General features: G+C 37.1%; 1 non-coding gene across 1 annotated transcript; it reads left to right on the top strand.

Annotated features, from left to right (window-relative positions):
- Positions 1–35,103: 35,103 nt before the first annotated feature.
- LOC114825296 (small nucleolar RNA R71) lies at positions 35,104–35,209 on the top strand. Its single transcript, XR_003773938.1, has one exon. It is a non-coding gene; the product is annotated as a small nucleolar RNA R71 (small nucleolar RNA).
- Positions 35,210–72,089: the final 36,880 nt, after the last annotated feature.

Raw genomic sequence — 72,089 nt, 5'->3', positions numbered from 1 at the left:
CAAGTTTCAGATTGTGTTGAATTGTTTGAAGAACTTTGTACATCAAAAAGAAGGATTCAAGGAAAATAAGTGGCTGGAGAATGTCAAGAATTCATCAAAGATGACGTATTTGAAACAACAAAGCCCAAAGAAGTTGAGTTTGATGACACGGGACAAATCACAACCATCGTAGTAAATCTGGCCAAATTCAAAATCCCTGAAACTTTCAAAGAAGTGGTTTTCGTCCTTGAGTTCTTATCAGAGCAAAAAGGTAAGATATTTTCTCCAATTTCAAATACGTTTTTTACTAACATGTTGATTTTGATGATTCAGGCACCCACGTTAGAATTTAAACCATTGCCGGATCATTTAAAGTATCACCGTCCATTCAAAGATCAATTCCATGCCCTGGCCACCAATGGAGCTTAATTGGAGGTCTTCGTCCGGCTGCAAGACGTTAAAGCAAGCGATTCTTGGGAGGCAACCCATGCATTCAACTTAGGAACGATGGAACTTTCACTCCACACTCAAATTTGCATTCCTAAACCCTTATCTTTGCTGCCTTCATTTTATCAAGATTAGTTGTTTGTTTGTTTGTTTGTTTGCTTTCTGTGAGTTTATGCTTAAAACATTGAGGACAATGTTTGATTTAAGTGTGGGGGGAGATAACAAAGTATTTTTGATACAAATTCGTGGGTTTTATTACCTATCCCCTCTAAAGTTGTTTCTCACTGTTTTTAAGTGTTTTTAGTGCATTTTAAGCTGTTTTGGTGTGTGTTGAAGTAAAAATCCGAAAATTTGAAAAAAAATGTGAAAAATTGTTTTGAAAAAGCCAAAAAGAGGTGCTTTTGTGTGTTTGTTTTCGTCTTAGGGTACCTTCCAACACAATGATGAGGATTTGGTTTTTAATTACATGACTGTTAAAGAAAGTTACAAACATGAATGAAAGTTTGATATGCTCTGTGGTTTATGCTTGGTTGTAGTTATAGTTTATGAATTCGCATGCAATCACAAAAGAAAAAAATTAGTTTTTGTAACATGCTTGAAGGAAGGAACTCAAATTAACGTTACAACCCTGTGAGACTTGAGCCTAAACGTTATTTGGAGAGTTATTAATCTGTGATTTCTTGTTTTCTAAAGTTGTTGAATGATCTCATTATTCTTTGCTTGGTTGCTACTTAGAATGCGTTTCATCATTATAGATCCAAATACTAGAACTCATGCCCGTTCCATTCAAAGCATGACATTGATTTGCATAACACATATTCAAGATGAAGTTGTTTAGTGAACCAAAGCCAAATAGCCAAATCCACCCTTGTCATATGTTTTGTAGGTTTAACCCCTTTGAGCCTTCGTTAGCCTATTTTCTTTGTTAACCACATTATCCATACCTAGCCTAGATTAGGACTATCTATACCCTGGTTCTTAAAGAATAGTGAAGCATGACTTAGAGTGAATTCCTTTTGATCAACATTATGATGAAAAACAAGTGTGGGGGAAGGGAATTTTGTGTTTTGTGTGCCAAAAAGAGAGAAAAAGGCACGGAATAAAAAAAAAAAAAAAAAAAAAATTTTCGTGGAAAAAGAAAAAGAGAAAAGAAAAGTGTATGAAAGGAAAGAAAAAGATTTGAAAATAAGTGAAAATGAATTCACATGTGTTGGTTGTTGAAGAAAGGGTCCAAAAGTTTGAATTTGACCCTAAGTGTTGCATGAATCTTCCCTTGTGTTTAAAAGTTGATTTTTGCATTCAAAAGTGAATTCTAAGTGTCAATTTCATTACTTTGCTTACTATTTCTTTAAAAACGTTTGTTTTCCCTTACCTTTCTTTGTTAGCCAATACCCTTAGCCTCGTTACAACCCTTAGACTTCAATCTTGAGTGTTGTGTATTTCAATATGTGGAGTTTGGAATTGGTATGAGCATATGATATCACTGGTTCTCGCTTCGAAGTAGTAGCATTCCGTTCATGAGATCATATATATACATGCATTAATAATTCCAAAAAGTGCTTTCTTTGCTAAAACATATGTGAGTACTAGTTTTCATGTTTACATCAATCTTCTCACATATATCTAGTGTAGGGAGTAGTCAGAAAATCTGAGTGAAAATTGAGTGCATATCTAGTAAGGAATTGAGGGAATTCTCTAAGGCATGTTACTACATTAAAAAATGTTGTTTTAATGGATTATAGCGAATGGTGACTACGATTAAGTATGTGCTCGAGGGTAAGGATGACTAAAATCTGTGTAAGTAATGATTTTTAGCATGTCATATGCATTGGAAATCCCTAAGACAATTGTTGGAAGGTCTAGATTGTGTTTTGTTTTGTTTTGTTTTGCTCGAGGACTAGCAAAAGCTAAGTGTGGGGGAATTTGATAGGAGCATATTTATGCGACTTAATTAGTTTGTTTCCTTGCATTTATGTTGCTAGTACTTAGTAATTTTAGTATTTTAAGCTATTTTCATGCAATTTCAGGTTTTAAGGACAAAGTATGCAAACATTTGCATTTTGGAGCCTTTTGGAGCAGTTTGGGCATGGAATGGATAGCTTAAGCTTGGAGCAAGGTGGATGGACGAAATTGAAGATCAAAGGAGGCTAGGAATGAATAATGAAATGAAGAAAGGAAAATGAAGAACAAAGAGTTCAGAATTGGAAACCAAAGTTTCTATTCTTGGAGGTTTCCATTCTTGAAAGTTTCTATTCTTGGCTTGGAAGTTTCCTAATCCTTCCTCACCTATGTTCCAGCCACAAAAGGGTTTCAAAACATGTTAGGTTGCCTAATTACATATTTCTATAAGTCCTAGAACCTGCCCTAGATATTGCTGCACCACCCTAGGCTTTTTCCTTTCCTTGCCGTACAAGGGATCCTCTCCTTTCCTATTTTCTGATTTTAATTCACATTCCCCTTTAGTTCTAGGCATTGCCGCACCTTTCTCTCCTTTCTTACCTATTTTCTGACCTAAAATTGCATTCCCTTTTGTTTTAGTTCTTGCTGCACAAGGGGAGAGGATTCTTACCTATTTTGTGCCTCAAAACACATTCCTAAATCTGTCCTACACTCTCTTCCGAATTTCCTTTCCTATTCTCTTTAATTCCTGCACCTTTCTTGCCTATTTTCCATTGATTTCTTATTCTAAATTTAATAAATTCGTAGCCCTTGCTTTCCCTATAAATAAGACCCCTTTTTGACCATTCTAAGCACTCCACGCTTCACCATAACCAACCTATATCCATCCACCACCACAAATCACCACAAAAAACCTTCAACCATCCCTTGTGCCGAAGCAAAGAAGAAGGAAGGAGACCCTTGGACTTGCTTGCCATTCAAGACGTTGGATTGTTGGAGCGTTTCTAGGTGTTTTCATTCTTTGTTTTCAATGTCTAAATTTATGTATCTTTGTTTTGCGTTTATGAGGAACTAAGCCCTTCTTGGCTAGGGGGCTATTCAATACCATGATTATACTTGCATTATGAATTGATTACCTTCAGTTGTTATTTCATAAGTTGTGAATTCAATTTGCTTAACCGTTTGATTGATAACTTATTCTTGTATGTTTATTAAGAGTGCACACTTAGTTTTCATGCAAGGATTTGAAGCTAAAATATAATGGAGTTTCACCTAATAGTTACAAACTTATAGTTGCAAGTAGTGGAGGTCGCTTATGAACGATCGTGTTAAGTGAATTCTTGGCAAAAGTTTCATGCTTTTCATAATTACAATTGCCTTGTCAATGCTTATAGTTTTCATGAAACTTAATGATCTTTGATTGTACCTTTATTGTGCTTTTCACGTAGGGGACTTTTAGAGAATGCTTTGAATTGTTGTATGTGCTTTCCCATCCAATTCATTAACTTAATGAGAACTTGAAGGTTAAAAAAGTGTTGTCACAGTTAACCTGGAGTATTGAGTTTCATAACTTATTGAGAGAAGCAATTGGAAATCAATTTGAATGCAAGTGTGTCATGTGTGGAGAAGAATCCTCTAGTTACCCCATATCTCATCAATTCACCTAAATTTGCTTAAGAATCTGTTTAAATTGTTCTTGTTTTAATTTACTTATTTTCGTCCAAAACCAAACCCCCTTTACTTTGTTAAGTCATATTAGTTAGAACTTGTCTTAGATTTTGTTTTTAAGTGTTTTGAGCCTTTAGAAACCCAAATTTCGTCCAAATTGTGTTTAGAGCTCAAAACTGTCCAGTTTGTGTTTTTAGGAAGTTTTGAGTGTTTTTAGCTTGTTTTGAGTCTTTTGAGTTTGTTTTGAGTCTTTTGAGTCTAGTTAAGTGTTTTAAAGCTTAGTTTTATCTATTTGAGTCAGTTTAGAGTGTTTTGCAATCCCTCCTAATCCCCGGTTTAAGAACGATCCCTACTTATACATATACTACAATTGTCAACAAGAGGGTTTAATTTGTGTGTTTAGTTATTTTACGCATCATGTATCACCCTTCGTGATCATATTGAAGCTTTGGCACGTGAAAGAAAAATTGATCAATTCCTCCTTCACCCTCCAAGGGGTAACTGTAACCAACGCCAGGTAAATGTGATATATTCCATAAGTGGTGGCATACCCATATCTAAATCTTCTAACAGGGCCATGAAAAATAGTGAACGAGCTTTAAGGTCTGGCCACCAAGTGTTTCACGTGGAAGACATCAGGGGAGGTAAGTATCAAAAGCCTAACTGGGATCCAATATGTTTCTGCCATGAGGAAGAAAGAGGTATCATCTACCTTCACAACGACCTATTGATCATGGAAGCTCACATAGCCAACTTTGAAGTACGACGAATCCTGGTAGACACGGGGGCTTCAATCAAAATCATGTTTGCTGAAGCATTCAGGGCACTTAATGTAGCTGAACACTTGCTTGATCGCTCGATTTCCCCTCTTATAAGCTTCTCCGGTGATATCGTGCAACCTTTGGGGAGCATACACTTACCTTTCACCATTGGTACAGGCCCTTACACAACTACCATTACCACTAACTTCCTGGTGGTTGATTGCCCAATGGCATACAATGTCATCTTCAGACGCACAGGCATCAATGATCTCAAGGCCATGGTATCCACACATATGTTGTTGATGAAATTTCCAACCCCCTACGGCAATGGTTACATCAGAGGAGATCAACTTAGTGCATGATCATGTTACAACACTTCGGTTAAGCAACAACACCTGCCTGTGCCCAAGGAAACGCTTTTTATACATGACCAAGTCATAAATACCAGTCTAGACAAAGCCAACTTGGATCTTCACGGTGGCAATAGTTAACCCGATGATCCTCGAGATGACTCTTTCACCCAGCAAGCACAACCCACTGAAGAGTTGGAGAAAGTCTCTATCTTAAAAGATTATCCGGATCACATGGTGAAGATTGGCACCACCTTGTCACCACCCATTTGGTTGGCATTGATCTCGTTTTTACAAGAGAACACTGAGGTCTTTGCCTGGTTATACAAGGACATGCCAGTCATCTCTCTTAATATCATCTGTCATCGCTTAAGTATTGACCCCAAGACCAAGCCAGTGAGATAGAAACGAAGATCTTATGACGCTGAACAGTATGAGGCAATGAAGGCAGAAGTTGAAAAACTCAAAGGCATAGACTTTGTTCGCGAAGTCAATTATCCAACGTGGGTAGCAAATGTTGTCCTTGTTAAGAAGAATCCGACCAAGGAAAGTCTCCTACTCCAAAAGGTCTTGTGGAGAATGTGTGTCAATTACACCGACCTAAACAAAGGATGCCCGAATGATAGCTTTCCTCTTCCTCTCATAGACAGACTTATAGACTCTACAGCAGGGTGTGAACTCCTGAGCTTCATGGATGCTTACTCAGGATACAACCAAATCCTCATGAACCCTCTGGACCAAGAACACACAACTTTCACTACTGACAGGGGACTATATTGCTATAAAGTCATGCCCTTTGGCCTAAAGAATGCAGGAGCGACTTATCAGAGACTGGTCAATTCAATGTTCGCCAAACAAATTAGGAAGAACATGGAAGTTTACGTTGATGATATGCTAGTCAAGAGCAAACATGCTGACCAACACATCACCAACCTATCTAAAACTTTCACCATTTTGAAGAAGTATCGAATGAGGTTGAACCCCAACAAATGTGCCTTTGGCGTAGGCTCTGGCAAATTCTTAGGCTTCATGATAAGCCAACGAGGCATTGAGGCTAATCTCGAGAAGATCAAAGCAATCATCGACATGAAGGAACCGGTAACTTTAAAAGACATCCGGAGCCTTACTGGCAAGGTGGTAGCCTTAACTAGGTTCATCTCTAAGGTCACCGACAGATGTGCTCCTTTCTTCAAAGCACTTAAGGGAAGTAAGAAGTACATTACATGGACTGATGAATGTGCTGAGGCATTCAAGAACCTCAAAGACTACATGAGTAAAGCCCCTTTGCTCTCCAAACCTGAGGTTGGTGACACTCTTATTATCTATCTGTCGGTATCGGCTTCAGCAGTAAGTTCTGTTCTCATTCGAAAGGATGGTAATGTCGAACGACCTGTCTACTACGCTAGCAAGGCCTTACAAGATATGGAGACACGATACTCCAACATTGAGAAATTGGCTCTAGCATTGGTCATGTCTGCTCGAAAACTTCGCCCTTACTTCCAAGCACACTCCATCATCGTGCTTACCAATCATCATCTTTGACAGATACTCTAAAGTCCTGACACTTCCCGGTGAATGATCAAATGGACGATAGGATTGGGTGAGTTTGACATCTCCTACCAACCAAAGCCAGCTGAGAAGGGCCAAGCAGTGGCAGACTTCATTGCTGACTTCACATATCCTGTTGACATTGTTTCTACGCCTAAAGAAGTGGTTTCATTACCCTCAGAAGCTTAGAAAATAGAACCAACAGCCCCAGCATGGAGTCTATATGTTGATGGCTCGTCCAACCAACAGGATTGTGGAGCAGGACTAGTCCTTACGACCCCTGACAAAGTGGCGATGGAGTATGCTCTTCGTTTCAAATTCAAGGCGTCGAACAATAAGGGCGAATATGAAGCCCTTTTAGCAGGCTTACGTTTGGCCAAACACCTTGGGGTTAAACAAATTGATATCTTCAGTGACTCCCAATTGGTGGTTAACCAGGTCACCAATAACTTTGACGCTAAGGATAGCTCCATGGCAGCATATCTGGCACAAACACAATTGTTGCTCAAGCACTTCCACTACCAGATCACCCAAATTCCTCGAGCGGCAAACAGTCATGCAGATGCTTTGGCTCGCCTCGCTTCAGCGGTGGAAGACAAGATTGGGAGAAAAATTCAGGTCAAAACGTTGGCAGCACCAAGCATCATGGCTGAGAAAGTGTGCAACTTACAACAAGGAGATAGTTCGATTACCCCGATTTATAGATTCCTTGCTCATGGCACCCTTCCAAATGACAAAGTCCAAGCTAAGCAGATTCGATACAAGGCTACCCGTTACTTGATCATTAATGACCAACTTTACAAGCGGGGTTTTAACCTACCATACCTAAGATGCCTTACTCCCGCAGAGGCGGAAATTGTCCTTCGGGAAATACATGAAGGAGTCTGCAGAGATCATGTTGGATCTCCATCCCTAGCACATAAGGCTTTTCGCCAAGGATATTACTGGCCAACACTCCACCAAGATGCCATCAGAATATCCCGCTCATGTGATAAGTGTCAACGCTACGCAACTATTCCTCACTCCCCTCCCTAGCCACTCACTCCTATGATCAGCCCTTGGCCCTTCGCCCAATGAGGACTTGATTTGATCGGCCCAATGCCTGCAGGGAAAGGCAAGGTTCGTTATGCAATTGTTGCAGTTGACTACTTCATAAAGTGGGCCGAAGTAGAACCCTTAGCAACCATTACTGAGGCAAAAATAGAAAACTTCGTATGGAAGAACATCATTTGGAGATTCGGCATTCCCAATGCTATAGTCACTGACAACGGGCGACAGTTCGACGACAATAAGTTCAGGATGTTCTGCTCTAAGTTCAACATCAACTTATGTTTTGCCTCCCCAACTCATCCCCAGTCTAATGGACAAGTTGGAGCCATCAACAAAATAATCAAGCGAACTTTGAAAACTAGCTTGGACAAGGCTAAAGGTTGTTGGCCATAATTTGTACCACAAGTTCTTTGGTCATACCGCACTTCGTATCGGACATCAACAGGAGAAACCCCATTCTCACTTGCCTTTGGTATAGAGGCAGTTGTCCCAGTTGAGCTTGAGCAAGCAACGTTTCGAGTCTAGAACTACGTGCAAAGCGAAAATGACAAACAATTTACCCTCAACTTAGATCTAGTCGAGGAACATAGAAACCAGGCTCACTTAAGGAATGTCGCCTACAAGCAGCGCATCTCCAACTATTATGACTCAAGGGTCAAACCTCATTTTTCAAAGTGAGGGACTGGGTATCGAAGAAAATATTACTCTGCGACAGAGTCCCGAGTGAAGGAACACTTAGTCCAAACTGGGATAGACCGTCTGAAGTTGTTGGCATCAGTTACCCTGGCTCCTACAAGCTAAGAAGCTCCGATGGCAAGACCCTTGGCCATCCATGGAACGCTGATCACTTGAAGTACTATTACAAGTAAACTCACATTGTACAAGTGTTAAGCTTCAGCCGTTTGGCATTCTATGTAATGAAGACTATTTGGCATGAATTCAATAAAGTGGTGATTTAGACAACTTGATCCTAATCCTTTTACATTCCTAGCAATGAAACACTCGGGTTCAAAGCTTTAACATGAATGCTTTCAACATGAAACAAAGTCTAAGTACATGTCAACAAGACTATACAAACAAACGAACAGCTTCATAGTATATTCGTTCAATCATACATTCCAACACATTCATACATAAGCCAACTGCGCTTTGAAATGGTTCAACATATTTTGTGTCATTCGACACTTGCTACAATGTGCCTAGACACCATGCCCTTATTTTCACCAACCAGGTGATGAAATATGAAGAAAGAACTCATCTTCATGCCACCAACCAGGTGATGAAATGTACAACTCGTACTCTCATTCATGCCACCAACCAAGTGATGAAATGTACAACCCGTACTCTAATATCATTTGGCAACTTGCCATTCATGGCACCAACCAGATGATGAAATGTACAACCCGTACTCTCTTTCATGCCACCAACCAGGTAATGAAATGTACAACTCGTACTCTAATATCATTTGGCAACTTGCCACTCATGCTACCAAACAGGTGAAGAAGGAACTCATCTTCATGCCACCAACCAGGTGATGAAATGTACAACCTGTACTCTCCTTCATGCCACCAACCAGGTGATGAAATGTACAACCCGTACTCTAATATCATTTGGTAACTTGCCATTCATGCCACCAACCAGGGGAAGAAGGAACTCACCTTCGTACCACCAGCCAAGTGATGAAAGCAACTCACCATTCATTCCACCTATCAGAAGACGAGTGGTACAACTTGTACATGTGAACTCCTAGCATTCACAAATAATTAAAAACCCTTAAGCTTGACAACTCAACTAGGGGAGCACTTATGCCAAACAAGAGTTATAATCACCAATAAAGTCTTATTGCAAGCCAACAACAACTTCAGTGCATGGCGTACGAAGATCAAGCTATTCAGCTCTCTTGCATCTGCTTCAAACATTTCCCCTCTGTAATAATGAAAACACTACAACTCGTAGAAAGCTTCACACACTCTTGATCAAGACAGTGTGAAGCAAAACCAATTTATGGTGCCAACAAGAGCTTCATCAAAGGAGTTCAACTACAATTCTCAAAAGCTTCACACACTCTTGATCAAGACAGTGTGAAGCAAAACCAATTTATAGTGCCAACAAGAGCTTCATCAATGGATGGCAACCACAATTCTCAAAAGCTTCACACACTCTTGATCAAGACAGTGTGAAGCAAAACCAATTTATGGTGCCAACAAAAGCTTCATCAAAGGAGGACAACCACAATTCTCAAAAGCTTCACACACTCTTGATCAAGACAATGTGAAGCAAAACCAATTTATGGTGCCAACAAAAGCTTCATCAAAGGAGTTCAACCACAATTCTCAAAAGCTTCACACATTCTTGATCAAGATAGTGTGAAGCAAAACCAATTTATGGTGCCAACAAAAGCTTCATCAATGGAAGGCAACTACAATTCTCAGACCTTCGAAGCAAATTCAATTTATATGGTTCATCCAAACCTTTGACTACTACAAGGTGTGGCTTGCATCACAATCTCTTGCTCAATAGTGTGGAAGCAAAATTTGTATATGTTGTCTCTCCCACATTTTCAAATTTCTAGTTTCCCAAAAAAAAAAAAAGGGAAATTCAACAAAACTTCATCAATGGAGGACAACTACAAATTCTCAAAAGCTTCACACTATCTTGATCAAGATAGTGTGAAGCAAAATCAATTCATAGTACCCAACAAAAGCTTCAACACAAAAGCTTGACCTACAAAAGCTTGACCCACAAAAGCAAAAAAAAAAAAAAAAAAAAAAAAAAAAAAAGGGAAATTTAACAAAGCTTCATCAATGGAGGACAACTACAAATTCTCAAAAGCTTCACACTATCTTGATCAAGATAGTGTGAAGCAAAATCAATTCATGGTACCCAACAAAAGCTTCAACTCCAAAGCTTCATCAACAAAAGCTTTAACTCCAAAGCTTCACCTATAAAGCTTCAACTCCAAAGCTTCACCAACAAAAGCTTCAACTCCAAAGCTTCACCAACAAAAGCTTCATCAATGGAGGACAACAACAAATTCTCAAAAGCTTCACACTATCTTGATCAAGATAGTGTGAAGCAAAATCAATTCATGGTACCCAACAAAAGCTTCACCAACAAAAGCTTCAACACAAAAGCTTGACCCACAAAAGCTTGACCTACAAAAACTTGACCCACAAAAGCTTGACCCACAAAAGCTTGACCTACAAAGCTTCAACACAAAAGCTTCACCTACAAAAGCTTCACACTATCTTGATCAAGATAGTGTGAAGCAAAATCAATTCATGGTGCCCAACAAAGCTTCAACCTCAAAGCTTCACCTACAAAGCTTCAACACCAAAGTTTAATCTACAAAGCTTTAAAATATATATATATATATATATATATATATATTTTCGGAATTTCGAAAATTAAAAAATTTGGAAATTCGAAAATTCAAAAATTCGGAAATTCGAAATTTCGAAAAAAAAAAATTTCGAAAAAAAAAAAATTTGAAAACAAAAAATTGCCTAAGCCTCCTCCTCTTCTTTGGGGCTAACAACTTTCATAACAAATATATATGAAGAAGGATTTTTGGGCTACCACTTAGAAAGGAAAGGCCTCATTCGTCAACTTCCTCAACCGAAGACTTGGGGGACTCCTACCATATGCTACTGCACCTTGATACTCGGAAGTCTCACGACCACTCAGTGACTTGGATTTTTCAAGTTTCCAAATGAGAAGTTTTCCTCACTCGGGAAATTAAGGGAGCACTACCTCAACCTACATGCTTCACTCACAAAGCTTCAACATACAAGCTTTAACAAAAGGAAAAATTCAAAGAACTTAGTGAAGAAGGCCTTGGTGTATTTAACACTGAAATGAAGCAAAGCTTGTTTATTGATATCTCCGATAAGTTACAAATATGTACATATACATGAATCAAAATAAACAAACAAGAGGGAGCCTTCACAAAGGTTGCTCAAGAGAAGTCTCAGCAGTCGGCAGAGCCCCAGAAAGAGGAGGCACCAGAGGGTGATTATTCGGAGCCTCAGTACCAGGCAGAACCCAGAAGAAGGAGACACCGAAGGTTGATCATTTGGAGCTTCATTAAGCGGTACAGCCCCAGAAGACGAAGGCAATAAATGCCTTTGGAACAAACCCACAAACCTCTGATGATCAAGTAAAATCTGATCATCAGATTCCTGCAGCTGGTTGAGCTTCCTCTTCATGTTTGTAGCATAGTCATGTGCGAGCCTGTGCAACTGTTTATTCTCATGCTTGAGCCCTCTGATCTTCTGTTTTAGACTTATCACTTTATCCATCAATGATTCAACTTGGCAAGTTTGAGCAAATAGGCGTTGGGCCATATTAGACACAGAACCTGCACACTGAAAACTGAGAGCAAGAGAATCCTTAACAGCCAACTCATCAGACCGTTTGGAAAGTAGTCTGTTATCTTTGGGAGTGAGAAGGTTCCTGGCCACCACCGCAGCGGTCATATCATTCTTCATCACAGAGTCCTCAACGGTAAGAGAACCAGTAGGGGATAAGAAGGATGGGCGCCATATGTTGTCTTGAGAAGGCATGATTGCCTCTTCACCAAAGTTCAAGTCAAAACGACGGTCGGATAAGCCAGACATTCTCAGAAATGATGAAGGAGAAATGAGGTGTAATAAATCTTTGAAGTAAGGGGAAAATTCCTACAAGCAATAACTCTCTGAATGTACTCCTTGCACACAATTGGTGCTCTTATAAAAGAAAGGGCAATAGGGTCGTTGATTCAAAAATCGAAAAGGCACAATTCTCCGGATTCCGAAGAGGCACCACTCTCTAGATTTCAAAGATGAACCACTCTCCAAATCTCAAAAGCCAGACTCCCAACAGGATTACTTTCTCAAAAATCAAAGAGACACTGCTCTCCGAATCTTGAGACTCAGACTCCCAACATGATTACTTTCTAAAAAATCGAAGAGGCCTCGTTCTCTAAATCTCGAGAGGCATCGAAGAGGCACCGCTCTCCGAACTTCGAGAGCCAGATTTCCGTGGATAAAGCTTGTCTGCAATCTTCACACGCAACATCAGCTTTCCAGATACCACATACCACTTTTTCAAAGGGCTCTGACAAAGTTAAAACATGTGAAGCTTGCAGCTCCCACTACATTGCTATGACCAAGAAGGGTAAAAGAATAGCATTATTACTTGCTCAAAAATCGAAGAGGCACCGCCCTCCGAATCTCGAGAGCCAAACTCCCAACAGGATTACTTTCTCAAAAATCGAAGAAGCACCGCTCTCTGATTCTCAAGAGCTAGACTCCCAACATGATTGCTTTTTTAAAAATCGAAGAGGCACTGCTCTCTGAATCTCGAGAGCTAGATCCCCGACAAGATTGCTTGTTCGAAAATCGAAAAGGCATCGCTCTCCGAACTTCGAGAGCCAGATTTCCTTGGATAAAGCTTGTCTGCAATCTTCACACGCAACATCAGATTTCCAGATACCACATACCATTTTTTCAAAGTGCTCTGACAAAGTTAAAACACGTGAAGCTTGTAGCTCCCACTACATTGCTACGACCAAGAAGGGTAAAGGAATAACATTACTACTTGTTGTTAGGGAGACTTCTATATATGTCGACCTCCATCCTCCACAGACAGGCTGACCTGCAAAAATGCTCAACCATTCCTCATATCTGAGAGGGCTTTCCCAACGAAGTCTTTCAAAATACTCAGCTTCTTTTTCTCTCGATAATACCTCTGCAAACAAGCCACACCAGAGTAAGAGTATCTCATATCATCAGGGTTAAAAGCAAGAGTATCCCATATCATGCTTTTTCCCTGTCTTTTCCTTTGGCCTTGTTCTTGCCTGCAAGACAAGGAGAAAGAGAGCAATCAGTCAGCACTTGGAATCAAGCTTCTAGTCAGGAACTGATTGCCTGGAACCCCTTACCTGATTACTTACCTGACATTGCTCTCGAGTACTCATCTTCAACATCTTATGCTTCCAGAGAAGATACCACATCTGCCTGAAGAACAGATAGGGCAAGGATACAAGGAAGCATGTGGAGACAAGCGTAACAGAACACGTGCCGATACATCCATTACTTTGTCAATAGCAAAAGTATCCCATATCATCAGGGTCGAACGTACTCTAGATTTGATGGACTTGTTTTGACCCTTAAATTCTTGAGTCGGCCTTATACTTTGAAGGAAACCAGAAAACCCTTCAGCCCAGTTCAAGAATAAACCTGTGGAAAGTTACTTCTTCAAAAGCAAAAGTATCTCATATCATCTATTCTCCATTTGCTTCTCTTTATCCTTGGTGCTATTTACGACACAAGGAGAAAGAGAACAATCAACCGGAAGCCGAAGTCGAACCTCTGATCCAGGTTGCTTGCTCGGAAGTCTGATTGCTTACCTTGTCTGTTACCTCTTTCGGCAAATCTCCTAGCTTGGCGACTTGGGGGACTCCTACTATAGGATTTTGTATCGCACTTGACCAAGCCCAAAACTACAAGTAAGCTTCAAGTGAAATTGATACATTACATTGTGCATCTTTATCGGTTAAAGATACCAACCCTGGATGGAAGAAAAGTACTTCCAGAGAAGATGCCACATCTACGTATGAAACAGATAAGGCAAGTGAAAATGATACCATACTTCGGTACTTAGAAGTTTCATGATTACTCAATGGCTTGGATCTTGCAAGTCCCCAATCGAGGAGCTTCCCTCACTCGGGAACTTAGGGGAGCACTGTTTGTACCATACTTGACCAATCCCAAAACTACTGAGCACCGGTCAACGTTATACCGTCAAGGACCCAGAAGAGTTTCCCTCCAACCAAGAGGCCAATCACAGCGCGACACGTGTCGACATCAGAAGCCAATCATAGCGCGACACGTGTTAACATCAGAAGCCAAATCACAACACGACACGTGTCAATGTCAGAATGAAACTAGAAACTCTCTTCTATAAATAGAGATCATTTTCTCACAATATTTCCTAATGTCATTTGTACTAAATCATTCACTAGTACTGACTAAAGGAGAGCTTGAACCTATGTACTTGTGTAAACCCTTCACAATTAATGAGAACTCCTCTACTCCATGGACGTAGCCAATCTGGGTGAACCACGTACATCTTGTGTTTGCTTCCCTGTCCCTATCCATTTACATACTTATTCACACTAGTGACCGGAGCAATGTAGCGAAGGTCACAAACTTAACATTTTCTGTTGTACCAAAGTCCTCACTGATTTTGTGCATCAACAATAAGAAATCCTAATGGTGATTAAACATTAAAATCAACAAAAAATTTAACAAAAGATTCAGTGAATGAAACAAGAGACATATTGATGAATTGTATATTTTAACATAAAAACATGGATCAATTGCGCAAGGCTACATCAAAATCCCTAGCTATGAATTTAGTTACACATCATGTTCACAAAGATGAAATTGGAAATACACAACATGAGTGAAAATAAATCAAAGAGAGAGAAACCCTTAAAGCAATTCTAATGTTGAACTTCTCCAAAAACAGCCTATTGGGATAAGTCTTTGGTGATGTTGGACTGTATAGAATAGGTGGAGTTTTGAGTGTGGATGAAAAGAGAGAAAAATAGTGACTGGAGTTGTGAAATTCGCTCAGAATGAAAGGTGTATGTAAAAATGGCTGAAAGGCTAGGTTTTATAATGTTCAAGAGCTGTTACAGATTGCCAATACATCCCAGTAATTGGGCATTTAATTCCCACATTTTTTTGTTGTTATTGGTCTTATAAAGAGCCATATTCATCACCATATTTAGTTTCCACTTTTAATTCTTTGTCTACATTAGCATCTTTATTCAATTCTCCACTTTTAGCACCATTTTGCATTATCTGTCCTTAACTGAGCTTCGAAATACAATTAGTTGCACACTAACACAAAAAGGTAAAATGCAACAAGTTTAACTCAAAAATATCACAAAGGGACTAGGAATGGATGATATAAATTTATGAAATATATGAGTTATCAAATACCCCCAAACCTGGTTTCGCTGGTCCTCGAGCAAAACTAAAACTCAAAACAAGCAAAACAAAGAAAAATCTAGCTAGACCACTTTCGCTGGCTAAACGATTGCACTTAGCATGTGCAACAAGCCTTTACACCTCTAGGTGTCCCTAGTCGGACGAGTTGTGTCTCCTAAGGGTTTACAACGATGACGCTCACAAACATCTACAGACTTGACAAATAAATTGGTTAAAACTCACTTGAAACAAACTAATAAGAACCAAAGAATGCTTAGTCATACCATCAAACAAAACATTGCCACTTCAAAGAATCATATCATGTGTGTAGTGTAAAAGTATTGTTCCATGACTCATGACTTCAAAAGCACCATACTCAAAGACAGAAGATAGAATTCGCCTCAACTCTAATTCTCACAGATTGTCACTCAAATTTTCACTTAGATCCTAAGGTTTTGTCTCTCATCAAACATATATGAGTGAAGTTATGTAAAAGGGAATCAAAATTCTCACATATGAAATATGAAATAACAGCACAATTTCTGAATATATCTCATGAAAGGAATCAAACACTAAGAATATGGATAGCACACATACTTACCAACACCCATGAATATATCCCCAAAGATCAGCTAGGTCTTTCACAAGGTTGTAATGTAAAGCTTAGGCTAGGGGCTACGAAAGAATGGATAGGAAATATTAGAGCCTGGGACATACCAAAGTGTCTTTGTTGTGAAACCAGCAAGCTCTCCTCTTGAATTGATCTTCGTTGTTTGTTATTGGCGTCTAGGACACACATGCGATAGTGAAGGATTTGGAAATTGCATCTTCTTTATTGATTTTTTTTCTTTTCTTTTTTTATTCAAACTTTTGTTTCTCTTTTTATTTTGCAATTCCAGCATGTGTTACCTCGGTACACGCCATTTTCTTGATGTAGAGCTTAATCATTATCTTTGTCTTCATCACTTTGGTATTCCCCAAACTATAGGGTATGGCTGTAATGGCTAAGTATCTCTGATTGAGATGAAAGGGTAGGGAAATATAGTGGTGAGAAAAGAAAAAGGCTACAAGTGTTTGGCTTCAAACCGGGGTAATGGAACACTCATAAAGGTAGGGAATTTGGCCTTTTAGTGGTTAAAACATGCATAGCCTAACATCATCTCATTGAGTTCATTCATAGGTGATAATAAACACATGGTATCTGCAACATAGGATTATTCTTAGCATTCAATCAAAGAGAAATAATGAGAACATTTAAAGTAAAATTGAAAGAAAAAGGTAGGAGGAGAAACACTTTAAACCCTCTCAAAGAAGCAAATAGGCTCAAAATAACTCACTAGGGTAGTCTCCACTATTCTTCTTCCAGAATTTGAGCATGACACTTTAATCACCATAATTCAAGAGTAATAACTTTGTGAACTACAAAATTATGATATGGAACTTTTCTTGATAGCATCATAGTCAAATTGTATACACAGCCATCATATACATTCACATTAGTAAGCAAAAGCAAACTTTAACCAAAATTGAAATCAAAAGAAAATTTTCAATTTCCAACACCCCAAATCTAAACTAAGCATTGTCCTCAATGCTTAAAAATGAATGGAATGCATGCAATGCGAATAGATAGAGAGCACATGGAATGAAAATAAAACAAAGACAAAAAAAAACACAAATAAAAGGAAAGAACACAAACTCAGCTAGGCTGCCTCCTAGCAAGCGCTTTATTTAATGTCTAGGCAAGACAAGACAACATGTTTAAGTTGTAAACTTGATAGAATCCACAACTAGATAGACCTGCTCTTATGCCACATTCTCCAAATAAGCTTTCAAACGCTACCCATTGACCTTAAAACGTGTGCCATTCTTGATGTTTTCTATCTCCACAGCTTTATGGGGAAATACTTGAATCAGTTTGAAAGGTCCAACCCATCTAGACTTCAATTTACCTGGAAAAAGTCGCAAATGTGAGTCATACAAAAGTACTTTCATACCTAGTTGATGTTGGAAATATGCCCTGAAAGTCAATCTTTGGAAGAAACCTTTCAGGACAAATGAATTGATGTATGGATGACTCTTATACATCAAATGGCAAAGACACAAATTAGGACTATCTCAATAAACGATATATGTCCTAAATAGTGTATCCATGGACAATGGATCGATTGAAGAAGTAATCTAATGATGTTAGACTACAGAGACCTTCTTCACATAACCAAATGTCCAAAAAGATTCCTGGTCATTGGATTGTCGGAGGGATACTGACAATGCTTAGACCTGTACATACTGTGTCTGTTTCAAATGGAAGGATGGAAAGTCTCATCCCATTCATGTTGTGACACTAAGACAAGCATGTAGGTGCTCATTAAGAGAATGAGTTCACTGAACACAATCGAACGAGAGTACTTGCATGGAGGTCTACTCACATGTCAAGCAAGTAACTCTAATGCTTGGAATAATGTAAGTAGTCCTTTGACCTGAGGCATCGTCGTTGTCTTGTGGTTAAGTACTTAATCTTTGATTATGTCAAAGTCTCCCCATTCGCGGGTGTCCACGGCATAATTGGGGTTAAGCCACTTAGTCATGAAGGCAAGTGTATGCGCAACAAGGAATCTCTAATCCTCGATAAGAGAGGAAGAATACTCTAAGATATGATTCGGGAATCTTCGGCCGAAGTATCGAGCGTAATAAAGGAAAGCGTTCCTATACGACTCAAAAGAATCATATAAGAAGGAATAATCACATTAGGGGTTTGACATAATATTTCCATACTCTAGTAATGTGATTGAGAGTATTGTTTTAGAGAAGGATCGAATTACATTGTAATTCCAACTGAATAGGTTCTCCGAACAAACTTCTACATTAGCTTGGGTAGCCATGATATATGGTTAGATGTCACTCATGGCTTGTGAGTTCTTCTAAATGATTAAATGTAGTCGTCAAAGAAGAAGGTGAATTAAAAGTATGTTTTAATTCACTAAGTGATTGGATTAAATATAATCAATTGGATTGGTGCCAATCACCTCACTGCCTTGCTAATTAGAACCTAAAAGATTGTTCACCAATACACTATTGTAGTGAGTAACTAATGGATGATGGAAATAATTAATTGGATTAATTAAGTGTTGTGATTAATTTAGAAAGTCTAAAGAAATCATAAAAGCGATAAAGATCGTTTTGGGCTTAAAGAAACGTTCGGGTTTAATTGGGCCCATTGGGCCTAAACCCATTGGGTTTTTATTCAAGCATTGGATGACTTGAAATATATAAAAGCCCAAAGCCCAAATCCAACACAAGAGGCCGGCCACTTTAAGTGGAAAGGGAGAGATATTTAGTCAAGTGGTTGACTAGGTTTCTTTTTGTCTATATAAGGAACTTTATAGAGATATTGTTCAATAGGGTTTTTGAAGTGTTAAAACAACAAAGAGGCAAAAGAAAAATAGCTCTCTAACACTACAAAGGCCAGCCACCTTAGGGGTGTTTTTACTAACACATCTTTCACCCTTTTGGTTATTCCTTCATCCTTCTCACTACACTAGTGGGTGAGGATCTTTAGAGGTTTCCTACTTTGGAAACTTGAAGAGAACCTAGGAGCACTCATTCTAACAAAGTGGAGGAGGCAAGGAGGGAAGCTAGGCTCAAGGAGTTCAAGGAACAAAGGGCTTGGAGGTGGTCCATCCTTGGTCTCAAGTCTAGATCAAGAGGTATTAGACTAAACCTTCACTTTGTTCTTCTCTAAAATTGTTTTGATGCATTATATATAAACCTATGAACCTTGAAGGGGATTTGCATGACTATAGCTTTGATTTTATTTGATATATTGCTTCCATTGCTCATGTATATAAATTTTGAATTGTATATGCATGCTAGTCATTTAGAAATCCCAAATGTTAAACTCTTAATTTTCCCTTCAAGTGGTATCAGAGCCAAAGGTTTATGTATAATGTGTCCTTTTAGATTTTATGCATATGGGTATTAATATTATGTATGACATGATTATTGCTTCATTCAAAATGAGTTTATCTTTTGTTTTTCAATAGTTGAAAAATGTTAGTCAAAAGTTGAGAAAGATATGTATGCAAAATATGTTTTGTATGCATGAATGAAAAATGAGTTTAGAACTAGTTTGACATATTATTTCTTCATTTAAAGAATGTTTATCTTTTGTTTTTCAATGGTTGAAAAATATAAATCAAGAGTTGAAAAAGATATGCATGAATGAAGAATAAGTCATGAACAAAAATTTGGGGTTTTGAACCAAAGGGAGGGCACGGTTTTGGGGGTGGTTTTGGGTTGTGTTTGTGCTTTATTGTAAACCACTCTCACATCCTTTTAAAGCTAGAAAGAAGTGTTCTTGTCACTTTTGTTTTTGGGTTTGAAAAATCACCAAGAATATACAAATCTTGAAAAATGTGTTCATGGTTTTGTTCTTGGTGTTCATAGTTTGGTTTTGGGTGAAAATGGTTTTATTTGGTTTTCATGCATTGTTTTGTGGTTTTGGATGATGTACATATCATCCATAGCCATATCAAAAATTTATTAAATCCTAGACTTGACTAGGAGATTTCCATCACCCTTTTACTAAAGTCTTTGAAGCCAAAACCAAGTGACAAGCAAAATTTAATTTTTTCTACATAATGTTGATTTAATGCATGTTGTGTAAGATTGTGTAAGAGATCTCCCATCGCCATTAAGTGGCCGGCCTCCCCTAGTGGATTTATCCACTTGTGGGGCTATTTTGTAATATTTGAAAAGTAGATATTTTATACTTTTGAGTATTTACAGTTTGACCCCTAACTTTTTCATATTTGCATTTAAGCCCCTACTAACTAGAAAGTTAAAATATTTTATTTTAATTTTGTTAGTTGTTTAAACTCATAATACTCTTATGCCCATATACACTAAATCTAATTGTTTATGTTGCATTCCATTTGATTATTTGATGTGATTAAATAGTTAGAAAAATGGGTGACTATGGACTTGTGCCTTAAACTATAATTGAGCTATGAGATAAGGCGCTAAAATCAAATTATTTGAACCTTGGGAATGTGTTTTAATTACTGTTTTAATTGGACCTTGTCACGTTTGACGTTAATCTATCTCTTCCCCTTTTGTATATGTAATTTATAGGAATTTGTACAAATCGGTTTGTAATTCTTATTACTTCTTAATCTCTATTCGTTAGTTGATTCCCTCTAGTGCTAGACTAGAGTTTCTTTAACTATTGGTAAGGAGACATAACTAAAAGAGGGTTTTGACATGAGATTAAAGATTAAATGGGTCCAATGCCCTAATTAGCAATGAATGATTGTCTTTCATTTCTAATGGCTCAATGAAAATGTTTTAATTGGATTGATAAGCACGTAATTAAATTGACACAACCTCCCCGAGTTTATATTCAACAATGTTGGCTTGTTGTTGCAATAACCTAATAAGTCCATGGTCATCCAAGAGCCTAAGATAATTATAAAGTCCAATTTCAAAGGAATGCAAAAACCTTAGTAGTAGTAGTTACTTCCAATATTTGAAAAATTAGTTTTTGATATTGATTTGTTTTTCTTAAAACAAATAGTGGGAGTATCATACGCTACTAAACTATAATGAAAACAATCAGTAGTAATATATATCTCCAATATTTTGAAAAATGTTTTGATATTGATTTGTTTTGTGAAAACGAATAGTGGGGATATCATATGCTACTAATTACATTAACTTTGGACTAGTAGTTGTAATAGGACATTATTTATTTGAATATGATTAAATAAATAAAATTGATGAGACCTTAAAATCCCTCAACCAACATTCAATATTAAGTTGAAAGCGTAAGAGTGCTTTGAACACTTTTTCGTGGCCTTCCACTGTGGTAGGCTCCAATCGTTTATGACTTGTACATCGCCTTCACCCTATCATGGGGGAGTGCAAAGTGCATGCTTATACTCAAGAGGAGTTTATTTAAAACATTTGATGAGGTTATGGTAGGCAACGAGTGTAGCCAACATCGTATCATCGTGAGGTCATGCTTGAACCCCTATCTAAACCAGCATGGTGGGAAAGAACTTAACTAAGAGAAATAATGCCAACATCGTATCATCGTGAGGCATTACTCTCTAGAGGCCAAAAAGATGGGTAATCACAAGAAGTTGTTGTGAATGGGTAATTGTACCCTCTCATTATTATTTTGCTAGCCAACATCATATCATCGTGAGGTGGGCTTGGTAATAGTGAGCCTCCCATAACCCGCTAGGAGTTTTTTTTTAAATCTCCCGGATTCCATCTTGGGGGATATGGAATTTGCCAAAAATGGTGGGTGGTGTCATTTGGTTTAAAGACCCGAATTGTTTGACTTAATCAACAATCAATCTAATTATTTTATTGTTTATGTATATAGATATGGTTGGAAGCACACTCGCGAAAATACTCGACAAACATTGCCTAGAGGGGCACAATTTCCCATCATGGTATCGTAATGTCAAGATTCTCCTAACATTGGAGAAGATTGTTTACGTGCTAGACAAGGCTCCACCTCACATACCTCTCGGCCTTGAGGCTACTGAGGATGAACGTGCTAAGTATGACAAGCACATTGGGGATGACACACAAGCCAAGTGCTATCTGTTGGCTTCCATGAATGAGGAGCTACAGAGACAGCACGAGGGCATGGACAGTGCATCTTCCATAATACTCCATCTTACAGAGTTATATGGTGAAGGGACGCGCAACCGTCGCTTTAGCACTGTCTGTGAGCTTGTGAAGACCAAGATGGTCAAGGGGGCTCCAGTACACCAACATGTACTGAAGATGATAGGATTCATTGAACAATTGGAGAACCTTGGTACTCCACTTGACGAGGAATTGGCCCAGGACTTCATATTGGCTTCTCTTTCTGATTCATTCGCGCAGTTCATAATGAACTACAATATGAATAAGATGGATAGTACTCTCTCTGAGTTACTAAATATGTTAGTAACTGCCGAGAAGACTATGAAGAAAGAGAATGTTGTAGGGACTTCTGCAGTAGTCTATAACAAGCCATCATCTTCCAAGGCCAAGCCGCAAGGCAAAGGCAAAGGGAAGGAGAATAAGTCACCCACTCCTAAACCGAAAGGAGGAGTGAGGAAAAAGAAGGCAAAGGAGCCCAAAGGGACTTGCCACCACTGTGGAAAGGAGGGGCATTGGAGGAGGAATTGCAGGTTATACCTTGCAAGTCTTAAGGACAAGCCACAAGGTATGGTTTATGTTCTTATCTTCAATTCTGAATGTTAGATCTTCTAAATATTTATATTTGATATAAAGAGCTGATTACTTGTATAATTGTATATAGGTGGAGAAGCCAAGTAGAAGATGAACAAGCAAGAAAAATGTGGTGAAGGGTTCGGCCACTATGTTTTTTGCTTACTACTTAGGAAGTTTGTTAGGCATTAAAGATTGTCTTTAAACTTTCTTATTTTGTTAAGAACTTATTATGTGGCTTCATATGATGGAAGACCACTATTAGTGCCTAAATGTATAAAGGTATTTATATTAGTCTCTAAATGTATAGAGCTAATACTTTTTGTATTAAACATTATGAATGTTTGAAATATCATATTAATGTAATGTGAAGAAATGCCTTTTTAATATACTATTTCCTTAAAGTAGTGTTATGAATTGAAAATTGTCTTGTTGTATCCTAGATGAGATACAAGAGTTATATCACTTATTGTAATGTGATAACCAAACTTTAGATTTATCAATTATGGATAGATCTCACATGTAGGACATAAAAGGATACAATGAATCTTTAGATTTGGTTCCATTTGTCTACCTATGAGTTCTATATGAATTGACAAAAGTCTAGAGTATCCTTTCTTGAAGAAAAGGAAGATCACATTATAATGATATAAGTAATAAGAAAAACATTTCTTATATGGTTATCACTTGAAACACAATGATCAAGATCACTCTTGATTCAATTAGTAGTTTTGAACAAATGATTGGGCATTCTTTAAAAGGTTTTAAAATGTCAATTGTGTTAGTGATTAAACCAAGAAAGAAGTGTCTAAATCTATAAAATGTTTAAAGACTTTAGTCACTTAATAACAAGACATTAACTTAGTGAAGATTGAAACAAATAAGCTTGAAATGTTTTAAGGCTACTACACAATGTCTTCTTCCAATATACTCCACTTTCATACATTTTGAATATATGAAATGATTTATCATTAAAGTCATGAGAAATAGTGGGAGGTGTGAAAATGGATATAAACTTGAATATGATTGGTTTATAGTTGTCTAAAGAATAATAGTATTCGACTATTATTAAGAGTTTGCAATTTTAATTGTTAAAAGGACTCAAGCTCTTCAAACGTTAAAATTCTATGTTGTGTGACATTCTAAAGAATAGTCTTTGAATGTTGGTTTCGTCAACCTAGCATAAAATGGTTATATGTTGGGAGTTGTCCATCATTCTCTTTTATGAGAACAAGCTAAATAAATTAAGCATATGGACAAGTTGATGAAACAAAAGGGAAATAGTTTCAAAATGAGTCACAACATATGGTTTAACAACAAGACAATCCAAATTCAACATCTCCTGTAACTATAAACGCTCTATGTAGTTTTAATAAAGAATTATATCAACCACCTAGAAGGAATGGTTGAGTTTCTATATCCTTAGTAGGAGCCATGCTTCCACTAAAGACTTGGATAATTCTTATATGACTACATTAAAGGTCTTAGTATGACTAAAACTTGAAGTATGGTGTATGACACCATATAATTTAAATGAATAGACTTGATAAAGCAAGTCACACATTTCATGGAATTACTTGAGAAGGAATTCTTTTGTGTGTGATTCATTTAAGTTAGTGGGAGCAATATGCATTCAAATCAAGAAAATATAATTGTTATTTTTGAATGAATGCTAAGTTACAACAAGGCCAGTGGGAGTGATGTCATAATTTGAGCAACAAGATATGAATAAAGTCTATTTGATAGACTTGATAAAACATAGATGTTACTCGAAAAATGACAAAACATGACACGGTCAATTTTGAAGTATAGACTTGAAATTGGACTTATTGATATAGCAAGGCTATCTCATTAATGTTATATGGGAATTAAATCTCAAATGTTGTAGATTTAAGAAAGCATTTTCCTATGTGATAGGAAATCACTTACATAACCCTTATAATGAATGTGTCATAAAATCACAAAAGGGACACATGTATTGACTTGTGAAGTAGATATCCAAAGGTGAAGAACCACCGGGGTTGTCACTTTAAGATATTACTATATCCCAGGATCAGAACCAAAGCAACTGAAAGAGTATTATTGCCTTTAAGAAAGAAACATCAGAGTGGGACTCTGGAAGCGTGCATTCACTTAGGTTGTTAACCAAAGTGAAAATAAGCCATTTTAACAAATGGAACTTCATAATGGATGAAGTACTAATCATATGAATGATTGTTAGTATTGTACTACAATGGTCTCAAGGTTGGAGCAAAGTTTGTATAAAGTATACAAACGAAATATATGTCGATATATAGTTTTAGAAACTGCTTCAAAAGGTGTTTTGAATGGAAGGGGTTCTTTTAGAACCAATGATTGAATCCAAATCATAAGGTCGTCAGTAGGGTACTACGATGTAATGGGGCGATAGCTCAAGCCATGGAATCAAGGTCTCATCAAAGTATTCGAACACAATAAAGAGACATCATCAAATGTTTTGGAAACATTTGATAAGAAAATCCCTTTTAAATAATAAAAGGGATTAATACATAACCAAGTTAACCTACGAGCATAAAGCTCTCTCAATAAGATGTATAAGATACACTAGTGATTGACTTTAGTGCAAGTGGGAGATTGTTGGAAATATGCCCTGAAAGTCAATCTTTAGAAGAAACCTTTAAGGACTAACGAATAGAGATTAAGAAGTAATAAGAATTACAAACCGATTTGTACAAATTCCTATAAATTACATATACAAAAAGGGAAGAGATAGATTAACGTCAAACGTGACAAGGTCCAATTAAAACAGTAATTATAACACATTCCCAAGGTTCAAACAATTTCATTTTAGCGCCTTATCTCATAGCTCAATTATAGTTTAAGGCATAAGTCCATAGTCACCCATTTTTCTAACTATTTAATCACATCAAATAGTCAAATGGAATGCAACATAAACAATTAGATTTAGTGCATATGGGCATAAGAGTATTATGAGTTTAAACAACTAACAAAATTAAAATAAAATATTTTAACTTTCTAGTTAGTAGGGGCTTAAATGCAAATATGAAAAAGTTAGGGGTCAAACCGTAAATACTCAAAAGTATAAAATATCTACTTTTCAAATATTACAAAATAGCCCCACAAGTGGATAAATCCACTAGGGGAGGCCGGCCACTTAATGGCGATGGGAGATCTCTTACACAATCTTACACAACATGCATTAAATCAACATTATGTAGAAAAAATTAAATTTTGCTTGTCACTTGGTTTTGGCTTCAAAGACTTTAGTAAAAGGGTGATGGAAATCTCCTAGTCAAGTCTAGGATTTAATAAATTTTTGATATGGCTATGGATGATATGTACATCATCCAAAACCACAAAACAATGCATGAAAACCAAATAAAACCATTTTCACCCAAAACCAAACTATGAACACCAAGAACAAAACCATGAACACATTTTTCAAGATTTGTATATTCTTGGTGATTTTTCAAACCCAAAAACAAAAGTGACAAGAACACTTCTTTCTAGCTTTAAAAGGATGTGAGAGTGGTTTACAATAAAGCACAAACACAACCCAAAACCACCCCCAAAACCGTGCCCTCCCTTTGGTTCAAAACCCCAAATTTTTGTTCATGACTTATTCTTCATTCATGCATACAAAACAACTTTTACATGCATATCTTTTTCAACTCTTGATTTATATTTTTCAACCATTGAAAAACAAAAGATAAACATTCTTTAAATGAAGAAATAATATGTCAAACTAGTTCTAAACTCATTTTTCATTCATGCATACAAAACATATTTTGCATACATATCTTTCTCAACTTTTGACTAACATTTTTCAACTATTGAAAAACAAAAGATAAACTCATTTTGAATGAAGCAATAATCATGTCATACATAATATTAATACCCATATGCATAAAATCTAAAAGGACACATTATACATAAACCTTTGGCTCTGATACCACTTGAAGGGAAAATTAAGAGTTTAACATATGGGATTTCTAAATGACTAGCATGCATATACAATTCAAAATTTATATACATGAGCAACAGAAGCAATATATCAAATAAAATCAAAGCTATAGTCATGCAAATCCCCTTCAAGGTTCATAGGTTTATATATAATGCATCAAAACAATTTTAGAGAAGAACAAAGTGAAGGTTTAGTCTAATACCTCTTGATCTAGACTTGAGACCAAGGATGGACCACCTCCAAGCCCTTTGTTCCTTGAACTCCTTGAGCCTAGCTTCCCTCCTTGCCTCCTCCACTTTGTTAGAATGAGTGCTCCTAGGTTCTCTTCAAGTTTCCAAAGTAGGAAACCCCTAAAGATCCTCACCCACTAGTGTAGTGAGAAGGATGAAGGAATAACCAAAAGGGTGAAAGATGTGTTAGTAAAACACCCCTAAGGTGGCCGGCCTTTGTAGTGTTAGAGAGCTATTTTTCTTTTGCCTCTTTGTTGTTTTAACACTTCAAAAACCCTATTGAACAATCTCTATAAAGTTCCTTATATAGACAAAAAGAAACCTAGTCAACCACTTGACTAAATATCTCTCCCTTTCCACTTAAAGTGGCCGGCGTCTTGTGTTGGATTTGGGCTTTGGGCTTTGGGCTTTTATATATTTCAAGTCATCCAATGCTTGAATAAAAGCCCAATGGGTTTAGGCCCAATGGGCCCAATTAAACCCGAACGTTTCTTTAAGCCCAAAACGATCTTTATCGCTTTTATGATTTCTTTAGACTTTCTAAATTAATCACAACACTTAATTAATCCAATTAATTATTTCCATCATCCATTAGTTACTCACTACAATAGTGTATTGGTGAACAATCTTTTAGGTTCTAATTAGCAAGGCAGTGAGGTGATTGGCACCAATCTAATTGATTATATTTAATCCAATCACTTAGTGAATTAAAACATACTTTTAATTCACCTTCTTCTCTGACGACTACATTTAATCATTTAGAAGAACTCACAAGCCATGAGTGACATCTAACCATATATCATGGCTACCCAAGCTAATGTAGAAGTTTGTTCGGAGAACCTATTCAGTTGGAATTACAATGTAATTCGATCCTTCTCTAAAACAATACTCTCAATCACATTACTAGAGTATGGAAATATTATGTCAAACCCCTAATGTGATTATTCCTTCTTATATGATTCTTTTGAGTCGTATAGGAACGCTTTCCTTTATTACGCTCGATACTTCGGCCGAAGATTCCCGAATCATATCTTAGAGTATTCTTCCTCTCTTATCGAGGATTAGAGATTCCTTGTTGCGCATACACTTGCCTTCATGACTAAGTGGCTTAACCCCAATTATGCCGTGGACACCCGCGAATGGGGAGACTTTGACATAATCAAAGATTAAGTACTTAACCACAAGACAACGACGATGTCTCAGGTCAAAGGACTACTTACATTATTCCAAGCATTAGAGTTACTTGCTTGACATGTGAGTAGACCTCCATGCAAGTACTCTCGTTCGATTGTGTTCAGTGAACTCATTCTCTTAATAAGCACCTACATACTTGTCTTAGTGTCACAACACGAATGGGATGAGACTTTCCATCCTTCCATTTGAAGCAGACACAGTATGTACCGGTCTAAGCATTGTCAGTATCCCTCCGACAATCCAATGACCAGGAACCTTTTTGGACATTTGGTTATGTGAAGAAGGTCTCTGTAGTCTAACATCATTAGATTACTTCTTCAATCGATCCATTGTCCATGGATACACTATTTAGGACATATATCGTTTATTGAGATAGTCCTAATTCGTGTCTTTGCCATTTGATGTATAAGAGTCATCCATACATCAATTCATTTGTCCTGAAAGGTTTCTTCCAAAGATTGACTTTCAGGGCATATTTCCAACAGTTGAAACTATTTCCTAAGAATTACTTTGTCATGGTAGAGCTTGGTTCATTCTTTGTAGATCTTAGCATTCTCATATGATTCAGTTCTAAGCTCGTCCAACTTATTAAATTGAGGCTTCCTCACTGTACCAGCTTCTTTGAGATCAAAATTGAACTTTTTTTTATGGCTCAATATGCACGGTGTTTGAGCTCTATTGGAAAATGACATGCCTTTCCGAACATAAGTCGACAAGGGCTCATTCCAATTAGGGTCCTGTATGTTGTTCGATAAGCCCAAAGTGCATCATTCAACCTAAGTGACCAATCCTTCCTCGTAGGGTTGACGATCTTCATCAAAATGTTCTTTATTTCCCTATTGCTGATCTCTACTTGGCCCGAGGTTTGAGGATGATATGGAGTTGCTACCTTATGTGTGATGTTGTACTTCATCAATGCCTTTAAGGGTTTGTTGCAGAAGTGGCTACAACCATCACTAATGATAGTTTTCGGAGTTCCAAACCTACAAAAAATCAGATCCTTAAGAAAATTCAAAACAACCTTGTGATCATTAGTTCGTGTAGCTGCTGCTTTAACCCATTTGGATACCTAATCTACTGCCACTAGTATGTATATGTATCCAAATGAGGATAGAAATGGTCCCATGAAGTCGATTCCCCACATATCGAACAGCTCCACCACCAAAATGTTGTTTAATGGAATTTCATTCCTCTGCTGATGTTCCCCATTTTCTGGCACCTATCACACTGAGAAAAAAAATCAAAAGCATCTTTAAATAATGTAGGCCAAAAGAAACTAGATTGTAAAACCTTTAAAGCTGTCTTTTTGGCACCGAAATGTCCTCCACATGCCAATGCATGACTGAATGTTAATATGCTTTGCTACTCACTCTCCGGGACACATCTTAGGATGATTTAGTCAGGGCAATACTTGAACAAATATGGATCATCCCACACATAGTATTTCACCATTGAAAGGAACTTCTTTTTCTCCTGAAAAGTGAAATCATCTCTAATTACACCATAAGCAAGATAGTTAACAAAATCAACATGCCATGGCTCTTTTTCTTGAATGACAAAGAGTTGTTCATCCAGGAATGATTCGTTGAGAGGCAAAATTTGTCCATCTCCATGGTTTTCATCAACAATGCATGACAAGTGGTCAGCAACAACATTTTCACTCACATTCTTATCTCGAATTTCCAAGTCAAACTCATGTAACTAGAGTATCCATTTAATCAAGCGTGGTTTGGCATCCTTCTTTGTCAACAAGTACCTAAGAGCTGCATGATTAGAGTAAACAATCACTTTAGAGCCAACAAGATATGAACGAAATTTCTCTAAAGCAAACCCAATAGGAAATGACTCTTTTTCGGTTGTAGAGTAATTAAGTTGAGCATCATTTAATGTCCGACTTGCATAGTAGATCACATGTGGGAGTTTATTCACTCTTTGACCTAAAACAACACCAAGAGCATAATCAGAAGCATCACATATTAATTCAAAAGGTAAAGAACAATATGGTGCCATAATAATAGGAGCAGAGGTTAGTTCATGTTTCAAGGTGTCAAACACATTCATACAACCTTTATCAAAGTCAAATACAACATCTTTAGCCAAAAGACTGCACAAAGGACGAGTGATTTTGGAAAAACCTTTAATTAAACGACGATAAAAACCAGCATGTCCTAGAAAGCTTCTGACTCCTTTCACTGAAGTAGGGGTTGCCATATTTGAGATGATGTCAATTTTGGCTTTGTCAACTTCAATTCCCTTGATGGATATTACATGGCCTAAGACAACACCTCGTTTCACCATAAATTGACACTTTTCCCAATTAAGAATCAAATTTGTTTCCTGACATCTTTGAAGCACTAGAGACAGATGGTTAAGGCAATGATCAAAAGAAGAACCAAAAAATGAAAAGTCATCCATGAATACCTCAATGAATCTCTCAATCATGTCTGAAAATATTGCCAACATACATCTTTGGAATGTTGCTGGGGCATTGCAAAGGCCAAAAGGCATCCTCCTATATGCAAAAGTGTCAAAGGGACAAGTGAATGTAGTCTTTTCTTGATCTTCCGGAGCTATTGTAATTTGATTATAACCTGAATATCCATCAAGGAAACAATAATGTGAGTAACCAGTTAATCGCTCAAGCATTTGATAAATAAAAGGCATAGGAAAATAATCTTTTCTAGTGTGCGAATTCAACTTCCTGTATTCGGTGCAAACACGCCAACTAGCTGCAGATCTTATTTGTACAAGCTCTACCATGATTCCAATCTTCTTAGGCACTACTTGAACAGCGCTTACCCATTTGCTGTCTGAAATTGGGTATATGATACCCACATCTAACAACTTTAACACTTCAGCTCTCACTACTTCTTTCAGGTGTAGATTGAGCCTTCGTTGTGGTTCACGGGTTGGTTTTGCTCCCTCCTCCAATAAAATTTGATGCATGCACATGGTGGGGCTTATTCCCTTGATATCTGCAATAGACCAACCAATGGCTGATTTGAACTCTTTTAACACCCTAATTAGCTTATCTTCTTCCAATGGGCTGAGGTCAAATGCTATGATAACTGGGAGAGTTTCAAATTCAGCAAGGTAAGCATATTTTATATGTGGTGGAAGAGGTTTAAGTTCAAGTTTTGGAGGTTTAACAATGGAAGGGATCAGATGTGTGGCAAATGGTTGTAATGACTATATAAGAGGTGAAATAGTGGAGGGATATGGTTTTAATGCTTCCAAGGCAGCCACCACTTCCATGAGTACATATTCTGCGTCAAAATCATCTTGAGATTGACTTAAAACAAATTGTAATGGATCATTAGATTGTGTCTGCAAAAAGTTATAGAAAACAAGCAAATCAAGCACATCAATCGAACAACAATCAAGTAAACTAAAAAGGTGAGAAAGAGATTCAAACACTTTGAATTGCATAGTTTCTCCTAGCACAGTCATGGTGAGAAGACCATTTTTCACGTCTATGATAGCCTTTGCAGTGGCCATAAAGGTCTCCCAAGCAAAATTGGTAACTCACGATCATGTATAGGAGTATCTTCCATGTCCAAAACTACAAAATCAGCAGGCAAAATTAGTTTGTCAACTTGAACTGAGATATCTTCCACTATATCTCTTGGATATTTCACTGATCGATCAGCAAGTTGCAATGAAATAGTTGTTGCCTTCAAATCCCCCAAACCTAATTGAAGGTACACTGAATAAGGCATTAAATTGATGCTAACACCCAAATCGAGCATAGCCTTTTCAACTCGCTTGTCTCTAATAGTGATATTGATAGAAAAACTGCTCGGATCCTTAAGTTTTGGTGGAAGCTTTCTTTGAAGCACAACACTCACATTTTCAGACACCATCACTTTCTTATTAGGTCCATACTTCCTCTTATAGTTGTTTAGCTCTTTGACAAATTTCCAATACGTTGGCATATTCCTAATGACATCAAGCAAAGGTAAATTAACATTCACTTTATTTAAAATATCAAAAATGTCTTTAAATGACTTATTCTGCTTGCTTTTGGCAAGTCTTCCAGGAAATGGGATGGGAGGAGTGTAAGGTTTTTCAGCCTTATGGAGATTTGGTGCTTCAAATGAAGAAGTGACATTGCTTGGTTCGTCATTTGGTTTCTCATTCTCTTCTTGAGTCGCACCTGTATTCACATGATCAGATTCATTAGTAACTTCATTGCCAACTCCATTATTAATAACCTTACCACTTCTAAGTGTAGTGATTGCTTTGGCTTGCTCTTGGTTCATTTGAAGTATCACCGATTGGCTCGGAAACTTCCCCAGCTCTCTTTGACTCAAAGCATCAGCAATCTGACCTAATTATGTCTCCATTTTGGTTGGAGTAATCGAATGTTGTTGGAGAGTACCATTGGTAGTTTGCTAGAATTGAACAGTGTTTTGGGCTAGCAATTTGACAGTATCTTCAAGTGTAGTAGCATGCTTTGGTTGGAAATGTTGAAACTGATTGTTATTTTTCCATGATAGATTGGGATGATCTTTCCAACCAAGGTTGTATGTATTAAAGAATGGGTCATTTCGTGGCCTCTGAATGTAAGAGTTCATGAGATTCACTTGCTCTTGGACAAATTCGAGATAAGCCTCACTACCTGAACATTGATAATGTTGGAAAATATGCCCTGAAAGTCAATCTTTGGAAGAAACCTTTCAGGACAATGAATGGATGTATAGATGCCTCTTATACATCAAATGGCAAGGTTACTAATTAGGACTATCTCTATAAACGATATATGTCCTAAATAGTGAATCCATGGACAATGGATCGATTGAAGAAGTAATCTAATGAAGTTAGACTACAGAGACCTTCTTCATATAACCATCATGTCCAAAAGGTTCCTGGTCATAGGATTGTCGGAGGGATACTGACAATGCATAGACCGGTACATACTATGTCCGCTTCAATTAGAAGGATGGAAGGTCTCATCCCATTCGTGTGGTGACACTAAGACAAGTATGTAGGTGCTCATTAAGGGAATGAGTTCACTGAACACAATCGAACGAGAGTACTTGCATGGAGGTCTACTCACATGTCAAGCAAGTAACTCTAATGGTTGGAATAATGTAAGTAATCCTTTGACCTGAGGCATCATCGTTGTCTTGTGGTTAAGTACTTGATCTTTGATTATGTCAAAGTCACTTCATTCGCGTGTGTCCATGGCATAGTTGGGGTTAAGCCACTTAGTCATGAAGGCAAGTGAATGCGCAACAAGGGATCTCTAATCCTCGTTATGAAAGGATGAATACTCTAAGAATATGAATACTCTAAGATATGATTCGGGAATCTTCGGCCGAAGTATCGAGCGTAATAAAGGAAAGCGTTCCTATACGACTCAATTGAATCATATAAGAAGGAATAATCACATTAGGGGTTTGACATAATATATCCATACTCTAATAGTGTGATTGAGAGTATTGTTTAGAGAAGGATCGAATTACATTGTAATTCCAACTGAATAGGTTCTCCGAACCACTTCTACATTAGCTTGGGTAGCCATGATATATGGTTAGATGTCACTTATGGCTTGTGAGTTCTTCTAGATGATTAAATGTAGTCGTCAGAGAAGAAGGTGAATTAAAAGTAAGTTTTAATTCACTAAGTGATTGGATTAAATATAATCAATTGGATTTGTGCCAATCACCTCACTGCCTTGCTAATTAGAACCTAAAATGATTGTACACCGATACACTCTTGTAGTGAGTAATTACTGGATGATGGAAATAATTAATTGGATTAATTAAGTGTTGTGATTAATTAGAAAGTCTAAAGAAATCATAAAAGCGATATAAGATCGTTTTGGGCTTAAAGAAACGTTCGGGTTTAATTGGGCCCATTGGGCCTAAACCCATTGGACTTTTATTCAAGCATAGGATGACTTGAAATAATAAAAGCCCAAAGCCCAAACAAAACACAATAGGGCCGACCAAAGAGAGGGAGAGAGAAAGTCAAGTTGTTGACTTGTTTCTTTGTGTTATAAAAGGAACTTTATAGTGAAAAGTTCAATAAGGGTTTTTGTGTTGATTAAACAAAAGGAGAAAACATATCTCTCTCTCTAAAACACAAAGGGCCGGCCACCAAGAGGAGTTTTAGCTAATCATCTCTTCTCTTTTTGGTTATTCCTCCATCCATCTCACTACACTAGTGGGTGTGGCTCTTTAGAGGTCTTCTACTTTGGAGACTAAAGGAGAACTAAGGAGCACTCATTCTAGCAAAGTGGAGGAAGCAAGGAGGGAGGGTAGGCTCAAGGAGTTCAAGGAACAAAGGGCTTAGAGGTGGTCCATCCTTGGTCTAAAGTCTAGATCAAGAGGTATAAGACTAAACCTACACTTTGTTCTTCACTAAAATGTTTTGATGCATCATATATAAACCTATACATCTTGAAGGGGATTTGCATGACTATAGCTTTGATATTATTTGATAACATGTTTCCGTTGCTTATGTATATAAATTTTGAATTGTATATGCATGCTAGTCACTAGAAATCCCACATGAATCTCTTAGTTTTCCCTTCAGATAAGTAGGATGACCTGGTATGTTGCAAATGGCACACACCTCAGCTATCTTGGGCACCATATTGAGCACATTTCAAACACTCCAGCTTGTTTACCTCTTGTATCCTTGTGTTGAGCATTAGATCCCAACATCTCATAGATGTTATATGACTCTTGAGCATTCTTTTTCTTCAAAGCCCCACCTGCTGCATTATCAACAGTTGATTAACATGTTTGAGTTAATCCATTATAAAAAATTTGCATTTGTAAGTAAAGAGGTAACCCATGATGTGGACATTGCAGCAAAAGCCCTTTAAACGCTCCCAACATTCATTGAAAGGTTTTCCATCATGTTGTGCAAAATTGAAGATTTGCCCTCTCAAAGTAGCTATCATTTGAGTAGAGAAAAATTTCTCCAAAAATTTCTTAGCTACGGCATCCCAAGTAGTGAGCGAACCAGTGCTAAAGTCATTAACCAACCCTTAGCTTTATATTTCAATGTGTAGGGAAAAACTCTCATCCTCAGATTTGCTTTATTCACTCCCTGCAAAGGTAAACCACTCACAACATTATAGAATTCTTTAATATGGGCTAACGGATCTTCGTTAGGTAAACCATAAAAAGAAGGAAGCATATGAAAATGTGAAGATTTGAGATCATAGTTTCTAGCTTCAATAGGCAATAAGATGAATGAAGGTGAATTTGGATTAACTGGCTGAGCATAGTCCTTTAAAGCTCGATTGTCATTGTCATTGTCTACCATCTCTTCTTCTTGCTCAGAATTGGAGTGCTCAAAATAAGCACCTACACTCGCTGATTTAGAAGATTGATCATCCTCTTCTTCACGGTTAATTTGAGCACTAGTTGATAGAAAGTTCACAAAAGTGTGGCTCTTTATACGTTCAAGTCTTTGGCGTATCTCAGCAAGTTTGTCGGACATATACTACTTGAGAAATAGAAAGAAAACAAATGAAATTTAGAAATCTAAATTGAAAATGAAAATAAATAGGGTTTGAAGAACAAGCAATTATAGGGGGCTGAAATCAGTTCTCGGCAACGGCGCCATAATTTTGTTGTGTTCCTTCCGAGTGCAATATATGGTTAGTATAATGGCACAAGTAAGGGTGTCGAACCACAGAGACTGATTAGTCCTCTATAAATTACTAGCCTTGAAAGAACTCTAACTAAACAATGAAAATAACAAATTGAATGTAGGTTTTGTGCTGTTAATGAGAATAACTAAAAATGCAAGAAAAATGTAACAACGAATGATATGTTGATTGAGAAACGATGAGGATGGGTCCAACGATTTCGAGTTCACCATTACAAAACCAACTCCATGTTTATAAAGTTAAACGGTATTCAATTTCCAACCTGTTTCCAGAGTTCATTTTACATATATATGATCAGCCATATGATGCGTGGTTTTGATCAAATTCTCCTAATCTACAACCTAATTGGGATGTTCAACTTCTGTTCCAAATTAAGAGTCCTTAGCATGCAAGAAAACATTAAAGAACCAAAGCAAATACATGGCAGGATGTTTGCATAGCATTCTCTTCATTCTTTCACATATTTACCAAGATTAAGCATGATGTTTACTATAATCTTGATCAAATGATCTGTAAGAAATCCTAATGGTGATTAAACATTAAAATTAAAAAACAAATTTAACAAAAGATTCAGTGAATGAAACAAGAGATAGATTGATGAATTGAATATTTTAACATAAAAACATGGATCAATTGTGCAAGGCTACATCAAAATCCCTAGCTATGAATTTAGTTACACATCATGTTCGCAAAGATGAAATTGGAAATACACAACATGAGTGAAAATAAATCAAAGAGAGAGGAAACCCTTGAAGCAATTCTGATGTTGAACTTCTCCAAGAACAGCCTGTTAGGATGAGTCTTTGGTGATGTTGGACTGTATAGAATGGGTGGAGTTTTGAGTGTGGATGAAAAGAGAGAAAAATAGTGACTGGAGTTATGAAATTCGCTCAGATTGAAATGTGTATGTGAAAATGGCTGAAAGGCTAGGTTTTATAATGTTAAAGAGCTGTTACATATTGCCAATACATCCTAGTAATTTGGCATTTAATTCCCACGTTTTTTTTCTGTTATTGGTCTTATAAAGAGCCATATTCATCACCATATTTAGTTTCCACTTTTAATTCTGTCTACATCAGCACGCTTATTCAATTCTCCACTTTTAGCACAATTTTGCCTTATATATCCTCAACTGAGCTACGAAATATGATTAGTTGCACACTAACACAAAAGAGAGTAAAATGCAACAAGTTTAACTCAAAAATATCACAAAGGAACTAGGAATGGATGATATAAATGTATGAACTATATGAGTTATCAGTTTGCAACAAGATTTTAGAGAAGGCTCGGGCAAATCCCCACCGCCCATGTTGCGCAAGAAAGATCTTCCTCGTCATTCTCCTGTACGGTACCATAAGGATCTATATTCCTGAGCCTGTGAGTGAACAAACCAAGACTTATGCAGCAGCTACTTCCACTATCCTTCCTGCTTTCCTAACTGAGGCTGCCCCCACTGTTACAATTGAAGGTACAAGTGGTGTACCTCCTGTTTTGCCAACATCATCCTTGCCCGACCTGGTGAAGAAGTTCGGGCTAATCAAGACTAAGCTGCAGTCACCTCCAACCTCTGCCGAATCTCCTTTATTTCAAAATGCTTGCCAAATCTTCAAAGACTAGATGAAAAAGGATTTTACCGCTTCTTTCAGCTATAAGACCCTTTATGATGCAAAAAAGGCCCTTGTTGAACTTCACCGAGCTCAGTTGTTGTCCCAAACTCAGTACAAGTCTTTCCTGATTTTTTTCGAAAACTTATGGGCATTAAGGAATCAATATCAGAAGGCGGAGCGGGTGGCTAATAGAGTGAAGTGTTATCAGGAAAAACATGTGAAGGGTACAACCATACTTCAACAATTGGTGGAAGAAGGGTCAACGAGGCAAGAAAGAATTACAATGGTTGATTATGAAATCCAACATTTGGAAGAGCAATTTTTTTCTCTTAAAGCCGAGAAAGTGACCCTTACTAACCATCTCTCCCAAAAAGTAGAAGAAATGGAGAAGATTTCTCAAGAAGTTGAGGATTCCAAAACCTAACTTTTGAATAGCAATATGTACTTAGGAAAACTAAGCCGAATTTTCACCGTCATGCAAACTTATTTTTCTAGAATATTTGCTTTAGTTGAAGATGAAAGTTGTTGGACTAAGACTTTTGTATCGTTTTCATCAAATGAATTCTTTTTCAATTTTTAACTTGCTTTCTCTAATTTCCAGCCATGTGAACTCATATATGCCCTTATTAGCTAACGATCCCTTCATAACTTTATGTTGCCCATAAAACACTTCTGCTGGCTTTTGGTACTTTTTCCTTGATTATTTCTTGATCACGGATGGCTCATGTTGCTGGCAACTTCAAATTGGCTATTTTGGATTTTTCGGGCATCTTTAGAGTTTCCTCTTTAGATCTTTCATTTTGCTTTTTCTTCCCATGTGGCTTTCCCTTTTCCTCCCTTGGCCTATGCTAGGTTGATCACGTTTATTGGGGCTTCTGGGAGGGGGTCCGTATCAATCATCATGTTGGCCTGAGGTTTCTCTAGTAGCAGCTTTCCTTTAATGATGAGATCATGTATCCAGTCTTTAAACTGGACACAATTGGTGATGGAGTGATTGAAGGTGTAGTGCAGCTTGCAATACTTTTTCCCTCTTAACTCCTCAGGCTTAGGCAGTTTTTTAGTGTTGTCGGGCACAATTACTCTTGCATTTACCAATTCCTTATAGATTTATGCAGCCTTGGTTAAGTCAAAAGAATAGCTCTGGTATTTTGGGGGTTTTATGGGGACAAACCCGTCATCGTTCATCACCACTTTTTGATCTGTGACTGGTTGGATCAATCCTTTCACCATCAAAGGCTTAAAGGGAGTGGTCATCTCTGTTGCACACATGTCTATCGCCTCTCTCCTATGACCATCACTTTCTTCTGGCTCTCATTCAAATTCCACTTGGTGGATGGCAGCTTTAATTTTGTAGAAAGGTAGTGTTTTAGATGAGTGTTTTAATACTTAGTGGCTGCAATCACCAACTCTTGCAACTTATTAAACTGTACATCATAATACTTCTTCCTCAAGGGTAGTCTTAAGGCCTTCTGAGCAAGAACTATAAGTTGGACATGGTTGATAGGAAGTTGGTATCTCATTCTTGTCCTTCTAAATCTCATAATGAAGTCTTCAGTGGATTAGTGCTCGTATTGTTTTACCTCAACTAGATCATTGATGGTCATCTCTGGCTCCATCCTGTAAAACTGCTCGTGGAACGCTATCTCTATTTGCCCTCAATCAGTAATGGAATTTGGGGGCAACAAAGAGTACCACTAAGATGCTAAGCCTACCAAGGAGTTCTCGAACAACCTCAACTTATAATTGGGATTGTCATCAATTGCTACACAGTGGTTGGAGAACTTGAATATGTGATCCCTAAAAGACACATTGTTATCTTCTCCATTAAATGTTGGGAACGCAGGCATCTTGAAGTGAAGGGAAAATTATGAGATTCTAGAATGGGATTTCAAATAGACTATCATGCATATACAAATCAAATTGAATATACGAAAGCAGCGGAAGCATTTATAACATATTATCAAAGCTATAGTCATGCAAATCCCCTTCAAGGTTCATAGGTTTATATATAATGCATCAAAACATTTTAAAGAATCAAGAACAAAGTGAAGGTTAGTCTTATACCTCTTGATCTAGACTTTAGAGCAAGGATGGACCACCTCCAAGCCCTTTGCTCCTTGAAATCCTTGAGCCTAGCTTCCCTCCTTGCCTCCTCCACTTTGATAGAATGAGTGCTCCTAGGTTCTCTTCAAGTTTCCAAAGTAGGAAACCTCTAAAGATCCTCACCCACTAGTGTAGTGAGAAGGATGAAGGAATAACCAAAAGGGTGTAAGAGATGTTAGTAAAAACCCCCTTTGGTGGCCGGCCTTTGTGTAGTTTAGAGAGCTATTTTTCTTTTGCCTCTTTGTTGTTTTAACACACAAAAACCCTAATGAACAATATCTTATAAAGTTCTTTATATAGACAAAAGAAACCTAGTCAACACTTGACTAAATATCTCACCCTTTCCACCTTAAAGTGGCCGGCCTCTTTGTTGTTTGTTTGGGCTTTGGGCTTTTATTATTTCAAGTCATCCAATGCTTGAATAAAAGCCCAATGGGTTTAGGCCCAATGGGCCCAATTAAACCCGAACGTTTCTTAAGCCCAAAACGATCTTTATCGCTTTTATGATTTCTTTAGACTTTCTAAATTAATCACAACAATTAATTAATCCAATTAATTATTTCCATCATCCATTAGTTACTCACTACAATAGTGTTGTGGCGAACAATCTTTTAGGTTCTAATTAGCAAGGCAGTGAGGTGATTGGCATCAATCCAATTGCTTATATTTAATTCAATCACTTAGTGAATTAAAACTTCATTTTAATTCACCTTTCTTCTTTGGCGACTACATTTAATCATCTAGAAGAACTCACAAGCTATGAGTGACATCTAACCATATGTCATAGCTACCCAAGCTAATGTAGAAGTTTATTCGAAGAACCTAGTCAGTTGGAATTATAATGTAATTCAATCCTTCTCTAATACAATACTCTCAATCACATCATTAGGGTATGGATATATCATGTCAAACACCTAATGTGATTATTCCTTCTTATATGATCCAATTGAGTCGTATAGGAACGCTTTCCTTTATTACGCTCGATACTTCGACCGAAGATTCCCGAATCATATCTTAGAGTATTCTTCCTCTCTTATCGAGGACTAGATATTCCTTGTTGCGCATACACTTGCCTTCATGACTAAGTGGCTTAACCCCAACTATGCCGTTGACATTCTGATAGAGTGACGTTGACATAATCAAAGATTAAGTACTTAACCACAAGACAACGACGATGCCTCAGGTCAAAGGACTACTTACATTATTCCAACCATTAGAGTTACTTGCTTGACATGTGATTAGACCTCCATGCAAGTACTCTCTTTCGATTGTGTTCAGTGAACTCATTCCCTTAATGAGCACCTACATACTTGTCTTAGTGTCACAACACAAATGGGATGAGACTTTCCATCCTTCCAATTGAAGCGGACACAGTATGTACCGGTCTAAGCATTGTCAGTATCCCTCCGTCAATCCAACGACCAGGAACCTTTTGGACATAATGGTTATGTGAAGAAGGTCTCTGTAGTCTAACTTCATTAGATTACTTCTTCAATCGATCCATTGTCCATGGATTCACTATTCAGGACATATATCGTTTATTGAGATAGTCCTAATTAGTATCTTTGTCATTTGATGTATAAGAATCATCCATACATCGATTCATTTGTCCTGAAAGATTTCTTCCAAAGATTGACTTTCAGGGCATATTTCCAACATGAAGTTGAGAGGAAATGGATTCTGCTCATCAATAAACTCTGGGTAAGGCTTCTGATAAGCGATTCTAAACAGCGGGCGAGCTTATGGCTGGGCATTCCTCACCACCATCCTTCTTAACTCAGCCAACACATCTCTAAGTTGTTGGTTGGCTGTATTATTAGGTGGGGTATAAGAAGGCAATTCCCACCTTAGGCTACGATCATTGCCTAAGTTAATCTCCTTTCTTGGTTCGAGCTTTCTCCACTTAGACTCTCCTCCTTTAATGGCCATTGGTGAAGGCCTATAAGGTGGAGGTTTGTCTGCTTTGATAAGCTCTCCTTTCCCGCTAGATTCCTCGATCAACTGGGGCATCCCATACTTCGTTCCTTCTTGTTTGCAATGCCCCATATTATTTAGTGAAAATAGGGGGTCGGGCAACTCTGCTTCCAGTATTTCTTCCAATACTGGCTTACTAGCTTCAGATTCTTCCTTATTCTTTCCTTTATTCCTTTTTCTTCGAGTAAAAGAAACAGAGCAATAACTTATTCCTCCATAAGGCTGGTTTCCCTCGTGGTTTCTCTAGCACGATCATTTTCTGGGGTAAGGTACTCCAGATCTAGCCTCATTTGCAGATGTCCTGTTAAGGAATATAGTTTGCTTACTTCATTTCTTGTTTGTAGAGAGTTTATCTCCATGCTCTTTATCACAGCCATCATAGTAGCCTGCAAGTCTTCATTTATGACCTTTTATCCTAACTTCTTAGAAGGGGTCGAGCTTTCCGTCAAGATGGATCCTTACAAGTGTTGGAAATGTGCCCTAAAACCAATCATATGATGAAACTTTACGGACATTTCACATGTTAAACTAATCTAGTTTAATATCAAGGGCAAATATTATTGTTTGAGCCGTCTCATATAAATGTTATATGCTTAAACGATAAGTCCAAGGAATATGTGATTGGCAGAATGCAATCTAAAGAAGTTAGATTCATGAAACCATTCTTTCGTAGACACATCCTAAACGTTCCTGATCATAGGATTGCCAATTGGGCATTGACAGTCCGTTAAGATTAGTACGTACTGTGTATTCTCTCAGGGAGAGTGACTAGTCTCGAGTCATTGGTGTGTGTGACATCAAAACAAGTACGTAGGTGCTCAATAGAGAATGAGTTCACTGAACACGATCAACGAAGAGTTCTCATATTCATGTCACATGAGAACTCATGGTTGGGATAATGCAAAGTAGTCATTTGACCTGAGGCATCACGTTTGTCTTGTGGTTAAGTCCTTGATCTTTGATTATGTCAAAGTCACCCCATCCGCGGGTGTCCACGGCATCGTTGGGGTTAAGCCACTTAGCTATGGAGTCAAGTGAATGCGCAACAAGGGATCTCTAACCTTCAAACCGTTTAGGGGAGAATACTCTATTATATGATTAAGAATCTCTGGCCAGAGTATGAATGAGATTTAGAAAAGTCGTTATAAATCAAATTCAAGGTAATCATATAATCACACGAATCACATTGGATAGTAGACATGAATAAACTATCAAACCAAACAATGTGGTCAAGAGTATTGTATTAGAGAAATACCGTATTGCATTTGTAATCCTAAACTGAATAGGTTCTCTACCTCTTCTGATTAGCTTGGGTAACCATGATATGCTGCTAGGTGTCACTCTTGGTTTGTGGAAGCCCTAAACGTGTATAATCACTAAAGGGAGAATTGAAAGTAAGTTTCAATTCACAATCGATGTGAAATGGTTTTAATCGCCCACTACCTCGCTAAAAGGAAACTAATGGATCGTACACCGTGTAAGGTGGAGATTGAAGAAACAATGGAGATGAGTAAGAATAATTAAATGGTTTAATTATTTATGGCAAGGATTAATTAATATGTTAATTAATCAAACGAATAAGTTCGTTAAAGACCTCGGGATAGTTTTGGACCTTAAAGCCCAATGGGCTTCGAACATCAAGCCCATTGACTTAAGTTGTATGACAATTTAATGAATAAAGATTCACAAAGGCCCAAAAGCCCAAATTCCCTATATGGCCGGCCATGTTAGAGACAATGGTTTTTTGGTTCTTTAGGTCACTTATTTGAAGTGACTATATAAAGGACTTTATAGCCTAAATTCATTATGGGTTCTTTTGGAGAAAATTGGAGAGAACATGTCTCTCCTTTTCTCTCTAGGAGGCCGGCCCCCTTGGAGGGCGTATCTAGCCATACTAATCCTCCAAGGTCACTCATTTTCTTCTCCAATCTAACCTTGGTGTGGATACTTAGAGGTTCTCAATTTTGGGAACTTGGAGAAACCTTTTCATCCATCCAAATCCATAGATTTTAGATGCAAGGAATGAAGGCCCTCTCTTTGGGTGATTAGCCTTTACTTATGCAAAGAGGAATCTACAAAGGTAAATTTCAACTCACTTTGATTTTGAGTTGAGTCTTGGTTCATTAATCTACTAGGCTTTGAATTTCATGGTTAATGTTTTGTTTTTGAATGCATGCAAGCATGATTCCGCCTTTTAATTGTTAAATACATGCTATAGATGTTATTCAAATGAACATGTTTTCACAAAATAATCCTTCAAGTGGTATCAGAGCCTAGGTCTAGTAGTTGGTGAATCCTTTTGGGTTTTGTAGTTCATAGTTTGTGATTTAAAAGTTGTAATATGTTACAAGCTTTATTCTTGTTTCTTTGAATGTAAATTTTGTTAGAAAATTTGCCATCTCAAATGTTGTAGATGTAGTTCATATGAGCATGAATATTGGAGCTAAAATTTGGTGCCATGTTTTTGGGAATTTTCGGCCAAATCCAAAGGGTGGAATTTTGGGTTCTTGTTTGACTTGTTAAAAGTGTTTTAGTGACTTTTGGAACCCCTATGTACCCTAGTTTGGTTATATGTTATTTCCCTAAAGTTTGAATGGTTTTTGAATGTTTTTGGGTGAAAAATGTTCATGGAAAATTTTTGAGTTTTTCATAAATGTTCTTCATTGTTCTTGACATTTTTGCCAAGAACAAAAAGTTTTGTGTTTTGATTCAAAGTTTTGATTTATTTCATAAAGTTTATGTTTTATGTTTTTCAAATGATTTAATGTGTTAGATATTTGTTTAAAGGGTAAATTACATAGTAGCCCCTCAAGTTTGAGCTCTATTGCAATCTCATACAACATCTTTAAAACATTTCACTTTCATACCTCAAGTACTATTTTATTTCAATTTCATACAACCGTTAGATTTTCCATCCATGGATCTGTTAAATGTTGATGTGGCTGCCACATATATGACACGTGGCTGCCAAATGTCTGCTACGTGGCAAATAAAATAATTTTTTAATTTTTTTTTTAAAAAAAACATATCTGCCACTTTTTTTTTTCTCTCTCTTCTTCTTCTTCTCTCTCTTTCTTCTTCTTCTGGGTTCGGACCTTTTTTTTTTTTTTTTTTTTTCTTCTTCTTCTTCGTCTTCTTCTCCCTCCTCCTCCTCTTTCTTCTTCTCTTCTTCTTCTTCCTCCTTCTTCTGGGTTCGGTCCCTTTCTCTTTTTTTTTTCTTCTTCTTCTTCTTCTTCTTCTTCTTCTTCTCCCTCCTCCTCCTCTTTCTTCTTCTCTTCTTCTTCTTCCTCCTTTTTCTGGGTTCGGTCCCTTTTTTTTTTTTTTTCTTCTTCTTCTTCTTCTTCCTCCTTCTTCTGGGTTCGGACCCCTTTCTTTTTTCTTTTTTTTTCTTCTTCTTCTTCTTCTTTCTCCTCCCTCCTCTTTCTTCTTCTTCTTCTCTTTCTCTTTCTTTTTCTTCTGGGTTCGGACCTTTTTTTTTCTTCCAATTTCAGGTTTTTTAAAAAAAAATAAAAAATTATTTTATTTGCCACGTGGCAGACATTTGGCAGCCACGTGTCATATATGTGGCAGCCACGTCAGCATTTAACAGATCCATGGATGGAAAATCTAACGGTTGTATGAAATTGAAATAAAATAGTACTTGAGGTATGAAAGTGAAATGTTTTAAAGATGTTGTATGAGATTGCAATAAAGTTCAAACCTGAGGGGCTACTATGTAATTTACCCTTGTTTAAATGGTGTAAGAGATGTAAGAGATATTGGTGGGTGTGTAAGGATTAATTTCCTTTCACACACACCACTTGCACCACTTGCATGCTTTATGTCTAACTTAGCAATCAACACACACATCACTCATTTCTCCTATCCAAGACCGGTCCTCCCTCAAGTGGGAGTACTTTTTGGGCTTTTATGCAATTACATAAAGTTTTGATACTTTTGTGTATTTGCACTTTGGCCCAAAAATTTACGTTTTTACGTTTAGGTCCAAAAACGCTAAAGGACAAATTGTTTTGCTCCTTTAATAAAGTTTTTGCATTGTTTAAATTTTGGGTTCTAGTGTAATTACATGAAGTAGTGGACTTTTGTGTTCTTACAAAGTGACCCCAAAAGTTTATGTTTTTGCAATATTGCCCAAAGGTTGAGGTTAATTGCAATTTGGCCCAAATTAGGTTGAGAACAAAATTGTTTTGTCTCTTTAAATGAGAATTGGATTTTCATTTCATTTAGCTCCATTTAAATCAATTTTATGGATACAAAAACCAAATGAAAATGTTGCATTCTATTTAATTAGTTAAAGTGTTAATTAATTAAAGGGTGATTATGAACCTAAGCCTAATATAATTGAGCTATTTGAAAGGCCGTTTCAAATTTGTTTGAACCATGGGAATGTGTAGATTAGATTTTGGTTGTAATTTGATTTGATCAAATGTTGTAAAAGGGCATAAGCCCTTCTTTACTTTAAAGTAATTTGTTTTATGCAAATGTTGTAATGAGCATAAGCTCACCTTTACTTTGAAGTACTTCTTTCTTGCTTTATTTGATATGCATGAAAATGAAGTAGTTGGGTCCAACGCCCCTAAGACAACACGCCTTAATGTGATTAAACGCGTAGCTAAAATCAATCACCATCCCTAGACCGAGATTCAACACAAGGCTCGTGTTGGATCTAATTAAAAGGTTCATAGTCATCCTAAGGCCCTAAGGCAACTATATAGTCCATCAAATGAATGCAAAGTTTATGTTAGTAGTATCATATACTCTTACTTTAAAAACCATTTTATAAGTATAGTGGGAGTATTATATACAACTAAAACAATCAAATGGACCAATAGTTGTAATAGGACCAAAATTGTTTTAATAGAGATTAAAATGTATGTTTATATGTGATGAGACCTAAAACCCTCAACCAAACCATTATTAAGTTGATAAGCGTAAGAGTGCTTTGAACACTCTTTCGTGGCCTTCCACCGTGGTAGGCTCCAATCGTTTATGACTTGTACACCGCCTTCACCCTATCATGGGGGAGTGCAAAGTGCATGCTTATACTCAGGAGGAGTCTATATACATACTTGATGAGGTGAGTGTAGGCAACGAGGATGGCCGACATCGTATCATCGTGAGGCTATTCTTGAACCCCTTCATGAACTAAGCATGGTGGGAATGACTTAACTAAGTGCAATGGAGCCAACATCATATCATTGTGAGGTGACATTCTCTAGAGGCCAAATAAGATGGGTACTTGCATTAGATGCAAATGAGTAAGCGTACTCTCTCATTATTATTAATGCTAGCCAACATCATATCATTGTGAGGTGGGCTTGGTAGTAGTGAGTCTCCCATACCCTACTAAGAGTTTCATCCAAAACTCTCGAATTCCAATGAGGGATATGGAATTTGCCAAAAATAGTGGGTGGTGCTATTTGATTTAAAGACCCGGATCAAATGGCTTAAAATCAATCAATTTATATTCGTTATGTATTTGTTTACCAATATATTTGCAAACGCTATCCAACACTTGACAAATAAAAGCCGAAAGCTTTAGTTTCCAGACTTGGTACTACAAAACCATAGATTGTCTTTAATGGCTTGTAAATGTACCTAAGTAGTCTCATCCTCACAATCTTCCTATTGATAATGTATCATTAGAAGAATATGTTAGAAAAGTCTATCATAAAGAGGACAACACTTTTAATGTCATAATTCTTCAATTACAAAATGTTGTATGAAGAAATAGGAGTTGCTTTGAACAACTCTTAGTCAATGCAAACACTTAGTGCTTGTTTCTTTGTTACATGAACAAGGAACTTGAGAAGAAAGCACAAAGGCATGGACACTTAATGTGCCATGATTCTTCACTTACAAATTGTTGTATGAAGAAATGAGAGTTGCCTTGAACAACTCTTGAAAGTTTGTAATTATGTTTAGGGTTGACAAAAATAGTCCATCAACATGGACTTATGATGATTTTGAATCATTGAGTGTTGAAGTGATAAACCACTTAACGAGACGGAAACTAGGCAAGGACTTCACCTTTATGTCCCTATCCTAATGGTTCACTAAGTTTATTGTAAACTATGTAGTGAACAATAAACCGCATGCTCTCCAAAATGTTTGATGTGCATAACACAATTGAAATAAGTTTCAAGAGAGATAGTGGGAGTTTAGGGACTATGACTAAATGTAGTCAAAGGTGGAAGTCAAATGAAGAAGATAAAAATAAACTCCAAGGGAACAAACTTTCTTTATGAAAGGATGGACATTGGAAGGGGTATTTGCAAGAAATGTCTTGCAAGTGTCAAGAACACACCTTTCGAAGGTGTTGTAAATTGTTCTTGAATAGTTCAAAACAGTTGGTTCTTCTACTTGAATGCTTGATTCCGTATTAGTAACTATGTTTTACAATCGTTGTAAAAGTGTGACTAATAAATAAGAAGTAGAAGATATATGAGAGAAGAAAAGGTACTTCACATTCGGAACGTGAATAAAATATAGATCTCTGCGAAGGCAGATAGTACTTACTTCCTCATATGAACTACCAAAGAAATTGGAAAAACCAAAGATTGTCTTTACATTCCAATTTTAAGGAATTTAATTCCGTCACTATAGTAGAGATGGATGAATGTTTTGTTTGACAAAACATTGTTCTTTATTAATCAATGATTGGATTATAGTAATCTAATTGATTGTCTCTATAGTAGAGATGATATGGTAGTGTTAACTGTTTAGAATATAACGATGCTTAAAACCCAAAAGGTTGCAAGGTAGTGACTAATCTCAACTAAATTGTGATACCTCTAAATCATAAATTACGAGTTGGTCAAAGATGGATGCTTTGGATCGTTAGATCCGGATCCAATACCTTCTTGTTAAAATTGTATAGAGGTGAAATGTTCGAATCTTTATTCTTTTGGAAAGAAGAAAGAATCACAAAGTTGTTGAGGTTAATTCACTTAGATGTTAGTGGCACTTGTCCACAACATAATACTACTCATGTTATATGACATTCACCGAAGATCACTCTCGGTTGGATTATAGTTTATTTTGAATAAACACAAATCCGAATACTTTGCAAAATGTTTCAAAGAATTCAAGTAATGTAAGTTGATGAGTAAGACGTCTAAAGTATTTACCTCCTTAGATTTGATCCAAGATAAGGTAACACTTTAGAACAGTTTCCTTGAAAGATATCAAGGAAAGAAGCATCATAAGATAATACATTTCTCCATTAAGGAGAAGAACGAACTTAAATAAGATTTAGTTCGTTGGATGTTATCTATTACCCATATATACGATATATACTTCTAAAAACAATATGATTGTCAATTAGAAGATCTTCCAAATTTTTCATAACTCCATAAGATGTAGTTGGAAAGAAAGACAAATTTTAAGCATGTTAAGATTTGGGGTTGTGTGCTAATAAGCAATATTTGTTTGAGAATTATCTTGTGGATATCCTTAAATTAACATTTGGATATCACTTCTATAAACCAACTAACAAATGTTGTTTGTTGGGTAGTTCATTGTAATTCTACAATATGATTTGCCTAAACGCAAATGGATGAAAGATAGAACTCAAAGAATGGGTTCTTTGAGAGACAAGATAATAATCAACAAATATAACAACCTAGTTCCTATACCAAAAGCTCCAAGGTAGTCAAGAAGGATTTATAAACCGTCTCAGTTGAATGGTTTGAACTTTATGACTATGTCATAGAGTTGCACCTCTTAATTCGAAAGAAATAAGAATGAAAATCCTTATGACTACATTGAATGTATATACGATACATACTCAAGGAAATGGTAAAGTACCATTTGACCCGAAATAATGAAACATTCATAAGCTAATTGGTAGCTTAAGTTAACTACAATCAAAAGGATGGTTGACTTTGAAGAAACCATTTTTGACGTAGTCTTGGTTTCAATTAATTCGAAGATAGCCAGCTACAACTAAATGGTGATTCAATGTTTGGACATAATATGGGTTTCCGAAACCATTATTAAGATAGTCTTGATAATATATGTCTAAAACTATAAATCACAAGACATGTAAGTTGTAGAGATCCATCCATCATGAATCTTAGCAAGCTAGTGGGAGCTAAAAGCATCTTATGAGAAAAGGATCAAATCGTTTGATTTCTCATAAAGATGTAAATGAATCTTTTGTTTACTAGGTTTACAAAAGATTAGTGGGAGTTAATCATGTTCCTAAAATTTAATATACATGATATATTAATTTTGGAAATGAAAAGAATTCTTCTTCGTTAAAGTTATGACTTTAACACATTATATGAAGATAGAATGTATATGGGAGACATAGTCTATATACATGGGATGGAAATCTATAATGATAGATTTTTAGGATATAATTGGATTATATCAATTCCTAATAATAGACAAAAGATGATAGAAAGTTTCTCATATGATGATGAACTTCAATCAATAGGACAACTCTAGTGAGACTAAGAAGTTGATCTTCTCAAAGAGAACGTACTCTTTGACTCCCAAAGAAATAATGCGTAAATAGAATCCTTTATGCATACGCATAAAGGGGATTTATGTATTTCATATTGTATGAAAACCATTGATATGAGTTGTACCTAGAACGGTACAAGACGATATCAGTGCAAGCCCAGGATCAGAACCATGGCAGCTGTCAAGTGAGTCCTTAAGTATTTAAAGAATACTGAAGGATAGATTCCTCAAAGAATGAGGAAGAATTAGAGTAACGTAAAGGAAGCGTAAATGTATTAGATTATGAATCTAATCCATCATTGGATGTTTCTTCATTATGAATGAAGAGATAATCATATATCTCTTTATTATGACTAAAGAGATATTTGGATGGAAATATTAAAAGTAATGACTTTAGTGTGTTCCATTATGAATGCAAAATATATTGCCATATAGAAGCTTACAACAATGTTGTTTGGATGGGAAAGTTCATTTATGAACTCTCTATTCGGTTCCAACCGGAAAGTGTATCTTGTGTACTGACACTATGACACTAATGGGGCGATAGCTCAAGCTAGGGAATCAAGGTCTCATCAAGGTCCGAACTCAAATGAGAGACTGAACCACATGATTGAGAATCATGTATAATGGTGACGTCGTTATTCTCAAGGTTGCTTCTATGGATAACATATAGATATCCATTGTCTAGGCCTACTATTCAGCCATTTATGAAATGACTACAGAAGAGGTATCATCACTGATGATCAAGCTGATTGGCTCTAGTGCAAGTGGGAGATTGTTGGAAATGTACCCTAAAACCAATCATATGATGATACTTTACGGACATTTCACATGTTAAACTAATCTAGTTTAATATCAAGGGCAAATATTATTGTTTGAGCCGTCTCATATAAATGTTATATGCTTAAACGATAAGTCCAAGGAATATGTGATTGGGAGAATGCAATCTAAAGAAGTTAGATTCATGAGACCATTCTTTCGTAGACACATCTTAAACGTTCCTGATCATAGGATTGCCAATTGGGCATTGACAGTCCGTTAAGATCAGTACGTGCTGTGTATTCTCTCAGGGAGAGTGACTAGTCTCGAGTCATTGGTGTGTGTGACATCAAGACAAGTACGTAGGTGCTCAATAGAGAATGAGTTCACTGAACACGATCAACGAAGAGTTCTCATATTCATGTCACATGAGAACTCATGGTTGGGATAATGCAAAGTAGTCCTTTGACCTGAGGCATCACGTTTGTCTTGTGGTTAAGTCCTTGATCTTTGATTATGTCAAAGTCACCCCATCCGCGGGTGTCCACGGCATCGTTGGGGTTAAGCCACTTAGCTATGGAGTCAAGTGAATGCGCAACAAGGGATCTCTAACCTTCAAACCGTTTGGGGGAGAATACTCTATGATATGATTAAGAATCTCTGGCCAGAGTATGAATGAGATTTAGAAAAGTCACTCTAAATCACATTCAAGGTAATCATATAAGCACACGAATCACATTGGATAGTAGACATGAATAAACTATCAAACCAAACAATGTGGTCAAGAGTATTGTATTAGAGAAAGACCGTATTGCATTTGTAATCCTAAACTGAATAGGTTCTCTACCTCTTCTGATTAGCTTGGGTAACCATGATATGCTACTAGGTGTCACTCTTGGTTTGTGGAAGCCCTAAACGTGTATAATCACTAAAGGGAGAATTGAAAGTAAGTTTCAATTCACAATCGATGTGAAATGGTTTTAATCGCCCACTACCTCGCTAAAAGGAACCTAATGGATCGTACACCGTGTAAGGTGGAGATTGAAGAAACAATGGAGATGAGTAAGAATAATTAAATGGTTTCATTATTTATGGCAAGGATTAATTAATATGTTAATTAATCAAACGAATAAGTTCGTTAAAGACCTCGGGATAGTTTTGGACCTTAAAGCCCAATGGGCTTCGAACGTCAAGCCCATTGACTTAAGTTGTATGACAATTTAATGAATAAAGATTCACAAAGGCCCAAAAGCCCAAATTCCCTATATGGCCGGCCATGTTAGAGAGAATGATTTTTTGGTTCTTTAGGTCACTTATTTGAAGTGACTATATAAAGGACTTTATAGCCTAAATTCATTATGGGTTCTTTTGGAGAAAATTGGAGAGAACATGTCTCTCCTTTTCTCTCTAGGAGGCCGGCCCCCTTGGAGGGTGTATCTAGCCATACTAATCCTCCAAGGTCACTCATTTTCTTCTCCAATCTAACCTTGGTGTGGATACTTAGAGGTTCTCAATTTTGGGAACTTGGAGAAACCTTTTCATCCATCCAAATCCATAGATTTTAGATGCAAGGAATGAAGGCCCTCTCTTTGGGTGATTAGCCTTTGCTTATGCAAAGAGGAATCTACAAAGGTAAATTTCAGCTCACTTTGATTTTGAGTTGAGTCTTGGTTCACTAATCTACTAGGCTTTGAATTTCATGGTTAATGTTTTGTTTTTGAATGCATGCAAGCATGATTCCGCCTTTTAATTGTTAAATGCATGCTATAGATGTTATTCAAATGAACATGTTTTCACAAAATAATCCTTCAACAAGTCTTCGGGGAGATTTGCCATGCCAGATCTTGGTGTGTACCAGAGTGGTTTTTGCTAAGGGTGGGCATGAAAACCACCAAACCGCAAAACAACATCGAACCGTATGAAAAAAAATTGAAAAAAATCATGTTGACCGGAAAATCAACTTTGAGTGAAAAAGCAAATTGAACAGTTCAAACCGATTCTGATTCTGGTTTCAAATGACCAAGAATCGACCGAACCGAACCGAACTGTTTTATTAATAATAAATTAATTAATTATATATATACACACATGTCATGGTATAATAGGTTGAAAAATTGGTTTCATTAAATTGCAAAGCAGAGGATCCTATCCCAATTAGGGTTCACTTTCACTCACACACACGGCTTCACACACATACACCCCATTCCTGAATCCTGATTCCCCCATTTCACATAGACACAGTCGACCCCGGCGACCCCTACTCACGACCTCTCATCCTCAACTGCGACGACCCTCATCATCCCTCATTCGCGACAGCTCATGACACTTCGTCTTCCGTCCTTCCTCCTTGATATTTTCTCTATCTATATGTAACTGTACTTGCTTAAAATACTTGGTGAAATTGCAAAGATCATGTGCGTTTCTAGCTCATCTGTGCATATGTTGGTTTATGGTTACTCGAGTTTGTGATTTGCAGCCCAATATAAAGATTTTTTTCTCTTACATTACATGCCCTCATGCGAATGTGTAACCTATCATATCCTATGAGCTAATGTTTGTTGACGATGTTAGGGCATTTGCATTTGGAAGACAAGAAAGTGTTGTGATGCCATTCGTGTTACTGCTTTTTGAGATGTGGATTCTTTGTCTATAGTAATGCTAGTTTCTTTTGCTAGCTTATGTGACTATTTAGGCCAAGATCTACATTTTTGGTATTCTAGTTGTGAACTGTTGATGCTTTCTACTTGTAATGTGTAATCTTTTTTCGTCAAATGAATTGGAATATGACGCTTTTGTAGAGTGGTAATTGCTCCTCGTTAATGCTTTTCTCCTTGTATCTTCCCCTCTGTCTCAAACCTGTTAGCTATTTTTCCCTTATTTGATGGCTTCTATGTTGAAAATTAGTAATATCTTGACAAGCCAAAAAGGAATTTGATGCATTTGACGAACATGAACCAACTAGCCTAGTGTAGAAGACAAACTTAAGGATAATGTTAGACCTACTTCTACTTGAGCTTGTTGACAGATAATTGACTTTGTATGTGCAACTTATCAATGGCACGGGCTTGTATTTTCTTTCGAACTGCTTCTTGACATATCTGCCGCTAAATAGGAGGTTTTGTGAAGAACTACATTCACTGAATTTGTGAACGTGCATTGAATTTCAGGGTAACAGATATAGGTATAGCGCATCTGGTGAAGAACTGCAAACATATAGTTAATCTGAACGTAAGTGGCTGTAAGGTACTTGTCACTTGGTCCCATCCTATTTTAGTGTTTTGTGAGTTGCAAACTATACACTTTGAAACATATATGCATAATCTGTATAGTTTCAATTCAACCTTATCTCTGCAAAACATTGGTTTTTATTGTCCTGAAGTAGGTTATGGTATGCTTCAAATGTATCCCTTATTTAAATAGGTACCATAGGTGACTGACTGATATGTTATATTGGCTAGTCAACCTTTAAGTTTTAATAATTATTTGCTAAAAAATTATTTCAATTGTTTATTTTGACGTGGAAATCACATAACCTTTCACACAAAAGCTTGCAATTAATTATTAAAGACAAGGTAATAGATTTGAAGGTCTAGCAGTAATAGATTTTGATTGCATTGCATGAACATTCAAACTGCTTAGACATGTATTTTTTTGCTTAGACATACATGTATGTTTTTGTTGATGCTTAACAGTAGCATTTTTATATTTGTCTATTTTAGGGATAACAAACCAATCAACATCACATGATTTTTGTTCTTCTGTTGCATCTATTTCTTCATCATCGCCTTCGTCATTACCGGGTCCAATACCATCACCACCAACTTAAACCCAATCCCAACCACCAACTCCACCACAATCCGAACCACCAATTCCACCCTAAGCACAATCACCAACTCAACCGAGTGGTATTCCTCGATTGCCTCCTCTTGGGAACAGTAAGCGTAGGGCAAAAGTGTGGGAGCATTTTGTTGAATATGATGACATAGAAAACATTGTGAAGCCGGATGGGACCAAAGAAACAATAATTAGAAGGAGAGCTAGGTGTAAGTACTGTTGTACTACCTTTGTTGCTAACCTTTCTGGAAATGGTACTTCAACCGTTACAAAATATATTGAGGGAGGAAGATGTAAGAGTTACCCGGGAAAAAAAATCAAGATAAAAGGCAAGCATGAGATAAGCATGAGATGGTTTTTATTTTTCTTGAGGTTTTTTTCTTGATGCTTCTTCAAACTTTTAAAACTGAGGAAGCCCATGCTTCCTCTCTGAAATAAGTTGTTTGACTCTGTTTGCTCTTTAGAATAAGTTGTTTGATTTGATTATATGTTGTTTGATTAATTGATTGTGTATAGGAGCTGCTGCTTCTTGCTTGCTCTCTGAAGTCTAAAAACCTGCTGTTTGCTTCATCTTTTTTGTTTGTTGACTGATTGACCAATGCATATATATTTTAGTTGTCTCTTTTTGTTGACTTGGTGCCATTACCAAAGACATTCGCATTAAAAAAAATGTGTTGTATGCAACTTTATATAATCAGTTTTAGAAGATGTATTTGAATGCATGATGATTTGGTGTTCAAATAATTTAGTAATTGGGAACCGTAAACCGGCAAGAACCAAATCGGAACCTGTGTAGACTGAACCGTAAGGTTCTAGTAATAAATTTAAGCTGAACTGCACCGAACAGAACCGTTGATATATTCCGGTTTCGGTTCCAGTTTAGGGGTGGAACCGCACCGAACCGAACTGTGCCCACCCCTGGTTTTTGCTTTGATTCCCACTTAAAGGTTTGTTCCTTCCTTTATCTTCTTGGCATACAAGATTTGTGGTCCCACCGGGCGTGCCAAAACTATGTTCAGGCATGAAATCTGGCTGGTGGGCGTTTCTGGCTCGAGCATACAGCTCCCCGAGAAGTTCGCACTTTGGTTCATTGTCGGGCTCCTGCTTGTCACAATACTACAAGAGGAGAACAAAGTTAGTTCTGAAAGGTGCCTTTGTGGGGCCTTAGGTGTAGACCTTGATGCTTGCAATCAAAACCAACTAGGTGCTTAGGTGTGCCACTGCCATCTCTGTATGGCATATGTAGAACAAGTATGTTTTAATACGATTACTTGCGCCCCAAATTATCTATGACTACTTGTTTATCAAAGGATTTTTGTAGATGGGTTAATTTTACATTAAGTTCTTTTCTATGCCTTGAGATCAAGGACTTTTAGTTATCTTGTATGCTTGAAGGGTGAAGGTCCAGATCTGATCAAGTCATCAGTTTAATTCACTCCAATCTTGATAAAACCACTAAGTGAACCAAACCTGGGAACTGATGGGGCTTTGAGTCATCAAAAGACTATAAACAACTTGAATATAAACCAGGGAATACATTATAACACCAGATCTATTAATTGAACGACAAAAACAAAGAGAGTCGGGCAAGATTTCACCTTGTCGGGCAAGGTCAAACATCTTGTAGTCTCTTGTCTGTGCAGTTTACAAAGGATTGAATACTAAAAGGGACAACTGGAAAAGAGTTTATACACAAGAGATCGATACTACAACATTTGGGAAAATGTAGTAGAACCTTTACATAGACAAAAGATGTCTTTCTAAGGAAATCTAAGGCTAAAAGGGTGCAGAGTCTGGACAAAGCACGACTTTTTGGGCATTTGCTTGGCTGAGAGTCAAGTTATATGTTTGTTTGTTTGATTGGTTGAGTGTCTATGTCTCTGGCCCTCTTTCTCCTTTTATAGATGAACTAACTTGACTTGTGCTGCTTCTGTCCTTGCCCGAAAGCAATTTGGAGGGTAGGGAACTATCAGTATTTTACATGCTATGTCATTCATAAAGTACTTTTGGGCTGAGAGTTGGTAGATTTCCATCGGTTGTCACTTCCTTTGTAAGCACCTAGCCTTTGCATTTAATGGGGAATCATCATATTGTCTTGAAGTGGACATCTGGGCTTGGTGCTGGGCTTCGGGCAGAAACTCTTTTTATTGAACTCTTTTGGACTTTGTTCTCCTATAAGCCCAAAGTTAAATATTAACCAAACACCTCTCATCTCTACTTTATCCTCGCTCTTCCTCTCGGGTTCTTCGTTCTTCTTCGATATCTTTGGTTTGGAATATATTGGGGCCAAGTTTCTCATTTTCGTGCTTTAGGGGATCGTGTTTGTGGTATCTGATTTAAGGGAGGTTTCCCATTTGTTTAAACCTAGGGTTTTGGCTGTTTTGTTCACCATGGTAAAATTGCTTTGCAAAATTTCTGGGGTTGCAATCTACGGTGAATATTTTGCCGTCTTTGCGTTCGTTACCCTCTGTTCTTCACCGATTTTGGCCGAATTTGTTTGGGTTTTGTTTTTCATTTGACTGCCGACCGTTTTTGCATTGATGGGAAATTTATTTTTTACGACTGAGGTATGTTCCCTAACTATTGTGTTTAGTTTTTGTTGTGAGTTTTGCTTGATTTGGATAAAATTTAAGGAAAATTAATGAAAATGGCTTGAATACTTTGAGTTTTAACGATAAGGACAAAATAAAGGGTAAAGTGAATAGTATAAGAATTGACTTTTTAGTGTAAAAATGTGGGTTTTCGTTAAAGTGAACAGTACCAGGAGCTTTTCGTTAAAGTTCCCTAAAATTTAACCATTTTGTTTTGGGTCAGTTCTGATCCTGTGCTAGGGTTTTCCTGGCTAAGAGGATATTTTGCATTTTGGTTTCTTCATTGATTAGTTGCAAATTTGGCAGTGTCTCCGGCGGTCCTATTATTTTTTGGGTAAGTTTTTTGTCTTTATGTTTTTTACTCAGTCTTTTTCTTCTTTCGTTATTGCAGGTTGATGGTGATGATAAGCTTGAAGTTTAAGTTTGCAGCAGATTAGCACTAAAATATCTATATATATATAAAGACCACAACTGTACCGCTTTCCTTTACCAATTTTAGTTGTGCTTGCTATCTTTTGTCCGCTACCATTTAATCTCTTATTTTTAAATTTAAGTAAGATTTCTATTTCAGTTTAAATGAATGTAAAATGTTAAATTTAAATAGGTTATAGTTTTATTAGCTTTTTAAAAGCTTATGTAAGTTCTTATATATTTACTCATCCAATCAAAATAACATCGTACGACTTGCCATCTGTTTCCTTTCTTTTCAGTTCCACCACCCCTGCTATTCGTGACTCACCGAGCTACAGAGTCAATCACCTACTTCATTTCTTATACAGGTATACATCTGTAACAACCGCAAAACATGTTAAAAAATTATAATTTTTTCCCTTTCTGTATATGTTTACTGCTTAAATCAAATCTTTACTAACGTTTCTCTTCAGGAGAATTAGTTGTTACCAATCTATATCCACACTATCTGCTTTTCGCTTGCTCCTAATACATGGTTAATTACTTGCCTACCCATAAATGGGTTTAGTTGGACATCCAAAAGTATTATCAAAGACGTTTTGACCAAAAATATAACCGTTCCATAAACCTTGGCTGAACCAAAAAACACCTCACCAATCAAGAACTTGTTAAATTTATCCATACAACATTTTTTTTATCATTAGTTAAATACATTAGAAACAATTTCCCTGCTTATATCATGTTCTTTTGTCCAACCAAAGGATATCCATGGAATATTTCACGTCTACATTCATACTTTTGGATGTCCATCTTAAATCCTTCATTGAATAGCCAAACAATTTATAATGTTTTCACAGCAAGTTGAAAGAAGAAAGTGTTCATATATATATTGATAACATCCAGTTCCTCTGAAGATGAAAGATGAAGATGATGATAATACCTGAAAAAATCAAAGTACAAACAATGCAGCAAATTGTATCTCTGTGTTGCAGAAAAACTGAACGAGGCATATCTGATATGGCATGTTTACCATTCTTGCAATGAAGACAACACATAATTCACTTGCATATCTTTTTGCAGCATATTTTTAAAACAGTTGGGAATCGTACTGTTCAGTTTCCTTGCTTTTTTTTTAGGGAAATTTAACGAAAAGCTCCCGGTACTGTTCACTTTAAAGAAAAACCACATTTTTACACTAAAAAGTCAATCCTGGTACTATTCACTTTACCCTTTATTTTGTCCTTATCATTAAAACTCAAAGTTTTCAAGCCCTTTTCATTAGTTTTCATTTTTTTTTATCGTATTTATTTTGTTATACATTTTTCCCATGTTAGCGAAGCTTTACATCAAAATTTAAACAACCTATTAACTTAATGTTAAACAGGAGTTGCAGCGTTATTCAAGCACGAATTATCAACAAATCTGTATTGTACAAAACAGATTATTGCTTACTTTTCCGTTGGTAATTTCAATTTTCAGTTATTGTTATAAATTTTATGTCATTTGGTTACATACAGTATCATGTGATTTTAACTTTTGTTGTAATATTTCCAATGCCTAAGAAATTTTTTACATTGCTGTTGTTATCTAGCTCACAAAGATTACAAGGTATGTTGCCACTCCTCGTGATCTGCATATCTATCGTCTAGATAATTTTAACAAACAATATTATACAACCCGTGTCAACTTGCAGAGTGAAGCTTAATTTATATTCATTAGTTCAATACTGACATGTAAACCTGATTCATGTATGGATATAATTGCTTAATCTTTTATTACACCTTAAGCAACTGAAAAGTGAGGACCATGAAAATAGTTATATAAACAAATAACCGTAATTGAACCAGTTCATACATTTATGTTGCTCATTTGTTTCAACATTTCTGCTTTGGTCCATCTGATTGAAATGTTCTTCCATAACAGGTTCCAACTTAGTTTTTCCAGCACCTTATAAAAAATTGATTCCATCTTGCACAAATTACAAGGTATGCTCTAACTTATGATTTCATAAATTTCATACGAATTGATGCTGGATGTAAATACATTTCAGCATGTTCAATTTTACACTCACAGCATCGCGCGGACACCATTGCTAATGCTATCTAAAGAAGTACTTCCAAAATGACCTTTAACCAACATAGCACCAGAAATGTTCCTCCATAAAGTATTTATCCTCTTAAATGCCTTTATTTGAACCACTTCAAATTTTTTTTATAAAACATTCAAATAGCACCATATTTATTTGTCAACCATTCCTCCTCAAAAACACTTTTGAAATATTATGGCAACTCAAAAGCATTTTTTAACTTTTTATGTTGACCACGTATCGTTTAGAGTTTTCTTACAATCATGTTGGTGGATTCATTTCGTGCAAAATTAAGGTGAGGCAAAAGATATCGCTCTCGAAAACAAGCAAAAATTCTGATGGCCGCACATGAATTGTATAACGTCACCCATTACATTAGAATAAGATGTGTAAAATGTGATTTGTGGTTTACACTAGGTTGAGAGAGAATTTTCTTTTTATGGGCCATCCTTTTGACGAGGCAAGGAAATATTGTGGCTCAATTCAATTTAGTTTCTTGTCAATGTTGTTAACTCATATAGGGAACGGATCCCTCCTGAGCTTAGGAGGTTGAGCCTTCTGAGCAAATCACACGGACCGTTGGATTTGGATCAAACGGCAACAATTATTATAACTTTTAAAGGAACCTCCTGTTTGTAGCCGTTGGATCAAAATCCAATGATCCGTGTGATTTGCTCAAGAGGCTCAGCCTCCTAAGCTCAGGGGATCTGTTCCCACTCATATACAAGACGGTGGGATACAAAAATTAGGTTAATCAAGGAAATGACTAAAAGAATTAAACAAGATAGGATAGTTAGTACCCCTCATAGCCAATCATTGATTCGTTAATTCCCAGTCGTGAGGCGAATGAAAATGTTGGTAATTACCCCTCAAATAAGACATAGGCAGGATAAAATAGGAGGAAGAAAATAATATTAATGTTGGCGTCTGAAATATAAATCGGGACATCACCTACAAGAAATGAATTTACTATCATTGTGATATCTTAAATCAATAATACAATATTATATAAAAACATTTCTACATTAATAAATCAGAACACTAGGTAACATTATATCATTTTATGTAAATTGTTCTTGTATGAAAGAGTGAGGAGAGAGAGAGTGCTTCTTTATGATTAAAAAAAAAAATAGCTAATGGTTTCGCCACAACATTCCATCTTTTTGGGACTGAGAAGATTAACAAAGGCATTATAGCCTCCTCTAACCACTATCATGTGATTCATTAGAACCAAGATCAAACTCAGAAAGTGTAGTATAAAATACGAGCCTGAAATTCGTCTTCAACTATGGGATCACTCCGTGTCAGTGAGAGAGTGTTTTATGATGTCGAGTAGGCTTGGCAAACGGGTCGTGTTAGTCATGTTCGTGTTGTTTTCGTGTAACACCTGTTATCTTAACGGGTCGTGTCGTGTCACACCTGTTATCTTAACGGGTCCTTAACAGGTCGGGTCACTTTACCCAACGGGTAAAGTGACCCGACCCGTTATGACCTGTTAAGAAAAATATTTTTTTTTCTTAAATTTGCACATACCACACATTGTCACATAAATATTACTTCAAAACATTAAAACACATTTGTCGTTTAAGTACCACATCTACACTCGAAAATAAGAGCCTAATAAAAAATAAATTCATACACTTCTAATCTATTACAAATATTAAATGTGCAAGGATACGCAAAATGAAAGCGTTTTTGTTTTCAAGGTTGTGAAGCCTTTCTCAAAAGTTTAAACCTTGCCAATGGAACTCAAAGCTTAATGAAAGTGACCCACTAGTGTGTTTATTCGTACTTTCATTAAGTATAACATAAGATTTTGTGGTATCCATTAGTGTAAATATTTTAAATTGAATATCGAATTCATTCATTGTATTCATATAGGGTCAAGGAGTGTAATTGTAAAAAATCATCAAAATCGGAGTTAAAATAACCGTTAAATTGTGATTTTTCGTTTATAACCGTTGAAAAGTTTTGTCTCGTTACTTAATCTTTAAATGTTTCTTTTTTGCAATTTTTGGCGTATGCGATCTCGAAGCATATACCAACAAGTTTGACGATTAGATCGTTGAAACTAGTTTCGTAGAATGCGTATCCCATCAAAACAATAGATTCACTAACACTTAAGAGTTTATTATCTTACTTTCATTAAGTCTAACAAAAGATTTTGTGGTATCCACTAGTATAAATATTTTAAATTGAAGATCGAATTCATTCATTGTATTCATATAAGGTCAAGGAGTGTAGCTGTAAAAAATCATCAAAATCGGAGTTAAAATAACCGTTAAATCGTGATTTTTTGTTTATAACCGTCGAAATATTTTGTTTCGTTACTTGGTCTTTGAATGTTTTTTTCTTTCAATTTTTGGCGTATGCGATCTCGAAGTATATACAAACATGTTTGACGGTTGGATTGTTGAAACTAGTTTTGTAGAATGCATATCCCATCAAAATAATAGATTCACTAACACTTAGAGTTTATTCATACTTTCATCAAGTATAACATAAGATTTTGTGGTATCCACTAGTGTAAATATTTTAAATTGAAGATCGAATTCATTCATTGTATTCATATAGGGTCAAGGAGTGTAGCTATAAAAAATCATCAAAATCAGAGTTAAAATAACCATTAAATCGTGATTTTTTGTTTATAACCGTCGAAAAGTTTTGTCTCGTTACTTGATCTCTGAATGTTTGTTTTTTTGCAATTTTGGGTGTATGCGATCTTGAAGTATATATAAACATGTTTGATGGTTGGATCGTTGAAACTAGTTTCGTAGAATGCGTATCCCATCAAAACAATAGATTCACTAACACTTAAGAGTTTATTCATACTTTTATCAAGTATAACATAAGATTTTGTGGTATCTACTAGTGTAAATATTTTAAATTGAAGATCAAATTCATTCATATAGGGTCAAGGAGTGTAGCTATAAAAAATCATCAAAATCGGAGTTAAAATAACCGTTAAATCGTGATTTTTTGTTCATTATCGTCGAAAAGTTTTGTCTCCTTACTTGATCTCTGAATGTTTGTTTTTTGCAATTTTTGGCGTACGCGATCTCAAAGTATATACAAACATGTTTGACGGTTGGATCGTTGAAACTAGTTTCGTAGAATGCGTATCCCATCAAAACAATAGATTCACTAACACTTAGAGTTTATTCATACTTTCATCAAGTATAACATAAGATTTTGTGGTATCCACTAGTGTAAATATTTTAAATTGAAGATCGAATTCATTCATTGTATTCATATAAGGTCAAGGAGTGTAGCTGTAAAAAATCATCAAAATCGGAGTTAAAATAACTGTTAAATCGTGATTTTTCGTTTATAACAGTCGAAAAGTTTTGTCCTGTTACTTGATCTTTGAATGTTTGTTTTTTGCAATTTTTGGTGTCTGCGATCTTAAAGCATATACAAACAAGTTTGATGGTTAGATCGTTGAAACTAGTTTCGCAAAATGCATATCTCATCAAAGCAATAGATTCACTAACACTTAAGAGTTTATTCATATTTTCATTAAGTATAACATAAGATTTTGTGGTATCCACTAGTGTAAATATTTTAAATTGAAGATTGATTTCATTCATTGTATTCATATAGGGTCAAGGAGTGTAGCTGTAAAAAATCATCAAAATCGGAGTTAAAATAACCATTAAATCGTGAATTTTCTTTTATAACCGTCGAAAAGTTTTGTCCCGTTACTTGATCTTTGAATGTTTATTTTTTGCAATTTTTTGCGTATGCGATCTCAAAGCATATACAAACAAGTTTGACGGTTGGATCGTTGAAACTAGTTTCGCAAAATGCGTATCTCATTAAAACAATAGATTCACTAACACTTAAGAGTTTATTTATATTTTCATTAAGTATAACATAAGATTTTGTGGTATCCACTAGTGTAAATATTTTAAATTGAAGATCGAATTCATTCATTGTATTCATATAGGGTCAAGGAGTGTAACTGTAAAAAATTATCAAAATTAGAGTTAAAATAACTGTTAAATCGTGATTTTTCGTTTTTAACCGTCGAAAAGTTTTGTTTTGTTACTTGATTTCTGAATGTTTGTTTTTTGTAATTTTTGGCGTATGCGATCTCGAAGTATATACAAACATGTTTGATGGTTGGATCGTTGAAACTAGTTTCGTAGAATGCGTATCCTATCAAAACAATAGATTCACTAACACTTAAGAGTTTATTCATACTTTCATCAAGTGTAACATAAGATTTTGTGGTATCCACTAGTGTAAATATTTTAAATTGAATATCGAATTCATTCATTGTATTCATATAGGGTCAAGGAGTGTAGCTGTAAAAAATCGTCAAAATTGGAGTTAAAATAACCGTTAAATCGTGATTTTTCGTTTATAACCGTTGAAAAGTTTTGTCCCGTTACTTGATATGTGAATGTTTTTTTTTTTGTAATTTTTTGCTGATGCGATCTCGAAGCATATACAAACAAGTTTGACGGTTGGATCGTTGAAATTAGTTTCGTATAATTCGTATCTCATGAAGTTCAATGGTGTGTGTGTGTGTGTGTGTGTGTGTGTGAGTATATTTATTTATTTATTAAGTAGATTTAAATCTATTTATTTTGTATGTATAATTATTATAGTTTTTAGAGGTATAAAATTTAATTTAAAATTTAATATATATATATATATATAAATATAATTATTATAGTTAATATTTTGGGGGTATAATTATTATAGTATATATAATTATTATAATTATTATAGTTAATTTAATATATATATATATATATATATATATATATATAAAATTATTATAGTTTTTAGGGGTATAAAATTGTTAAATTAATATATACATATATAATTATTATAGTATTTTTTTAGGGTTATAAAATTATAAAATTAATATTCTGCTTATCGTGTATCGTGTTACCCACGTGTGTACCCGAACCAACCCGTTATCTTAACAGGTACTTATTGGGTTACCCGATAACGACCCGTTTCGTTATCGTATCGACCCGAACATCTGTTAATTTCGTGTCGTGTCGTGTCAGGTTATCGGATCGTGTCAGGATTTGCCAGACCTAATGTCGAGTGTCTAATAGACAATAGAGTACAAATCGACCTCCCAATGACATGACATGGATAAAATGTGGCCTAACTAATGATGTTTGGTGGGTGAACATGGTTTGTGGCAACGTAACCCTCCAACAACTTGTCAAATAAAACACTTATAGGATATTCTATTTAGGATATTGTTAATTTGGTTATTTATTTATTTGTTGATGATCCATATCTCTGCTTGCTTTCGGCTTGGCTCCAACTCTCAAATGTCTGAAAAAACCAGCCGGGCCTGCCATCTTTCATTTCGACGTTTTGCACACGTCTTCATCTTATTTCTTCTTCCTTTATTATGTTTTACGCGTGGAAAATAAACTCCAACCAATACGAAGGGCTGTATTTGATTTACCTACGTGTTACTACTTCCTAAGAATTGTGTTTTTTCTTTATACAATTGATATGTAGGAACGAATATTTGAACGCAGAGTGTAGAGAGAACTACATTACTCTTTGCAACTTCGATAAACTCAAATATGTAATATCATGTTTTCCTAGGTAATCATGTTTTGTGATTTTCTTTTACACAAAGAGGTTTAATTGATCTTTGTATGGTTCCATTTGCATTGTATATCAATGATTAGAATCGTCAATGTTTTAGATTTATGGGTTCATTAGATATTGGTCCTGAAAAATCAAGATTTCAAAACATAAACCCACATATAATTTTTTTTTTTTTTAGGGAAAAGTACGTTATTCACTACAAAAATATAGAAAGCGTACAAACTGAGGATAGTGTGCATAATGAGTCTCAATAAAACTTTGCCGGGGCTTTCAACCCGGTCGAAGGGAAAAGAACATCTCGCACAAACAAGAGAACTATCCTCAAATGACAATACATAAAATCATAACCCTACAAACTTTCTTCAAATAAGATATCCCTGACCAAGTCGGGGATTTTCACACCACCCAAACTTATAGGTACTACCCAAGCCCAAACGTGCAAGCCTATGAGCAGCCGAATTACATCCTCGTTGCACCAAACTCACCTCTGAACCAGGAAAAGATTGGAGCATAAATCACAAGTCATTTATTATATTTCCCAATGGAGAACAATCATCCTCATTGCCCTTCATGGCAGCCATCACCAGACTGGAATCACCTTCAAAACTTATCTTTTTACCATCTGGGCAATAAGACTAGGCCAGCAATAATGCTTGTCGAGCAGCACAAAGCTCTGCATGGAATGCCGATCCTGTCCACCCCAAAGGTCCCGCTACTGCAGCAACAAAATCACCCAAATGGTCACGTAGCACAGCTCCAAAACCTCCCCTTGACCTTTGTTGTATCCACGCCCCATCAAAATTACATTTAACCCAATCAACCCCAGGTCTCCGCTACTTCTGTTGAACCTTCATGGATTTTTTTTGTTCCCGACTTGTGCCACTTATGGTACTCCTGCAGCCAACCTTCCGTTCTAATCACCATATCCTGCGGCATGAGCTGCTTCCCATTCCAAAACCCATCGTTCCTATTCTTCCATAGCATCCAAATAACCATCAACAATAATTCGAATACCGAAGCGGGAGAATGCTCGACAATATTTGATAACCAAAACATGAACTGTTGATTATCACTCTCTACCTTAATCCCCAAACAGGCAAACCAAACTGCTTTAGCCATATTACAATCCCTCAAAGCATGTTTAATTGATTCACCGCTACACCCGCAAAGAGGACGACAATTGTCCACCTCCACTCTCCGCTTGAAAAGGTTACTTTTCGTGGGCAATGCATCCAAGCATGCACGCCAGACACATATTTTAACCTTCCCTGGAACTCACGCATTCCAAACCTTCCGCAACAACTTCGTTCGTCCATCATCATTGACTGAAGCAGAGCCGCTAGCTCCAGCAGCTGCATTGGAACCAATAGACCTTGCCACATCATAGGCACTCCTCACATAGAACTTCCCATCACGTTCAAAATGCCAAATTCTTTGGTCCGCAATCCTTCGCATACTCAAAGGAATGCTCAACATGTGTTCGACTTCCTCTTGAGAGAACAAATCATATAACAGCCCCACATTCCAAACCTTCGACCCTGCCACCAGCAGCTTATCAACCGTACTCTCCACATCCCACTCCCCCCGAGGTGGGCTCAAAACCCAAAAAAACAAGACTCCCTTTTAACAACACCGGTCTAGCTGCTATAATGCTCCTCCAAACATACGAACTGTTCGTTGTAACTCGAGCACTAAGAAACTCGGTAGTAGGAAAATAACGAGCTTTGAAAACTCGACACACCAAAGAATCAGGTTGGTGGACAAAACGCCACGCTTGCTTCGCCAACAAGGCCAAGTTAAAAGCATAAAGATCTCTTAACCCCAATCCTCCCTCAAGTTTCGGTTTACACAAATGGCGCCAGTTAAGCCAGTGAATCTTCCGCTTACCCGGATCTCCACTCCACCAGAACTTTGCAATCATGGTATTCAACTCTTCACAAAATGACTTGGGCAAAAGGAAGCACTGCATAGAATACATGGGTAAGGCTTGTGCCAGTCTTCACAAGCAATTCCCTGCTCGCACAACTCAATAAACCGCTCTTCCAACTTTGTAGTTTCTTCCATAATCGGTCTTTCACAAACCGGAAAGTTTCTTTCTTCGATTGCCTAATTAATACCGGCAATCCTAGGTATTTGTAATGAAACTCAACTCTTCGCATACCTAGACAATTTGCAAGAAGCTGCTTATCAAAGTTTGTGAGATTAGTACTAAATGAGACACCACTCTTTTCCAGGTTCACTGCTTGTCCCGAGGCTGCCTCATACACTCCCAAAATCTGCTTTATAGTCGCACATTCCTGCAATGTTCCCCTAGCAAAAAGGAAACTATCATCTGCAAAAAACAAATGATGAATTCTCAGAGCTCGATGACCCACCTTAACACCCTGTAAAATACGTTGCGCCTCAACCGTGGAAAGAAGTGCTGAGAGATCCTCTGCACATATGACAAATAGATACGGGGAAAGAGGATCTCCTTGTCGAATACCCCTCCCTGGCTGAACATACCCCACCGGTTCACCATTTAGTTTAAAAGAATAGGTCACAGTTGAAACACATAACATGATCATATGAATCCAGTGTGTTGAGAACCTCATTCGACCGATCATTGCCTCCAAAAACTTCCCCTCCACCCGATCGTATGGCTTACTAATATATAATTTCAGAGCCATTAACCCATTCATCCCCAAGGCTCTTTTGTGCATATAATGGGCAACCTCCTCCGCCACTAAATAATTATCTGAAATCAACCTTCCAGGGATAAAAGCACTCTGTGTGGGAGAGATTATGCGAGGGAGAATGAGTTTCAATCGATTCGCTAACACCTTCACCATAATTTTATAAAGCACATTGCAAAGACTAATAGGCCGTAATTGGCTCATCTTCGTTGCCTCTTTAACCTTAGGAATCATGTTGACATGAGTATAATTAATCTTCCGCAAACTTTGCCCTGATAGCACCATTTCCCGGATACCGTTACACATATGCGGACCAACAATTGCCCAATGTTTTTGGTAAAACCCCGGAGTCATACCATCTGGTCCTGGAGCTTTTCTAGGGTGCATTTGAAACACAGCACATCTCACTTCCCCATCCGTAATAGGACTCCCAAGATCATAGTTCATAGCCTCCGTGACCATAGGTGAAATACAACCAAGGACTTCATCAAAACTAGTGGTACCGTTTGATAAAAATAGATTGGAGAAATAATTCACAACCACATCAGCCATACCCTGTCGGTCCTCAAACCAATTCCCATCATCATCATATAGCCCATGCAACTAATTCGTCCTCCGTCTTCTATTAGCTTTCTGGTGGAAATATTTAGTATTTCGATCACCAAGTCTTACCTAATTTTCTTTAGCTCTTTGTCTCCAGAACAATTCTTCCTGCTCAAGTAAGTGGTTCAACCTTCGACCCCATCCTGACGTTAATACGAGCCCAGCTGTTTAATTGCATCCTTGTTGCCTTAATTTTTTCAGTAACCTGATAAATAGTCGCGCCCACCACGTGATGCTCCCAGCCACTCCGAACCACCTCATCACACCCCTCATGCATATTCCAGGTCTCCTCTGTGGATGCAAATTTTCTCCTCCTCGATCTTGGACGATTTTGCACCTACAAAACAACTAACACCTTAGATTAAGGCCAAAAGCCTCACGCGCCCACGATGAATAGGAGGGCTTCGGCCAAAGAACCTACGATGCCAAAGTTAGAATTTTAGAGAGAAATAGTGTTTAGAGTATTTGGGATTTTTTATAAGAGAATTTGAATGATCTTTTGGTGAAAATGGGAATCTATTTATAGGGATAGGGGTGGCCGGCCTAGGGTTTTTGTGTTTGATTTAGGTTTAATTAGCCAATTTATTTGGCTATTAAACATAAAATGAATATTTTGGTGGTTTTTGGAATTAATTGGCTAGTTAATTAGGGTAATTAAAAAGGGAAAATAGTGGAAAAGGTGGAGAATAAGATGGTTTACTTTTCTTGATGGGATTGGCCGGCCACTTTAGTAGTTTTAGGTTTGGATGGGTATTTCAATTGATAATTAAGGGATTGATTAGGTAATTAATCCCTTAATTAGTCAATTATTATGATTTTAGGAAATATGAAAGGAATAAGTATATTATTTAGCTAATTGATTAGCTAAATAATGAAATGGGAAATATATGAATAAATTAGGTTTTAAGTTGATACCTATTTTGGGCACTTTTGACTTGGTTGAGGGATAATTGTCTGCTGCTTGCGCGTAGGAATCCCGGTATGCCTCAAGGGTAGTTTTTTCTTCTTTTGTCAAAAATCCACGTGTCGCCTTGTGATTATTTTTGGCTCCACAAATGCCCCCACACCTGTTAGGCTGCTTGTAGGAAAGGGCAACAAGTGTAGAGATTTTCTTGCTTTAGGAAACTTAAGATTGCTTCCTATTTTGATGTTGATTCTCTCTTTAATAGGAAATTAGATCCTTTTAGGAAATGGAAATAAATTTCTCCCAAAGCCTATTTAAGTCCACCTTAAGTGGGTTATTAAATCAACTTTGGAAAGCGGTTTATTCTACCCTACAAGAGAGAGAGAGCTTAGAGGATATTTGTTCCCCTTCCTCTAGCAATCTTCTACATCTTGCCCGTGCAAAGGGCCGTCTTTCGTTGATTTCTTCATCTTCTCCTTGTCGCACCGATGTAAGAAAGTTTTAAGTTTTCTTGCCTTCTTTTTGGATAGTGTTGTCGCGGGGCAACCGTCGGGGTGGTGAAACACGTTGGCTGGCATGGGCCAGGAGTCGGCTCGGCATGGGCCGATGAGGTGTTGTGGCAGGGACCACTGGTTGGGTTGTTCAATTTGGCTAAAGCCATAGGCATTTTGTGCGGCTGGGGCCACATATTGTGGCGCTGGGGTGCAGTGTTAGGCGAGTCGCAAGTCTCGTTTCCTTTGGGCTCTTGGATCTAACAGGGGCTAGGCCGGTGATTGAGAGAAATGATGAGGTCGCGGGCCTCATGGGCTGCTGGAATGTTAGGCATGCAGGCCTCTGCCTGCTGGAATGTTGGGTTGAGTTCCCCTGCTGAGTACCATGAATGTCGTTGGCTGCTTAGTCCTCTTCGCTGAGAGAAATGTGGGCTGCTCCCGAAAAAAGAGGTGAATAGGATCACGGCTGCTCACGAGCCTTCGTAGTTGGATGCGCCGTCGACATGTAAATGCCAGAAATCTCCATTGAGGGAGCATGTGTGGCTAAAGTGTGCTCGGCTGCCTTCGGGGTGTCGTTGGGCCTAGTTGTTGCATTCGTCAGAAAACTTTGCATCTGCCAGGGTCTACGCCTTTATCTTCGCCGGTTTGGATTCGGCAGAATAGTGCGTCATGATGATGACTGCTTGCTTTTGAATGTAAAACTTAAGCTTTTGGGTTACAACAATTATCGCCAAAGTTAGCTTTTGAATTTTTAATAGCATCGAGGAGAGCTTTTGAACTGTAGAATACAGGTAGTTGGGCCCCCAACTCTTCTCGCATGATGGTAGAGCTTATTGCTACTTTAGATACCGTCAAACATGTGAATAAGTCATCTGCTGCTTCTAGGGAGGTGATGTCGGGTACTTCTTCAAGTCCTTGAATGTGCATTGGCGAGCCTCATCCTAAAGTGCATGCTTTTCTGCCAAAACAAAAGAGTCTGCCAGAGTTAGATCTTCTTTCATGATCAATTTTCCGAATAGCGGGTAGTCTGCTGGAAGTTTTTTTTGGAAGGCTGCTCTAGCTATCGAGTCGTTGCATCCGATTATTTTTGCCTTCTCTACTTTGAACCTTATCATACAGTCGCGAATCGACTCGTTTGGGTTCTTCTTGACGTCGAACAAATGGTCAGACTTCTTTTTGATCGAGCGATAAGATGAATATTCTTTGGTGAAAACCAAAGAAAGTTCGTAGAAATTCCGGATAGATTGTGGCGGCAAGGTGTAGAACCAATCTTGCGCCTCCCCTTGTAGAGTGGTGGCGAATATCTTGCACATGAGATCATCATTGTTTCGATAAAGGATCTTTGCACTTCGGTAGCACTTTAAGTGTCTCTCCGGGTCTTCATCCCTTTTGAAAGATGTGAAATGTGGCATGCTGAACTCGCGTGGAGGCTCTGCCTGCTCGATCTCGTCCGTGAAGGGTGACCTGCTTATGTTGGTCATGTTTCGTTGTAATGCCTCGTCGGTGACCTCGTTACGTTGGAAATCATGCAATCGCTTGGTCAATAGTCTCTCTACTTCTTCTTGAATTTGCCTTTGTTGGGGTAGCGGAGCTCTCGGCTGCCCCCAACCATGACTTGCTGGTCTAAGCTGCTCTTCCATGTGTTTGGCTTATCTATGCCGCGAATGCAGTGCATGTGGTGCGTTCCTAGCAGGCGAATGAGTTCTTCGTAGGCTGCTGGTTGAACTTGAGCTGGATTGAGTGACTACTTTTCTCCGTCCGTCATGCTGTCTACTTTGATGTGAGGTGAATGATGCTCCTTGTGGGCTTAGCCACGAATGGACAATTTGTCCGAAAGGTTGCTCATGTTGACTATCGGAGTATGACCCCAACCGTGAATGTATGCTTATCCGAGGGCCTAGTTTAGAGTGCATGCTCCTCCGCACGCTAAGACGGGAGTGTACACTGCCCAAGCGTTCGGCTCGTGGCTGGTCGATTGGCTGTTTACCGGGATGCTGATGGAAAGGTCTGTCTGCCCTTGTCCTACTTCGGCATACCTCGTTCGGGGCA

Source organism: Malus domestica, chromosome 05, assembly GCF_042453785.1.
Source record: "Malus domestica chromosome 05, GDT2T_hap1".
In the NCBI taxonomy this organism is placed as follows: Eukaryota; Viridiplantae; Streptophyta; class Magnoliopsida; order Rosales; family Rosaceae; genus Malus; species Malus domestica.
Note: the sequence above shows the minus strand (reverse complement) of the source record. Positions and strands in the feature narration are given on the sequence as shown.